Source organism: Triticum urartu, chromosome 5A (genome assembly GCF_056163025.1).
Source record: "Triticum urartu cultivar PI428250 chromosome 5A, HENAU_Tu73, whole genome shotgun sequence".
Classification (NCBI taxonomy): Eukaryota; Viridiplantae; Streptophyta; class Magnoliopsida; order Poales; family Poaceae; genus Triticum; species Triticum urartu.
In genome coordinates, this window is record NC_141877.1 from 63906406 (window position 1) to 63978494 (window position 72089).

The 72089-nt window shown below is 47.5% G+C and overlaps 1 protein-coding gene across 2 annotated transcripts; it reads left to right on the plus strand.

Annotated features, from left to right (window-relative positions):
- The first annotated feature begins 18236 nt into the window (after positions 1–18236).
- On the plus strand, positions 18237–22831 carry LOC147968062 (VAN3-binding protein-like). 2 transcript variants are annotated; one of them, XM_087525518.1, is made up of 7 exons: positions 18237–18642; positions 19067–19180; positions 21143–21530; positions 21620–21931; positions 22025–22074; positions 22168–22225; positions 22362–22831. In XM_087525518.1, exons 1-7 carry the CDS (start codon positions 18364–18366, stop codon positions 22568–22570), a joined length of 1410 nt encoding a protein of 469 aa, XP_087381644.1. In that variant the 5' UTR covers positions 18237–18363; the 3' UTR covers positions 22571–22831. The 2 variants fall into 2 exon arrangements, with proteins under 2 accessions (XP_087381644.1, XP_087381643.1); XM_087525517.1 differs by having other exon boundaries at positions 18238–18642; positions 21137–21530.
- Positions 22832–72089: the final 49258 nt, after the last annotated feature.

Consider the following 72089-nt stretch of genomic DNA (forward strand, 5'->3'; position numbering starts at 1 on the left):
TTCCCAATGCCTTCCTCTAGGCCCAAATAATGGTGAAGTGTCATGTAGTCGACGTTCACATAACACCACTAGGGGAGAGACAACATACATCTCATCAAAATATCGATCGAATACCAAATTCACATGACTACTAATAGCAAGACTTCTCCCATGTCCTCAGGAACAAACGTAACTACTCACAAAGCATATTCATGTTCATAATCAGAGGGGTATTAATATGCATATAGGATCTGAACATATGACCTTCCACCAAATAAACCAACTAGCATCAACTACAAGGAGTAATCAACACTACTAGCAACCTACAGGTACCAATCCCAGACTTAGAGACAAGAATTGGATACAAGAGATGAACTAGGGTTTGAGAGGAGATGGTGTTGGTGAAGATGTTGATGGAGATTGGCCCTCTCCCGATGAGAGGAGCGTTGGTGATGATGATGGCGATGATTTTCCCCTCCCGGAGGGAAGTGTCCCCGGCAGAACAGCTCCGTCGGAGCCCTAGATTGGTTCCGCCAAGGTTCCGCCTCGTGGCGGCGGAGTCTCGTCCCGAAAGCTTGCTTATGATTTTTTCCTCAACGAAAGACTCCATATAGTAGAAGATGGGCATCGGAGGGCCACCAGGGGGCCCATGAGGCAGGGGGCGCGCCCAGGGGGTAGGGCGCGCCCCCACCCTCATGGCTGGTGAGTGGCCCCCCTCTGGTACTTCTTGCGCTCAGTATTTTTTATATATTCTGAAAAAAAATTATATATTCTAAAAATAACTTTCGTGAAGTTTCAGGACTTTTGGAGCTGTGCAGAATAGGTCTCTAATATTTGCTCCTTTTCCAGCCCAGAATCCCAGCTGCCGGCATTCTCCCTCTTTATGTAAACCTTGTAAAATAAGAGAGAATAGGCATAAGTATTGTGACATAATTTGTAATAACAGCCCATAATGCAATATATATCAATATAAAAGCATGATGCAAAATGGACGTATCAGTCCGCACGCTTAACGTTCTGTGACGATTTGTATTATGAGTTATGTGATTTGATGACCGAAGTTTGTTTGGAGTCCTGGATGAGATCGGGGACATGACGAGGAGTCTCGAAATGGTCGAGACATAAAGATCGATATATTGTAAGGATATATTCGGACATTGGAAAGGTTCCAAGTGATTCGGGTATTTTTCGGAGCACCGGAGAGTTACGGGAATTCGTATTGGGCCTTAATGGGCCATACGGGAAAGGAGAGAAAGGCCTCAAGGGTGGCTGCGCCCCTTCCCCATGGACTGGTCCGAATTGGACTAGGGAAAGGGGGTGCCCCCTTCCTTTCTTCTCCTTCTCCCTTCCCTTTTTCCTATTCCATGTAGAAGGTGGAATCCTACTAGGACTAGGGAGTCCTAGTAGGACTCCACACTTTGGGCGCGCCCTATGAGGGCCGGCCTCCTCCTCCCTCCATCCTTTATATACGTGGTGAGGGGGCACCCCATAGACACACAAGTTGATCATTGATCTCTTAGCCGTGTGCGGTGCTCCCCTCCACCATGATGCACCTCGGTCATATCGCAGCGGTGCTTAGGCGAAGCCCTGTTCCGGTAGCATCATCATCACCGTCATCACGCCATTGTGCTGACGAAGCTCTCCCTCGACACTCTGCTGGATCGTGAGTTCGTGGGACGTCACCAAGCCAAACGTGTGCAGATAGCGGAGGTGCCGTACTTTCGGTACTAGGATCGGTCCATCATGAAGACGTACGACTACATCAACCGCGTTGTCATAATGCTTCCGCTTACGGTCTACGAGGGTACGTAGACAATACTCTCCCCTCTCGTTGCTATGCATCACCATGATCTTGCGTGTGCATAGTGCTTAGGCGAAGCCCTGCGCGGATCACTTCACAATCACTGTCACCATGCCGTCGTGCTGACGGAACTCTCCCTCGACACTTTGTTGGATCAAGAGTTCGAGGGACGTCATCGAGCTGAATGTGTATAGAACTCGGAGGTGTCGTACGTTTGGTGCTTGATCAGTCGAAACGAGAAGAAGTTCGACTACATCAACCGCATTGCCAAATGCTTCCGCTTTCAGTCTACGAGGGTACGTGGACACACTCTCTCTTCTCATTTCTATGCATATCCTAGATAGATCTTGCGTGAGCGTAGGATTTTTTTGAAATTGCATGCTGCGTTTCCCAACAATTTGTTGCTTGGTTCTCCTACTGGATTGATAACTCTTGGTTCTTAACTGAGGAAAATACTTAACTCTATTGTACTGCTTCATCCTCTCCTCTTCAGAGAAATCCCAACGCAGTTCACAAGTAGGAGTAACGAGGAGACCGGTATAATGAGCATGTGTATGACTCAAAAGGATACCGATATATCACACCTCGGGTTTCATAAAGTGTCGCGAAGCAAAGAGAATAGCACATGATAACCAAAGGTCCACTCGAATATCATTCGTGTACTCATAAGGATCGTTATAGATGTCCACGGTTCCACTACCAGTCATTGAACGAGAGGGGTTCTATTCATGTCTTTGTTTTACCAAACCTATAGGATCACAAGCTTAAGGTAGTCATGATATGTTGACTGTTAGTAGGATAAGAGTTATGAGAGAATATTTATGAAATAGTTTTATTAATATTCGAAATAGTTCCAAAAGGAATCAGAAGCGTTTCGGGGTCACCGAAAAGGTTTCACGGTTTACGAGGTAATACTGATAAATAATATATGGGTGAAAATAGTTTTCGGAGATGTTAAATTAATATTAAAAGTCTCTAATAGTAGTTAGGAGGCTTTTTATATTTATTTAAATATCAATTGGCCTTAAAAGGCCAAGTGGTGAAAAGTATATTGGGCCACTTGGGCCCAATAGGAGGTGCTTCCCCCTTCCCTATTGGGGAAGGAAGGGGAGGCTGAATTGGAGGGGGTTCCCCCCTCCTCATGGCTGGCATAAGGTGGGAACCATCCGTCCTTGTGGCGCCCCTCCTCCAACCTATATATACTAGAGGTTTTGGCACTTTTGAACACACAAGTATTGAAGCCTTATCTAGTTCTCTAGTTCTAGTTGATCCAATTAGAGGTAGGTCTAGATCTTCTCTAATCCTCATAATTAGATGCCTGGTGTGGTTCTAATATCCTCCATCTAATTCTCTAGCGACGATTAGCTCTGGACGGCAAAGCGCTGCCAGATCGTGAAGACTGTACGCTTGCAAATGGTGGAGAGGTCGTGCTTTCGGTATTTCGTTTGAGTGATCATTCATGAACGGTTCGAGGGACTTCAAGTACGATATACACCAGCTCGTCTTCTTTTGCCGCAACTTAGAGTGTTAGGTGAAGAAGGGAAGTAAACATGTTTTTCCACTTATCAAGTGACACAAATAAGATTGTAAAGTGTGCCCTTTCAAATTTCACCTAAAGTAGACCACATGAGATTCCAACTTCCAAATTTTCATGAATTTAAGAGTGTTTTTGCTATATTTCATTGATTTATTGAATTTCTAGCGATTTACATCAACTAATTCAAATTTGAAATACAAGTGTGCTCTAGTTTGGTCCTATAAATTGTGGAAAATAAATTTTAGCTTGCACATTAGATTCCACTACAAACTACATACGGATGTATATAGACATATTTTAGAGTATAGCTTCACTCATTTTGCTTCGTATGTAATTGATAGTGGAATCTCTAAAAGGACTTATATTTAGGAACAGAGGGAGTAGGCAGTAGCCACAAAGAAAGGTCATAATTCCAAAAAAATGCAGGTTTGGGTAAAAAGTTATTTTTCCCTTTTCCTAGTGCCCACAATGACCTTTTTGTGAAGAAAGTGTGAGAAATTTCAAAGTGTTCTTGCTATTTTTTAGCTTGCAAATTATGAATTTCAGTACATGAGGTAGCTTTCCACGTCTCGGATCCACAACATTAGAACAATCAACGATAAACAAAACAAACTTTAGTACATAAGGTAGCATCCACATATCGGATCCACAGTATTGCAATATTCGTCGGTAAAAAGAAGATATTTCAGTGGATGACAACTGCAATTACACAACTACTAACGACTTATCCTCCGGCTTCGCTTTGTACATGGGAACCCCTAAAACGCCGCATGCTTCCGTTATAGGCTTTACGACGAACGACCACCCATCCTCCTCTGCATACTCATCCTCCTACACCAGTTGCTCGTCTACGGCCGGAGTAGGCTTTGACAACCAATCCTCGTCCTCCTCATTCTCCTCCACCATTTGCTCGTCGTCGGGCGCATGCCTTTCGATGGTCCCCAGAAACTCCTCCACATTATCAGACATAATTATGTCGAGAGACATACCAGGGAGAGGTTGCACGTAGATCGCCCTCGGAATACCAGCGAGCTCTCGTCTGACCTCTGGATCTAGCAGGCCGTGTCGAGACCGGTGTGAATACCACTGATCTCACTGTCGAGGATCCGGTGACTCCATTACTTCACGCATCACCCACGCGAAAACCCCGATACAAGTCACCCCCTCGACTCGATCTGGAATTATCCGCCGGATCTCATCCATCCTTGCATCTATCAACAATTGCAACACATATTGCGCAAGAGATTTGGTGCTAGGAAACCTAGATCAAATCTCCTTGCACTTCTCTAGTAAGATAGCATCACTGGTGCAGAGCATCTCCAATGGTGTCGTCATCGCCGACGACGGTTGCAGGATTGGAGGATGGGAAGGGGGGTGGATGTGGGCTGCTCGGGCCGCGGGGGATGCGAAATGAGACAAAGAGATATATATTTTGTACTCCCCTTGTTTTAGACAAATAACCAGCCCTCCACTAGCCGATCCCACATTTTTCCATGGGTAGCACATATTTTTTGTTTCTTTTCTCTGAATAAAACATGACATGTGGTGTCTGCTTTTTAAATAGAATAGTTTCAACATAGACATAAGTTTTTTATTCAACGAAATGTACATGTAGTGCTATTGAACATACTACAAAAGAATTGAGCTACAAAGTATTATCATCAATCAAATACTAGTCCAACGGTAAACTGGTACGTCTCCAATGTATCTATAATTTTTGATTGCTCCATGCTATATTATCTATTGTTTTGGACATTATTGGGCTTTATTATCCACTTTTGTATTATTTTTGGGACTAACCTATTAACCGGAGGCCCAGCCCAGAATTGTTGGTTTTTTTTCCTATTTTAGGGTTTCGAAGAAAAGGAATATCAAATGGAGTCCAAACGGAATGAAACCTTCGGGAACATGATTTATGGAATGAACAAGACCCAGGAGACTTGGACCCTACGTCAAGCAACCAACAGGGAGGCCACGAGGTAGGGGGCGCGCCTACCCCCCCTCCCAAGCGCGCCCTCCACCATCGTGGGCCCCTGTTGCTCCACGGACGTACTTCTTCCTCCTATATATACCTACGTACCCCCAAACGATCAGATACGGAGCCAAAACCCTAATTCCACCGCCGTAACTTTCTGTATCCATGAGATCCCATCTTGGGGCCTGTTCCGGAGCTCCGCCGGAGGGGGCATCGATCACGGAGGGCTTCTACATCAACACCATAGCCTCTCCGATGAAGTATGAGTAGTTTACCCCAGACCTACGGGTCCATAGTTATTAACTAGATGGCTTCTTATCTCTTTTTGGATCTCAATACAAAGTTCTCCCCCTCTCTTGTGGAGATCTATTCGATGTAATCTTCTTTTGCGGTGTGTTTGTTGAGACCGATGAATTGTGGGTTTATGATAGAGTTTATCTATGAACAATATTTGAATCTTCTCTGAATTCTTTTATGTATGATTGGTTATCTTTGCAAGTCTCTTCGAATTATCAGTTTGGTTTGGCCTACTAGATTGATCTTTCTTGCAATGGGAGAAGTGTTTAGCTTTGGGTTCAATCTTGCGGTGTCCTTTCCCAGTAACAGTAGGGGAAGCAAGGCACGTATTGTATTGTTGCCATCGAGGATAACAAATGTTTTTTATCATATTGCATGAATTTATCCCTCTACATCATGTCATCTTGCTTAAGGTGTTACTCTATTCTTATGAACTTAATACTCTAGATGCATGCTGGATAGCGGTCGATGTGTGGAGTAATAGTACTAGATGCAGGCAGGAGTTAGTCTACTTGTCTCGGACGTGATGCCTATATACATGATCATACCTAGATATTCTCATAACTATGCTCAATTCTGTCAATTTCTCAACAGTAATTTGTTCACCCACCGTAAAATACTTATGCTCTTGAGAGAAGCCACTAGTGAAACCTATGGCCCCCGGGTCTATCTTCATCATATTAATCTTCCAATACTTAGTTATTTTCATTGCTTTTATTTTACTTTGCATCTTTATCATAAAAATACCAAAAATATTATCTTATCGTATCTATCAGATCTCACTCTCGTAAGTGATCGTGTAGGGAGTGACAACCCCTTATCGTGTTGGTTGCGAGGATTTATTTGTTTTGTGTAGGTGCGAGGGACTCGCGCGTAGCCTCCTATTGGATTGATACCTTGGTTCTCAAAAATTGAGGGAAATACTTATGCTACTTTGCTGCATCACCCTTTCCTCTTCAAGGGAAAACCAACGCAGTGCTCAAGAGGTAGCAAGAAGGATTTCTGGTGCCGTTGCCGGGGAGGCTCACGCGAAGTCAAGTTAAAATTTTATCTCCCGTCAACGAGCCATTTCTGGCGCCGTTGCCGGGGAGGCTCACGCGAAGTCAAGTTAAAATTTTATCTCCCGTCAACGAGCCATTTCTGGCGCCGTTGCCGGGGAGGTCTACGCAAAAGTCAACATACCAAGTACCCATCACAAACCCTTATCTCCCGCATTACATTATTTTCCATTTGCCTTTCGTTTTCCTCTCCCCCACTTCACCCTTGCCGTTTTATTCGCCCTCTCTCTCTATCCTCCCTCTCTATCCTCCCTCTCTTTCTCTATTTGCCTATTTTTGCCCGTGCCCTGTTTTCTTGTCGTTATGGCAAGTCCTCTATCTTCTCCGTTGTCTCCCGAGAATGAAGTTCTAAATTTTAAGCAAAGGGAGGGAGAAAATCTAAAAGACGCTTGGTATAGAATTTGCAATGCTCAAAATAGATCTACCAGGAAGCAATCTACTTCCGTTCTTCTTCGCAATTTTTATGTAGGAGTTACTCCGTGGCACAGATATATCCTTGATACCATTACCGGAGGGAACTTCTTGGGTAGCCATACTTTTGATTCTTACAATTCTATGATAGATTTGTTTCGCTCACCACCTCTTTTGGTTAATGGAGCTATGTTAACTTTGGAGCATGTAATGCAAAAACTTGAAATTATTGAAAATAAAGTTGCTACCATTGAGTTAATTGAAAATTTCGATAAAAAGATCCACAACCAAATTACCCAATATGGATATAAAGTAGGAGTAACTTTGAAAAATATTAAAGAGAAGGAACCTATAGTTAATGGAAGAATAAATCATGATTCCATTAGAATCGATAAACTTGAGGGTATCATTACCAACTTGGGAACCGCTTTTTCTTCCGTAAAGAATACTCCAAGTCCTCCAACTAAAATTTCCAAGCTTATGTATGTTCCTAAAAATAGAGGTGAATCCTCTAGCAAAGAAACTGCGGATCTCAAATCTATAAGTGTTCACCCTAATCTTTTTGCTATCATTAAGGAACCATTTGCTGCCAATAATTTTTTCAATCTTGTGCCTAAAAGTTTGATAATCAATAAAAGGAAAGAAATTCCTAAGGACGGTAGATGCCTCATTGAAGAATTACCTACCAAAGATGGCAATACCTAGATCTATCCTTGCTTTTTATGCCTAGCTAGGGGCGTTAAACGATAGCGTTTGTTGGGAGGCAACCCAATTTTATTTTTATTCCTTGCTTTTTGCTCCTGTTTAGTAATAAATAATTTATCTAGCCTCTGTTTTGGTTGTGTTTTTTGTGTTTAATTAGTGTTTGTGCCAAGTAGAACCGTTGGGAAGACTTGGGGAAAGTCTTGTTAATCTTGCTGTAAAAAACAGAAACTTTAGCGCTCACGAGAATTGCTGCCATTTTTATTTGGAAAGTGATATTTAGTTAATTCTTTTTTCAGATGATTAATAGATAAATTCCTCACGTGCATCAATTTATTTTAGAATTTTTGGGGTTCCAGATCTTGTGCTATCTATAGATTACTACAGACTGTTCTGTTTTTGACAGATTCTATTTTTCGTGTGTTGTTTGCTTATTTTGATGAATCTATGGCTAGTAAAATAGTTTATAAACCATAGAGAAGTTGTAATACAATAGGTTTAACACCAATATAAATAAATAATGAGTTCATTACAGTACCTTGAAGTGGTCTTTGGTTTTATTTCGCTAATGGAGCTCACGAGATTTTCTACTTTAAGTTTTGTGTTGTGAAGCTTTCAAGTTTTGGGTAAAGATTTGATGGATTATGGAACAAGGAGTGGCAATATCCTAAGCTTGGGGATGCCCATGGCACCCCCAAGATAATCTAAGGACACCTAAAAGCGAAAGCTTGGGGATGCCCCGGAAGGCATCCCCTATTTCGTCTACTTCTATCGGTAACTTTACTTGGAGCTATATTTTTATTCACCATATGATATGTGTTTTGCTTGGAGCGTCTTGTATGATTTGAGTCTTTACTTTTTAAGTTTACCACAATCATCCTTTCTGTACACACATTTTGAGAGAGACACACATGATTCAGAAATTATTAGAATACTCTATGTGCTTCACTTATATCTCTTGAGTTATATAGTTTTGCTCTAGTGCTTCACTTATATATTTTAGAGCACGGTGGTGGATTTGTTTTATAGAAACTATTGATCTCTCATGCTTCACTTAGAATATTTTGAGAGTCTTAAATAGCATGGTAATTTTCTTAAATAATCCTAATATGCTAGGTATACAAGATTAATAATAAAATTCTCTTATGAGTGTGTTGAATACTATGAGAAGTTGGATACTTGATAATTGTTTTGAGATATGGAGATGGTGATATTAGAGTCATGCTAGTTGAGTAGTTGTGAATTTGAGAAATACTTGTGTTAAAGTTTGTGATTCCCGTAGCATGCACATATGGTGAACCGTTATGTGATGAAGTCGGAGCATGATTTATTTATTGATTGTCTTCCTTATGAGTGGCGGTCGGGGACGAGCGGTGGTCTTTTTGTACCAATCTATCCCCCCTAGGAGCATGCGCGTAATACTTTGCTTTGATAACTTGTAGATTTTTGCAATAAGTATATGAGTTCTTTATTACTAATGTTGAGTCCATGGATCATACGCACTCTCACCCTTCCACCATTGCTACCCTCTCTAATACCGCGCACCTTTCGCCAGTATCATACACCCACCATATACCTTCCTCAAAACAGCCACCATACCTACCTATCACGGCATTCCCATAGCCATTCCGAGATATATTGCCATGCAACTTTCCACCATTCCGTTTAATATGACACACTCCATCATTGTCATATTGCTTCGCATGATCATGTAGTTGACATTGTATTTGTGGCAAAGCCACCGTTCATAATTCTTTCATACATGTCACTCATGAGTCATTGCATATCTCGGTACACCGCCGGAGGCATTCATAGAGAGTCATATCTTGTTCTAAGTATCGAGTTGTAATTCTTGAGTTGTAAGTAAATAAAAGTGTGATGATCATCATTATTAGAGCATTGTCCCAAGTGAGGAAAGGACGATGGAGACTATGATTCCCCACAAGTCAGCATGAGACTCCGGATGAAAAATAAAAATAAAATAAAAAAAGAGGCCATAAAAAGAGAAAAGGCCCAAATAAAAATATGAGAGAAAAAGAGAGAAGGAACAATGCTACTATCTTTTTACCACACTTGTGCTTCAAAGTAGCACCATGATCTTCATGATAGAGAGTCTCCTTTGTTATCACTTTCATATACTAGTGGGAATTTTTCATTATAGAACTTGGCTTGCATATTCCAATGATGGGCTTCCTCAAAATGCCATAGGTCTTCGTGAGCAAGCAAGTTGGATGCACATCCACTTAGTTTCTTTTTGAGCTTTCATATACTTATAGCTCTAGTGCATCCGTTGCATGGCAATCCCTACTCACTCACATTGATATATATTGATGGGCATCTCCATAGCCCGTTGATACGCCTAGTTGATGTGAGACTATCTTCTCCCTTTTTGTCTTCTCCACAACCACCATTCTATTCCACCTAAAGTGCTATGTCCATGGCTCACGCTCATGTATTGCGTGAAAATTGAAAAAGTTTGAGAACACCAAAAGTATGAAACAATTGCTTGGCTTGTCATCGGGGTTGTGCATGATTTAAATACTTTGTGTGGTGAAGATAGAGCATAGCCAGACTATATGATTTTGTAGGGATAACTTTCTTTGGCCATGTTATTTTGAAGAGACATAATTGCTTAGTTAGTATGCTTGAAGTATTATTATTTTTATGTCAATATTGAACTTTTGTCTTGAATCTTTAGGATCTGAATATTCATACCACAATTAAGAAGAATTACATTGAAAATATGTCAAGTAGCATTCCACATCAAAAATTCTGTTTTTATCATTTACCTACTCGAGGACGAGCAGGAATTAAGCTTGGGGATGCTTGATACGTCTCCAACGTATCTATAATTTTTTTATTGCTCCATGCTATATTATCTACTGTTTTGGACATTATTGGGCTTTATTATCCACTTTTATATTATTTTTGGGACTAACCTATTAACCGGAGGCCCAGCCCAGAATTGTTGTTTTTGCCTATTTTAGGGTTTCGAAGAAAGGGAATATCAAACGGAGTCCAAACGGAATGAAACCTTCGGGAACGTGATTTTTGGAACGAACAAGACCTAGGAGACTTGGACCCTACGTCAAGCAACCAATGGGGAGGCCACGAGGTAGGGAGCGCGCCTCCCCCCCCAGGCGCGCCCTCCACCCTCGTGGGCCCCCTGTTGCTCCACCGACGTACTTCTTCCTCCTATATATACCTACGTACCCCCAAACGATCAGATACGGAGCCAAAACCCTAATTCCACCGCCGTAACTTTCTGTATCCACGAGATCCCATCTTGGGGCCTGTTCCGGAGCTCCGCTGGAGGGGCATCGATCACAGAGGGCTTCTACATCAACACCATAGCCTCTCCGATGAAGTGTGAGTAGTTTACCTCAAACCTACGGGTCCATATTAGCTACATGGCTTCTCTCTTTTTGGATCTCAATACAAAGTTCTCCCCCTCTCTTGTGGAGATCTATTCGATGTAATCTTCTTTTGCGGTGTGTTTGTTGAGACCGATGAATTGTGGGTTTATGATCAAGTTTATCTATGAAAAATATTTGAATATTCTCTGAATTCTTTTATGTATGATTGGTTATCTTTGCAAGTCTCTTCGAATTATCAGTTTGGTTTGGCCTACTAGATTGATCTTTCTTGCAATGGGAGAAGTGCTTAGCTTTGGGTTCAATCTTGCGGTGTCCTTTCCCAGTAACAGCAGGGGAAGCAAGGCACGTATTGTATTGTTGCCATCGAGGATAACAAATGTTTTTTATCATATTGCATGAATTTATCCCTCTACATCATGTCATCTTGCTTAAGGCGTTACTCTGTTCTTATGAACTTAATACTCTAGATGCATGCTGGATAGCGGTCGATGTGTGGAGTAATAGTAGTAGGTGCAGGCAGGAGTCAGTCTACTTGTCTCGGACGTGATGCCTATATACATGATCATACCTAGATATTCTCATAACTATGCTCAATTCTGTCAATTGCTCAACAGTGATTTGTTCACCCACCGTAAAATACTTATGCTCTTGAGAGAAGCCACTAGTGAAACCTATGGCCCCCGAGTCTATCTTCATGATATTAATCTTCCAATACTTAGTTATTTTCATTGCTTTTATTTTACTTTGCATCTTTATCATAAAAATACCAAAAATATTATCTTATCATATTTATCAGATCTCACTCTCGTAAGTGACCGTGTAGGGATTGACAACCCCTTATCGCGTTGGTTGCGAGGATTTATTTGTTTTGTGTAGGTGCGAGGGACTCGCGCGTAGCCTCCTACTGGATTGATACCTTGGTTCTCAAAAACTAAGGGAAATACTTATGCTACTTTGCTGCATCACCCTTTCCTCTTTAAGGGAAAACCAACGCAGTACTCAAGGGGTAGCATAAACCTATTTTTTTACATCCCAGCGGTAAACCTCTTAGTATAACATGTACCTAAGGGAAAGCTCGTGGGTTCAAATCTCAGGGACTCACTTTTTTCTATTTGTATTTCATTCACTAAACCGTTCAAGATTATTGGTGACAGTGAAAATTTTTCGTGACACTAAAAACCGTCCCAGAAAATGCACTTGCCTAGTGACGGTCAAAAACATCGCCTAAAATTGGTCCATAATGCCACCAAAGTTGCTGCAAAGAGCCACGCCGGGGCAAAATCAGGTAGTGTCGGTGACTCTCATATAAAATGAGTTTAGGCGAGGTTTCCTGTTTCGTCACCAGAGTTTTTGTCACTGAATAGGGCCAATTTACTAGTGGTGTTAGCGGAGAAGGTGGAGAAAGTTTTTTAAAAAAGAGGATTGCCCCTGGCCTCTTCATCACAACGATGCATGCAACCACATTATCAAACGAAGTCTCCAACAAGTATGCAGTATGATACAAGAACTTAAAATGAGTTGAAAAAGATGAACAACGCCACAACCGGCAAAAAAAAGACTAGATGCCTATACAGCTATCCTATTGTTGGATCGCCATCCAAACCGTCTTCCAACGGTTGCACCCATAAGCCATATGCTCCTTGTCTTGCAAACAGCTGAGTAACGACCACGTACGGATCCAGGAACTTGTTGTGCAGATGACCTGCAAAAAAATTTGTAATATTCAGTTTGTTAAAAATGGCGTCATTCCGACAGTTCCATATGGCTCAAAGTAATGCACACTTGGAGAAAGAGGGTTTCGCCGCCGAAAGGATGCGGGCCTGGGGTGTCGGAGTCCTCAGTTTCGGGTGGGCCTGGGTATTAGAGTCCTATGTGCCGGATGTCCGGACTCCTGCAAAGTCCATTGATTTGCTTCCAGTTTGCGGGAAAACAAACATCCAGGCATGTCTGCACACAAATGTGGTACAACATTGGATGACTTGCAACATCCAGACAACTTGGTTTGGACATTTGCGGATGATTTGAGGTCCGCGTTGAAGAATCCTTGAAGCCCAATCAAAGTTAAAAGGATGCAAATCAACACACCATGACAATTAGAAAAACACACAAATATGAGGCCATTGTATCTCAGGTTCTCAACAACCGCTATGAATTGTCAATCTGACCAAAGCAACGTTGTTGTTGCACAATCATCGAACTTCAGATGTAACCTTTAATTTTTTTAAAATTTGCACCGTATCTGTCTTTTTGCATTGTACATATTTTATGATTAATATAAATTACCGTAGAAGGTTCAAAAAGAAAAACTTCAAACGTATGTCCAAAGTGGGGTGGGGGTTGGGGGTTCACAAATCGTCAATTTTTGCACACACAAAAAGGCAGAATGGACAACCTTTTCATGTACTCTTTCATCCCGAATTACTTGTCGCCGAAATGAATAGAAATAAATGTATGTAGAATTTTTACATTTGGATCATCCATTTCTGCGATAAGTAATTCCGGACGAAAGGAGTATTTGTGGACACACTTGCCCCTTGAAAAGAGGAGGCAAGTATCAGGTGATACCGTTGCTTACATGATACCATGATACCAACTTGAAAAACTCAAATTTAAACATGTCAATTTTTTTTGAAAAAAATCATGGATGTACACAACACATATGTCGACAACCCCTAAAAAATTCAGATCAAAATTCGAAATACACAAAGAGAAACAAAAAAGACAAATTCATATGTGAATAGTGGCATTCTAATTTTTGTCTTCTTTTGACACTATTCATGATAGATTTGTCTTTTTTCTTTCTCCTTCTCTATTTCGAATTTTGATCTGAATTTTTTAGGGGTTGTCAACATATGTATTTTGAACATACATGATTTTTTCAGAATTTTTTGACATGTTTAAATTTGAATTTTACATGTTGGTATCATGGTATCATCTAAGGACTGGTATCACATGATATTTTCCCCAAGGGAAACTAGCAAAAGCAGATGAGGACCGTTGATCCAGAAAAGACAAGAAGAATGTACTTTCAGGTCGTGCACTGTGACATTATTGGTACATCTTCCAGCGATAAAATAGTAGACTTCTCTTTAGGAATAAAATTCCACGCATTGTGGAGCCTAGGCCTTTACTTGTGATAGCAACTTGATAAATACAGTATAATATTTCAACATTGAGGCATGTTGTTTTCTTATCTACCTTCTCGACATCATTTCGGCAAGATTCCATAGTCGAAGATTAGTGAGAACATGCATAGTGTTGTGAATGATTGGACAAATAAGACGTAGGTGTGGACAAACTTCAACAGTAACCAGCTAGATACTGTGTGTTGCTACCGAATAATAAAAGGAAAACTGGAGATTTCGAGTGGATCCACTTCTTTTATGAGCATGGGCGTCAAGCCAAAAAATGTGCAACCTCGCTGCCAGTGTCAAAGTTCTCGTCTCTGCCGACTACGATCCACATCATAAACCATATTAGATTCCGAGGTTAATTAAAGAAAAGGGTGGAATCGAAGAAGTAGAGAGAGATCTACAAAATAAATTAACTCTGTACACCGTATGGCTACTTACTTTAGGTACTTGACTACGTGATCACCAGAAGAAAATGGTTCAACAAAGTATAGTTGCATATTTCACATAACAGGGGCTTGTTTGATTGTTTGTGTCAAAATAAAACTTATTTGTGAATAACATGGAATCCAAATAATAGATTTCAAGTTTGGCATGCCCAATGGCTCGTGTGTGAGATGCATGACATAATACATAAATATGATCTAGTTGGAGGACTAAAATAGAAAGTAGCCAAAAGGATAAATTTAAAGTTTACCATGCGCTCTTGTTCATGCATTTACCAATTTTCTCGAGGGAGAATTATAGCCATGGCCGAGCCCAAGGACACCGCCGCTAGGAACCACGCCGGGAGGTTGTCATCCCTAGAGCAGCTACTCCATCGGCTAACCAATATATTTAGTTGCCCTTATTATCTTCATGGTTATCAACAGTCATTACTTAATCATTATTTATTTCTTTGCATGGATGTGAAGTTTATCAATTCAATATCATTAATAACCTCGTTACTTCTTTACTTATCATCGTGCATCAATTGAGAATTATTTCCTTCCTTAATCAATATCTTTATTTAAACTTGTTAATATCCCACTTGTCATCATGCATTTATTACATAGTATTTTTTTGGTGGCGGAGAACAGATGACCACAAACTCTTTTTTTAAATAATAAAGAAAAAGGCCGAATGTTGAATCATGTAGGGATCAACCACAGAATGTGATCCATCCATGACCTTTCTTATATAAAAGATGTTAAAGCGGGTCGTTAACTTCCATTTATGCAATGGAAATTTCTCGTTTGGCGTTACCAACAACTAGAACAAGAAACATGGTAAGAAAAATTATATTTCGTATGATGTCAAAACATGTTCTGAAATAATTGTGTATAAATCAACGAAGTGAATGCATTCTTAAAACAAATGGTGACCCCACTTACCAAAAAATGTAAACCATGACCATCATTAAGCCATAAAACTACAATTTAAACCTTCAAAACATGGCACTAGATCATCATATGACTAGAGTTGTCAATGATGCAGGAATATCAAGGAGAATGAGCAAAGGGAAGAGAGGTTGGGAGTTAACCTTGACAATGATGGCCATTGCTAATGGGTGTCGTGGCGGTTTAGAGACAAGCTCAGTGAAGCCCTGAAGATAGAAAAGCATCAGATACGAGAAGAGAGGAGTGAAGAAGGAACTTGGCCGATGGAAGAAACAAAATTTGAAGCGAAAACATGTCACCAATAAGAGTTGTTGTGAAAATAACCTGGTCAGTAAGATTATAACACAATCGTCCCTCCCTCGCATCATCTTATATTAAACTATGCTAAAACACCATTGTAAGAAGAACCACATGAAAACATAGATGTGTTTGTGAATTTCCAACCTCGTGATCCAAAGCTGCTTGAAAAGATAATCTTTATGCCCAAAATGTTAGCTCCTCCCTTCTCCCTCTCGGCACTCGAGTGCACACACAAATCTATACACCCCAAGCACTCTCCTCAGTCCGTAGCATTTCGGCTTTGTGAGTAACTCCATGGTTCATTCAATAGCATCATTTTTCTGGTACTTGGTGTGTCAACAAGACTAATGCTACAATGCACATTTGGCAAGTGGTGTCAAATACTGTCCACACGACCCATTTATCCTAACATTTTGTTAAGTCCTCGGTTGGCACAGAGGAGGATAGTGTGAAATTAGACAACCTCGACACCAAGGAGTTTGGCATCAACTAACGAAGACCATAAGTGGTAGTATTGTTGACATTGCGTCGCAAATGCAACCAGTCGCAAAAAGGGCAATGAAGCATTGTGGTACAACATTGAGTTGGCAACATGGAGTTTGCATATTGATTGTCTCGATATCCTTTTGACAAGTTTCTGCTAGGTTTCCGAGAGAATGTTCACATTTACGAATAAGGAGATAAATAAGGTGCGCGCGAGTTGAACATGCTTGATACCCACAACTTCAAAAATAAAACGTCATCTGCCCTCAAATCCTTTTATCAACAAAAAAAGTGAGGCACCTCTTTGATTCACAGGATTCTTAAAACGCATGAATAGGGAAAAACATAGAATTGGAATGTCATGCACATCTTAATCCTACATGATTTTGGGTTGTTCGGTTGCATCACAGAAAAAAATAATGATTTTTTCAAAAAGGTTTGAGTGGAAGGTAGAAATCGTATGTGAAATAGTAAAAAAATCCTTATGAAAATTTTGTATTGGATTCAATCTTATTAATCAAACGACCAACATAGAAATAAATTCTAAGGATTTTGATCCTCCAAAATTTCAATAAAAATCCTTTAAATCATAGAAGCCCTAAAGGGAGTCCTTAACTTTTTGTCCACCTCATTGCCTTGAAGGTTTGTCGCTCCGTTTCCCTAAAAAAGAGGTTTGTCGCTGGGCATCATCGACAACTGAACATGAAACTGGGGTAAGAAAATTCCTACCGCATGCCATGTTGAACCAATTTTTGTAACAATCATCTGGGAGTACAAGACTATAATGAAGTGACTTAGAGCATCTACAACTTTCATGGGCAAATCCAGACCCTCAAACGCCCGCGGACGCGCCCGTGCCCGGGCCCGGGCGCGTCCGCGGGCACTGACCGAGCACTTTTCAAATCCTGTCGTCCACATCCGTGTATCTCATATCCGATATCCTATATCCATACTAAGCATGCAACATGGAACTAAACTATGTAGATCATTGAACAGACATGGAATTGGACATAGAAATGCACATAAAGATCACCAACTGATCTCCAAAAGATCGCCAAAGTTCACATAATTCACATAAACGACGGACAAGTTTAAACTAGATTACAAAGAACTTGAAATTAAAGACGGAGACGGCGGAGCTTCACCACTTCCTTGCCGGGCCTTTGCCCTTTCGGTCGCCGACACAGCTGTAGGTGTCCGCGGCTGGTTGAGGGTCTTAGTCGTCCGAGGAGGAGGTGCAGCTGTCGCGATCGCGATCGTCGAAGCCGTCGTTGGAGTCAGAGTCGGAGAGGAAGATGAGTCCCTTCATCCGACGGACCACCCTGTCCTGCTCCGGCTTCAACTTGGCGACCCAAGCCTTCTCCGCCGCTGCCTCGTCCGCCTCGCGCTCGGACTGCTTAATAGCAAGCCGGAGCGTCTTGGCGTTCTTTTGTCGAAAGCGGCGACCGTCTCTGCCGTCATGTGGGACCGACGGTATACCCGTGCGAGGAGTCGTGCATCCTCGTCGGGGTCCGGTTGGGTCGGTTTATTTTGACCTGTCAGCGTCCGGACGTCCTACCCAGACGTTTCAGACGGGTATGAGAGGTCCGGCTGTAGACGCTCTTAATTTCAATAAAAGGCAATCATATTTACTTTAAAAAATATGAAACATGCATGGAGTATTAATGTATTTCCACTCTGATCATCCAAAAGACCAAAACTACTGGAAAAGATAGGCTTGCAAACAATGAGACACCAACTTTATGCACAGACACGCCTCTCTTCTTCCTCTCGACAGTCGACACACCCACACACACACACATGTATAAAACCGCCCACTCCCCCAAAAAGTCAGGCACTCTCCTCAGGCCGCAGCATTACCTCCTCCTCGCTCCCCCGCACCACCTTTCCGCGCGCCCCACACACGCGCACGCACTCGGCAACCGCCGCCGCGATGAACGGTCCCGGCAGGGCGAGCGCGAGGGGCGGCGGGGATCGGCTGCCGCCGGAGCCGCAGCGCGATCCGCTCGAGTTCCTGTCCCGCTCCTGGAGCGCGTCCGCCGCCGACGTCTCCCGCGCGTTCGCCGCCGCGCCGGCGGCCGGCGCCATCGCGGAGGACATCGCCGGGGAGCTCGACGACGCCGCGAGCGCCGGCACCGGCACCGGCAGCTCCTTCTCCTTCGCCTCCGCGGCCACCTCGCAGCTCATCATGGACCGGATCATGTCCCACTCGGTGCGTTTCTTTCTTTACGGCAAAAAGAAATCGGTCTTTTTTTAATTGGGATGGGATTCAGTTCTCCTCCTTCTCCCCAAAAAATGGATCATCTCTTATCCTTTTTTTCAGCCTGATTTCATCTGTTCATGGCATCCTGTTTTTATTCGACCAATTAGTAGATGCTTTATTGATGAATGCCACCTGATCCATGGCTCCCCTGTACTCCTGGAATAACGTCAGGACAAGAAGAAACATCCAAAATATGAGAGTCTTTTTGTTCCGTTTCTCCAGCAGGAAAACAACGACCTTTTTTTCCAATCGTGCTGATCAGCGATCTCGACCAGAACCTTCTTTCCCTCTCAATTTGTTACTGCAGTTAACTACTAGCAGTCTTTTGCGTAGAGATCGTGTACTGCTGATTAACATTTATTTTCCTCTGCAGCAAGAGGTGTCGCCGCTGACCTCCGGCCGCCTCTCCCACAGCAGCGGCCCCCTCAACGGCGGCGGCTCCTTCTCCGACAGCCCGCCCGTCTCGCCGGATGTCGACGACAGCAGGGTATATAGTGCCATCTCATCCTCCCCCTCTGCATTTTTCTTCTTTCAGATGAAGTGATGAACTGCCAATTTCCTTTTTAATTAATTTTATATATTAAAGGCCAGGCTAGTACTAAATAATCTACTCCTTTTTATTACTTATTATAAGTACTCCTGTGTTGACTGCAACTCATTGAAACGAAAAGGGGCAGAAAATCCTTTTAATCATTCTGTGAATTTTGAATGAGCTGGTTACTTGGCTGCTGCTATGTTCTAGTTCTAGGCTCCCTTGGAAATGCATATGTTTTTTGTCTCTTCTTTCTTGGGTGTGGAACACACTATGAGTTGCATAATTTTAATCTTGGATAGCAACAAGTTTACAAGTTTTTAGGGTAGCTGTAAATTTCTTCTTGTTTTCTAGTAGTACAACCTGTCAGACTAGTTGGGACAAAAACACTGCTTTTGGTTGCAGGCTTGGCAGACATTTCTTGCACAAAACGGATACGGTAGATGAATTTAATACGGTGTGCCTTTATCTCCACCCAATGAAGCAGCGTCATATCATAGCTAAACAAGAATCAAAACTTTAGTCACACACTATATCTACTCTAACAACTGGATCATGCCATCTGCTCTAATTAGGTAGGCATTTAACAGACAATTAGTGAGTAAGGTTAATGAAAGAATCAGGGGCTTTGTTGCACAGGCAAATAAAAAGCCTGGTGATTGGGCCACATCACCTGACCCAGTGCATGGATGCTTTAAATTCTCGGATAAAAGCATCTATTTATTGATAATAAATAATCCTTCCATGCCCTTGTCTTTCTTCAGCAAAGATTCTTTCTTCACTTTACTGATGAGTACACAAAGCAAGTGTGAGTGAAGTGAATGAATTCAGTGTGCACTGTAGTGTAAGTACCATCTAGTCAAGTCAAGCTTTGGTCATGGTCCAGCAGATGAGAATTTTTTTGTTGAGGCAAAGCAGATGAGAATTTTTGTTGTTGAGGAAAAGCAGATGAGAATCGAGAGGCACATGCCACAGAATGATTCGGCAATATCTTTAAGGCAAATCTGGTTGGCAATTTGGCCCTCAGTGTCCATCACCATGGCCACTATTTCAAACTGAAGAAAGGAAGAGATGAGCTTGCTGGTGCTGGTGTGAGTGTGACCTTCTGTCCTGGGTGCGGTGCTCTTGTAGCTCTGACCAGGAAAGAGGGGGGGGTGCTCCACTTCTCTTGATTTGATGGTCTTCGGCGCTTGCTTGCTTGCTGTGCAAAAGAAGCTTTGATTCTGGCTGCCATTTCTGCCCTTTCTCTGCCACTCTGGTCTCCTCCTTCCACAAGCAAACACCGCAGCCTGTCCACTGCCCCACTGAGCTTTGAACTTCACTCTCTCTCTCTCTCTCTGGATAAAAAGCAGCACACACTGTAGTACTGTAGCTTGCAGGCCTATGGATGCAGCCCTTGTCTTTGCCCCATCTTCACTTTGACCTTTAGCAAGCTGCCTTTCTCATCCCTAATCAAGTGCTCTCATGTCCCCAGCTTTCTCTTCTAATCTAATGATGCATTATTTTTTATCTGATGATGTAATTACAGTATTGGCTTCTGTCATACACAGTCTTGTTTGTTCCCCACAGAGTGCCTCCATGATTATGTCCTGTGCAAGTGGTGTGTGCATTAACCTATGGCACGCCTCGGCAATTCATCAGCTAGACCTATGCCCCGGATAGGCACAATGATTTGTATCCTTGGCAGTGCAAGAATCATTGCTACTACAGCGTGTGCTTTTAATTAGGAACAACCAGACACTGTTCCCCAATTAAGCAACCTCCTTTGGGCACTGACAAAAAGTGTTGACGACACTGATTGATACGAGTCATTTTAATCATCTTATGTTTTGTTTGATTTGTTTATAGATTTAGTTATTAGATGGAATTTGATTGGTGATGGTGCTAATGGTATTTTCTGGGGGGAAAAAGATGCAGTTTTGCAGGGCAGTGAGCACGCCCAAGGCGCAGCCACCGCGGGGCGGCAGCAAGACGGTGGGCCGGTGGCTCAAGGACAAGAAGGAGAAGAGGAAGGAGGAGACCAGGGCGCACAACGCGCAGGTCCACGCCGCCGTCACGGTGGCCGCCGTGGCCGCTGCCGTCGCCGCCGCGGCCGCCGCCACCGCGGGGTCCGGCGGTAAAGACGACCGCGCCGCGCGCACCGACATGGCGATGGCGTCCGCGGCCACGCTGGTCGCCGCGCAGTGCGTGGAGGCGGCAGAGTCCATGGGCGCCGAGCGCGAGCACCTCGCCGCCGCCGTCGGCTCGGCTGTCAACGCCAGGACCCCCGGCGACATCGTCACCATCACGGCCGCCGCCGCCACTGGTGAACTCATCATTTCAGCCGAATTCTTGATCACAATGGCCATCGGCGAGGACATGGACATGACTGCTTTTCCGTTTCTTGATCGGCAGCGCTACGAGGCGCGGCGACGCTGAGGGCGAGGGTGCAGAAGGAGGCGTGGAACGTCGCCGCGGTGATCCCGGTGGAGAAGGGCTCCATGGGAATGGGAGGTCACGGCCACGGCCAGAAGCACGGCGCCACCCAGAGGCAGCTGCAGCAGCAGCAGCCGCATCATCACAAGGTGCAGGAGATGGGCAGCAGCAACAGCAGCAGCTTCAGCGACGACCTGCCGGCGATCGACCAGGACGAGAACAACTTCCTCGGCATCTGCTGCCAAGAGCTGCTCGCCCGCGGCACCGAGCTCCTCAAGCGCACCCGCAAAGGTACTGCATTCCCCCGGCCGTCGAATGATCGCCGGTCCATTCCGGCGACAGATGCTGTTCTGAATCTTCACTGACGTTGCTGATCATGTGCAGGATCGTTGCATTGGAAGGTTGTATCAGTGTACATCAACCGGACGGGCGTGGTACATCTTCTTGCACTGTTCTCGATCTTGTATATTATTAAAGTATAATAATTCTGTTAACTGATGTGTGCATTCGGCCATTAAATTTTGCAGGTGATGCTGAAGATGAAGAGCAGGCATGTCGCCGGGACCATAACCAAGAAGAAGAAGAGTAAGTGCACAAGCAATCTCCCACAGTACATATACAGCCATGGCGTGCTATAGCTTTGTAGTAGCCGTGTGGTTTTGTCTCCCTGTCATGGTCACCGGTGACATCCACTGACGCCGGAGTTGCGCTGCGCCCACAGGCGTGGTGGTGGACGTGTGCAGGGACCTGGCGGCGTGGCCGGGGCGGCACCTGCTGGAGGGCGGCGAGCACCGGCGCTACTTCGGCCTGCGCACGGCGGAGCACCGGGTGATCGAGTTCGAGTGCGCGAGCCAGAGGGAGCACGACATGTGGACCAAGGGCGTGGCGCGCCTCCTCGCCATCGTCGACGGCCGCAAGCGCTTCGCATGATCGCCGCCACCGTCACGGAGGGCGATCTGATTGACCTTGTTAGAAATGTGTTCTTGTAGTTCTTGCTATTGTTTTCTTTGTTCCGACCTCCTGTAAGTTTTTAGTTTCTTCCCCTCTCTCGTCTAGACTTGAGTGAGTGTGGCAAATGGGCAATGGCAGGCAGTACAAAAACCAAGCACCGGTAGTTTCTAATTGAACCGTGGTAGCCTCATGTGTGTTACTTTGATCTAGTAATAAGTAACCTTGGGAACAGGAAGAACATCTCAACATGTCACTGTGTCACTGTACTACAAAGGTTTACTCAGTCTCTGTCTTTGTAGGCTGGGCAGAATCTATTATCTGCAAGGTGAAGGCAAAAGCAAAAGCAAAAGCAAAAAAAGATCTCTGCCCCTACCAATGTGATCTAGCTCCTGGACACTCAGGATCAAGATGCTAAGAGGGTGTTTGTTTTCAGGGACTTATTGGTTTAGGGACTTAAAAAAGTCCCTATAAGTTCCATCTAAATCAAACAGGAGGGACTTATAGGGACTTAAAGTGGACATTTGGGATTTATGAAATAAAGACTCTCAAGAAGGGACTTATAGGAACTTATAGTTGTAATATGGTCTTATAGAGACTTATAAGTCCCACTAGCCAAACAGGTAGGGACTTTTTAGGGACTTAAGACTTATAAGTTGGAACTAAAAAAAGTCCTAGGACTTATGAACCAAACAGGGCCTAAGTAGAGGTGTCAGCCAGCCAGGACATAGACCAACTTGTCTGTTGCCTCCTTGAATTGAATTGCTGGGGCCATTCTCTTTTCTGGATGCAGATGATTGGAGCCCTGTTGGTTCTGTATCCATCTAAACCTATGAAGGAATCTATCCATCTACGGGATGGTATGGAGCTGGAGGATCGTTCCGTTGTCACCCACAGCTGTTTGTGGATCATGCAGGGATTGCAGGACCAGGTATAGCTCTGAATGAGGCTGTTGTTGGGTAGTTTTGGGCAGGACCACTCCATTTTGTTTGAATCATAAGCATTACTAGCACTCCAGGACCTGGGCTTTGATGCAGGTTGCTGTCCTGGTTGGTGAATTACAATTACATTTGTGGTTACAGAGACCGTAATGCTGGAATGACAATGTACTATGGAACAAAGGGACCTTTAAAGACGCCGGAATAGTAGGCGAGCTAAGATTGGCAATCGTTCGCCGTTTGTCTAACTTATGGCAACTCTATTAGAGCCGCCATATTGATCTAATCCCCATAATAATCGCTAGCTTCATGATTGGGGCTCAAAAAATCAGTCTAAACGCTTGCTCCAAACACAACCGCCTGTGCCCCGGACAAAAGTTTCTGTTTGGTTTCTTCCTCCCGTGTCTAGTCATGTCAATGCACAGCCGCCCGTACGCTTGCGGCCTCCATTTCTTTCAATGGCAATGCTGTTTTTCACCCGCGCCCGCCAATACTATCCCCGTTTCCCGCTGAAGCGCACCCATTCGTGGGTATATAAACTGGGCCACCTCGCTTACCAGCAGCACGCCTCATCCATTTTTCATGTTTGCCGGCGAGCACTCATCTTCCCCTTGCCACCAGACTCACCCCCATCGGCCATGTTGCGGCGGCCAACCCCTCCACGTGGACCTTTCCCTGGCGAGATCGAAGAGGGCCGCACCGAGAGGAAGTTCTGGAAGACGGCCTGGGACTTCTGGGAGTGGGTCAAGAAGCACGCGCATCGTTAGATTGAATCAGTTGTCGGGCATGGCCTTTGCAGAAATGAAAGTTGCGATGACACAGGCTTCAAAGCCGTCTCCTCGAGCCACATCGAGGACGCCTAGAAGTTAAAAAAAAACTGTCAACGGGGGAGGGAGGGGGGGGGGGGGGAGACTCCCCACCTGAATATATTTCAACAATATAAGTAGTCAACAACATGGTTTGTTTAGAAGAGACAAGAGGAGAAAAAATCCCGCCACACTCCGGCGTGGATTTTTTGATCTGTCTTGACCAGACGGTGAGACCAAAGAGTGAGATCTGAGATTACAGCCTAGAAGTTTGTAGACCCCATGACGGTGGAAGTGGAAGCCACCCAAGCAGCCTCCACCTGCGAGGCCACCTCTAAACGGAGGAAGAGTGTGAACTAGATATGATGAAGAAATATATGTTTCCGATGTTTCAAATCGTTCTAGAGATTACTGCTATGTTGTGTTGAAATCATACTAGATATTCCATTTGAGCTCATACTAAAAATCCATATTGAAATCAAGCTTGAAGCCTCTGTTATGGTTATTCTAAGTACTATTATGATGATTCAAAGTTTGTGCTTTGCTTCGGCAGCCTTCTACACATCATGGAGTATGCATTATGGAGGTTGTGACTCTTCTAGCGTTGTTCTTTATACGGGTGTGTTGGTCAGCTCGTGTGAACTGCAAAAGTTTTAGCACTAGTTACTCTCATGTTTGGGTGATGAAGATGTTGCTTCTTGCGTGGTGCGTGGCCAACCAAAAATCCCAATAAACGTCGAATCCGATGCAATCCTCAGGTCCTGACAATTATCTCTGATATTAGACTAGAAAGAAGAAACACGGAAATCCAGCTTAGCTCCTGGATGCACGTGCACCTACGCGCAAAAATTGATTTTGAAGTGTAAAAAAAGTCCCAACAATAATTCCATGTGTTCACAGTCAGATCCAAATGCTAACTATAAATTTTTAGGCAAAAAGATTAATCATTTTGGCCTGTGCAAAAAGAACAAATTAAACACCAAATGTTACTTCCAAATGTCATCCTAAATTGTCTTTTTTACCGCCGAAACATTGCTACTCCATTTTCCATGAAAATTGCCAAAGGTACTTGCGACACTAACAAGAACATCTATAGAGAAGTCAGATTTTTTTAAAAAAAATATTTACTATTATTTTGTTACTGTTTACGTGGGAGCAAATGGATCAAAACGCCTCCCCCAAACACCAAAAGAAAGAAACATAGACGCCTTCACACATGAAACAGACAGAATTGTAATTTAGGACAAAAACTGAATTTAGAACACATGCAATCTTTTCGTAAAAAAAAAGTTATGTTAGAATTGCTCATCAATGAAATGCTGCATCATGCAGTCTCTTCGTAAAAAAAAACCTTTCGGCAAACTCGACTTGGTCGTGGATGCCGAATCCTGTAAAGCAAAAAATGCATTGGCATCCACAACTGCCGCAGTAGCATCTTTACGAGCTAGGCCATCAAACCGTAGTACGGTAAAAGTGAACTGATGTTAGAGCATCTTCACCCGCATCCCCAATAGATCTTTTGAGTTTTTTTTTGACGCCGGTGTCAAAAAAGGCCCAATCGTGTATCCAAAAGCTTATTTTTCACCGTTTAGGCCTGAAATTGACGTTGGCGGATTCAGGCCGAACCCGACGCGTTGGGGCCGTTCGGGGGCGCCGAGGCAATCGTTTTTGCGTGAAAGAACGGCGGGCCCGCCGAGTTAGCGACCCTTGCAACTCGTCGTCCTCATCGCCTCGGTTTCCCGCGGGGAATCAATGCCAAGGCTATCGCCGGTCAGCCTTCCATTGATTTCTCACGGGCGGCGCGGTGTGGCAACGCGCTCCCTCCCGCCACGTGTACACACGCGTTGCCACCCCCCGGCCGCTATAAAACCGCCCCTCCCTTGCCGGTGGAATCACCCGCCCGCAGGCCCCCCTTCTCTCGCTGTCGACGCCCTCTCTCCCTGTCTAGCCACCGCGTGCACGAACACCCCGATGGCTGAACGGTTCCCCGGAGACGCGCGGCGGCCAACGGCTTCGACCGCCGCTCTCTCCACGAGTGGGAAGCTCACCTCCTCCACGAGGCGAACTACCGGGCGCTCCCAGACATGCGCGCGCGGGGGCGGTGGAGGCTTAGCGCCGGGGGCGTCCCAGTCCTCCCTCTGCCCGACGTCGAACACCTCGGATACTTCCACACCGAGATCGAGCGTGTGCGGGCCTCCTTGTCAGAGGAGGAACGCGCCCTCTTGGAGTACGACGCCGGCAACCACAAGGCGTGGGCGACATACTTCAAACGCCGGCAGGCGGAGTGGCTCGCCTTCGTCAACAATGCACCGCTGGTCAGAGGGGCGCAACAATAGCGACGGCCGCCGTCTGTGGTGGGGCGCCCCCGGCCGCACGCTGCATGTCGTGGTTCTAAGTCTGACAGTAGTGTAGGGGGTAAGTATGGAGAGGCAAGATCTTAGCTGTGGAGAAGTTGTAAGAACGCAAGGTTTACGAGTTCAGGCCCTTCTCGGAGGAAGTAATAGCCCTACGTCTCGGAGCCCGGAGGCGGTCGACTGGATTATGAGAGTATGAATTACAGAGGTGCGAACCCTTGTCTCGGAGGAGGGGGTGGCTTATATAGAGTGCACCGGGACCCCGGCCAGCCCACGTTACAAAGGGTTCAATGTACATTAAGGCAGGGCGTTACTGGTAATGCTAGTAATAAAGTGCTATGATGACCATAAAAGCTACTTAATGACCGACCGCTAGCGTGCGGAGTGACTTTAGGTCTCTTGGCCGTCGAGTGGTTGGATCTTGGTCGAGTGATTGCTTCTTGGTCGAGTGTCTTCGAGTCTGTCGAGTGGAACACCTCCAAGTCGATTGAAAGGTGATTTCTTCTAGAGATGTCCTTGGGTAGGGCAGTTAGGACAGGTCCATGACCCTACCCTAAGTACATAACTTCATCATTAGCCCCCGAATGGATCGAGGTTTGAGTGGGGAAGGAGTTGAGAACTTCTCCGACTCGTTTTTCATGCCGTGAGCATATCTTGTTTCGGATCAACGGACCTGAGTGATGACAGCAACTTCCTTTTCAGTCACCTTGATCCATTCTTAATTCTTCGTCGAGTGAGTTTCTTTACTTGTAAGGCTCCGAGTGACGGTGCGGAGGAGATCTTTGGTCTGACAAGTTATTTGCTGCCCGCAGATTTCGTGGGATCTGAATTTTGGGAAGCGCGCGGGACGGGGGAGGCCGCAGTAATCGGAAGGGGTAGAGCGGAGCCGCCTCGATCCCCGCACCGCCTTTTTCGCCACGTATCACGCGCGCGATCGTTACGGGATTTGACAGAGCCACCTGGGCCTACCCGTCAGCCACTCGGAAGCGGCCTCATATAAGGCGTTGGACCAGAGTCTCCCGAACAGTGCGTTCCCATTTCCTCTTCTCCTCTTCACGCCCCTCCGCTGCGCTCGTTCTCGCCCCAGCATCACCGCTCCGTACGCGTCTCGCCGGCGACAATGGGGAAGGAGAAGACGGCGGCTCTGGAGCGGGCAAAGAAGGCGACGGTGAGGTCGAAGGGGAAGGCGACCAGCCGGGGCAGATCTTCCTCGCCGACCGGCCTGCCGAAGGGCTGGATTCAGGGCGACTGGATCCACTCGAGGATCACCCAAGAAGACCTCGATGGCCTGGCCGAAGGGGGGCTGATCCCCTATGACTCGGCGTGGCTTCCGGGGAAGGAATCTGAGCCGCAACCTCGGGAGGGTGAGCGTGTTCTTCTTGCCACCCACGTCGACCGTGGATTTGCCTTGCCTCCTCACCCTTTCTTTCGAGGGTTTCTGAACTTCTTTGGGGCACAACTCCACCATTTTACCCCCAACTCAATCATTTATCTCGCCGCTTTCATTTCTTTGTGTGAGAATTTCCTGGGTTGCCGGCCTCACTAGGGTCTTTTCAAGCATATTTTCACTTGTCGCTCCCAGACAGTGAAAAAGGCTAATCCGAGTGACGAGAGGACCCAAGTGATCCAGATGTGTGGGGGTCTTGGCATCCAGACGAGAGGGAAAAGCTCCTTTCCGGCCATGATTCTTCCTGACTCAGTTCGCAGATGGCAGTCGACCTGGTTTTACTGTAAAGACCAGTCGACGCTAGGGCAATCAACTGGCCTCCCTCCCTTTACCATGGACCGAGTGGAGAAACCCTCCCCTTTGAAGGTGCTCCCGGAGGAGAAGGCGCACATGAAGGTGTTGGTCGATCGAGTGGTCTAGCTTATTCGTGACAGGGTCACTGGTATGGATCTCTTGGAGGTCTTCCTTCAGCGGCGCATCCAGCCTCTTCAAGCTCGAGACCATCCAATGTGGATGTATTCGGGTCTTGAAGACTCCACTCGGATCCATCCGGAGGAGGTCGACGACGACACACTGGAGAAGTGGCTGTCGGGCATTACCGGGAACAAGGACAATCCCAGGGGAGCCAGGAGAGTTCCCCCATTCGACCAGTCTCATGCACCAGAGCAGGTCTGATTCTGAGTTTTTGCTTGTAATCTGAATTCACTCGCACAGCTGCCTATATTGCGTCGACTGACTTTGTTCTCCCTGCTTTCTTTCAGGCCATTATTGAAATGTATTCAATGCCCAACGGGGAGCAAGAGCAAGCTCTGGAAGGCGAGGCGAGTGGCGGCGACAGTGGCGAGTGGACTTCCGATGGTGAAGGGGATGGAGGAAGCGACGACTCAAGTGACGGAGAAGAAGTCGAGTCGCCCCCTCGCAGGGAGAGGCGATCCAATCTTGACCAAGAACGGCCGAGTGCCCGCGACAAGGCAACTACTCAGGCTGGTCAGTCTTTGAAGCGTCCTCGGATCTCTTCACCAACCCCGACTGAGAAGGCGCCAAAGCACCCCAAAGTTGCAGAGCCAAGGACTCGGAAGGCGTTGCCGAAGATCAAGATTGATATCCCCGTCGCCTTCGCGTGAGTGTCTCTCTTTGTATTCACTCAACGCTCCGCGTTGTTTGTTTTTCTTATTTTAACTGGACGAACTTTGGAATTGTCAGTGCTGCTACTTCCAGGACCTCAGCTTACAGGGATGATGATGAGGTGATGGAGGATGCGGTCACTTCTAACCCGGGTATGATTTCTGCCATACTATCTTTATTCGGTCGATTCAACTGCAATGTGCATCATTGGGTGACGTGATTTTGGCAATTGAACTTTGCACAGCTCCCAACATTATTGACCTCCCTGATGATGCTGAAGAGCCCGAGAGGCCTTTGACGAGGAAGAATAGGCGAGCTCCTGTAAGTGAGGCGCTACAGTCGACGCCGAGGGCGGAACCAGTCGTTCAGGACACTGGAGACGTCAATCGGGGTTCTGTTACCTTCGCCGAGCCACTGTCGAGTGCCTTGCCTTCTTCGTCGATTGCTCGGGCCCCTGTCGACCCGCCTTCAGTTTTTGTGACCCATCATGTCCCAGAGGACGAGGTGAATGCTGCTAGGGAAGCCATACGCCAGGCGGGCATTATGATGGAGAAGATGAAGACGGTGCGGGACGCCAGCCAAGCCGCCTATGATGCCAGCTCGGCTCTTCAGAGCAACGTTCAGGTTAGTTGGTCGCCGCTTGTTCTGTTAGGATATGCTACCTGAAGATTCTTTCCGAAAATCTTTGCATCTGTACACCCACTGGGTGCGCCGATTGAATTTTTGGACTAGTGGGGGCGCACTGAGTGCACCCACTGGGTGTAGTCCCCGAGACTACGGTGGACTGCTGGCAGTCGACTATAGTCTTTGTATTTTGCCGAATGTATAAACTAAACTGGTAGTTTGTCTCTTCCACTCGGTCTGGTTGAGTGGGATCAGAACCGGTGGGGGCACGCAAAGTGCACCCACTGGGTGTAGTCCCCGAGACTACGGTGGACTGCTGGCAGTCGACTGTAGTCTGAGTTCTACTTTCTCTCTTTCTGCCTTTTTTGGACTCGACTTCGGCGGGCCGGTCAAGTGTTATCAGAACCGGTGGGGGCACGCAAAGTGCACCCACTGGGTGTAGTCCCCGAGACTATGGTGGACTGCGGGCAGTCGACCATAGTCTTAGTATTTATTTCCTTTGTTGTATTTTGCTGTAAAAATAACTTCTCCCCTTTGATTTCAGAAATCTTGTGATCTTGGAGCTCGCTTTGCTGACTTGGAGAAGCAGCAGATTCAACTGAACCTTGACTTGGAGCTGGCCAGGACAGAGCTGCAAAAGGTCAGAGACGGCGCCGCTGGTAAGACGAGTTTGTCCATTGGTCAATTTTAGGCTTGAGTACCCTTCTGCTATTTCTGAATCAATCGTCATTTCTTTGCAGAAAAACTGAGAGAAGCTCTGGTGAAGAAGGATCAGGATTTGGCTGCTGCTCGTAAGGAGGCTGACGACAGGACCGCTCTGGCCGAACAGAAGCTGGCTTCGGTCGGCCAGTTAGAAGAAGAGAATACCAGGCTGAAGACCGCTCTGAATGACTCCAACAAGGAGTGCTCGCGCTGGAAGAAGGCGAATCTCGTCCAGGGCGAGAAAATGGAAGGCATTGCTCGCAGGAGGGATGATCTGGAGAGCTATCTGAGGAGTCTTGCCAAGAAGTTGTTCCTCAAGCTTGAAGGTGCACATTCTATTCCGACTGATTTTTTTTTGTGTCGACTCTGTGTACGAAAATTGACTTATACTTGGATCGTGAATGCAGAGTTTTGCCAGAACTTTGAAGAGGAGACTGGGCGGATCAAACCAGGTTTGGATCCAATCAACTCTCCCGTTAAAGATGAAACTACCATGAATCTGCTCTGTCTGGAATCTCGCATCGACAGTGCCGTGGACTACTTGGCTCGACTGAAGGTCGCCATGTCGTGGATTGACCCGGCACTTTGGCCAGAGGCTGTGCTCCAAAATGATCTTGAGTCCCTGATGACTCGACTAAATGAAATCCCAGACCGAGTGCAGGAGTGGAAGAAGTCTGCTGCTCGGTGTGGCGCTGACGTGGCTCTGTCTTTGGTTCGTGTCCACTGCAAGGAGGTGCGACAAGACAAACTGGCAGCAATCAAGGTCACCAACACCCAGAAACATGACTTCCGAACCTTTATGGAGACTTTCATCGCTGCAGCCACTCGGATAGCCGACGACGTCGACCTGGATGAGTTCGTCGAGCCTGCCAGCCCTCCTCCCGCGGAGTGAACAAACTCTTATGTCCCACCTTAAATTTGCCTCGGAATGCCGAGTGGTTTTTGTAACCGTTAAACTTTTTCGGGCTGCATGCCCGAGTACTTCGATCTGTGATCCGAAACCTTTAGAATTTACCTAAACTTGGTTTACCGTTGAATATCTTTATGAATCTCCTGCTGAGTGAACCCATTCTTCATTCGAGACAACTTTTGTATTCGCAGCGCAGCTCCGAAGGAGAGGGAAGCAGTCGACCCATGTCTTGTCGCCCTTGCGGGTCGGCGACGGAGTGCGCATCGTATTTGTGGCGAAGCTCTCCAGGGGAAGGCGGCGGTCGATCCACACCTTGTTACTGCAGAGCGGGACAGAGCGCACATTGTATTTGTGGCGAAGCTCTCCAGGAGAAGGTAGCAGTCGACCCGCACTTCGTTACTGTAGAGCGGGATGAATCACGCATTGTATTTGTGGCGAAGCTCCCCAGGAGAAGGTGGCAGTCGACCTGCCCCTCGTCGTCCTTAAGGATTGAGATGTGTTTCATACTTAGGCGAGTTCTGGACTGCAGCTAAGCCCCCGAGTGGGAGGATTGCTCTCCACTCGGTAGGATTTTTTCAAACTTAGGCGAGTGCCGGACTGCAGCTAAGTCTCTAAGTGGGAGAACTTAGGCGAGTACTGGACTGCAGCTAAGCCCCCGAGTGGGAGGATTGCTCTCCACTCGGTAGGATTTTTTCAAACTTAGGCGAGTGCCGAACTGCAGCTAAGTCTCTAGTGAGAGAACTTAGGCGAGTACTGGACTGCAGCTAAGCCCCCGAGTGAGAGGATTGCTCTCCACTTGGTAGGATTTTTTCAAACTTAGGCGAGTGCCGGACTGCAGCTAAGTCTCCAGTGAGAGAACTTAGGCGAGTACTGGACTGCAGCTAAGCCCCCGAGTGGGAGGATTGCTCTCCACTCGGTAGGATTTTTTCAAACTTAGGCGAGTGCCGGACTGCAGCTAAGTCTCTAGTGAGAGAACTTAGGCGAGTACTGGACTGCAGCTAAGCCCCCGAGTGAGAGGATTGCTCTCCACTTGGTAGGATTTTTTCAAACTTAGGCGAGTGCCGGACTGCAGCTAAGTCTCCAGTGAGAGAACTTAGGCGAGTACTGGACTGCAGCTAAGCCCCCGAGTGGGAGGATTTCTCTCCACTCGGTAGGATTTTTTCAAACTTAGGCGAAACGGATTCGCAGCTAAGCCCCCGAGTGGGAGGCTGGCTCGCCACTCGGTAGGAAACTGTTTTTACAAACTTAGGCGAAGCGGATTCGCAGCTAAGTCACCCACTGGGGGATTTCTTACGCAAACAAAAACAATAATAATCACTGGGAAAATTAAAACGCTCTTGTCTTTGATAAACAAACCACATGAGTTTTTCTTATTACATCTCATCCGAGTGAGAATTCAAGTATAAAAGGGGCGGAGTAGCTCCGCATTCCAGGCTCGTGGCTCATCAATCTGGCGATCGACATTGTAGAGGTGGTATGCTCCATTGTGGAGGACTCTGGTGACTATGAAGGGGCCTTCCCAAGTAGGAGCGAGCTTGTGTGGTTTCTGCTGATCCACTCGGAGGACTAAGTCTCCTTCTTGGAAGGCTCGGCTCTTCACGTTTTTGGCATGGAATCGACGCAAGTCTTGCTGATAGATGGTTGATCGAATCAAGGCCATTTCTCTTTCTTCTTCTAGGAGGTCGACTGCGTCCTGCCGGGCTTATTCTGCTTCATCTTTAGAGTAGAGCTTGACTCGGGGAGCGTTGTGAAGTAGGTCACTCGGTAAGACTGCCTCGGCTCCGTAGACCAGAAAGAATGGGGTTCTTCCGGTCGATCGATTCGGGGTTGTTCTTAATTCCCAAAGGACTGATGGAAGCTCGTCGACCCATGCACCTGCTGCATGCTTGAGATCGCGCATCAATCGGGGTTTCAGTCCTTTGAGAATCAGGCCGTTCGCCCTTTCTGCTTGCCCATTCGACTGGGGGTGAGCGACCGAAGCATAGTCGACTCGAGTGCCCTGAGAGGCGCAAAAGGCCCTGAATTTTTCGGAATCGAAGTTTGACCCGTTGTCGGTGATGATGCTGTGTGGAACTCCATATCTGAATATCAACTCTCTGATGAAACTGATAGCGGTGCAAGCATCGAGATTCTTGATAGGCTTGGCTTCAATCCATTTGGTGAACTTGTCGACTGCTACCAGCACATGAGTGAAGCCGCTCCTGCCTGTTCTCAGTGGTCCAACCATGTCCAGCCCCCAAACAGTGAAGGGCCAGACGAGTGGAATGGTTTTCAGGGTTGACGCGGGCTTGTGCGGCATATTGGAGTAATACTGACATCCTTCACATTTGTCGACTATCTCTTTTGCCATCTCATTGGCTCTTGGCCAGTAGAACCCCGCTCGGTATGCTTTAGCCACAATGGTCCGAGAGGATGCATGATGACCACATGTCCCCGAGTGGATATCGTTAAGGATCATCTGACCTTCTTCTGGTGTAATACACTTCTGGCCGACCCCAGTCGCGCTTTCTCTATATAACTGTCCCTTTATGACTGTAAAGGCCTTGGATCGACGGACGATCTGTCGAGCCTCTTCTTCGTCTTCTGGGAGTTCTTTCCTTAAGATGTACGCGATGTACGGTTCTGTCCAGACGGGAGTGATAACCAAGACTTCCATGATCAGGTCGACCACAGCTGGAACTTCAACTTCAGTCGGATCCGTGGCGCTTTTTGGCTGCGGGGCCTCTTTAGTGAAGGGATCCTCCTAGACCGATGGTGTGTGGATGTGTTCCAAAAACACATTGCTGGGAATGGCTTCTCTTTTGGAACCTATTTTTGCCAGATCATCAGCTGCTTGATTTTTCAGTCGGGGTATGTGATGAAGCTCTAACCCCTCGAATTTCTTCTCCAGCTTTCTCACTGCATTGCAATAACCAGTCATGGCTGGACTTCTGACGTCCCATTCGTTCATCACTTGATTAACCACCAAATCTGAGTCGCCATAAACCATGAGGCGACGGACACCGAGTGAAATGGCCATGCGCAACCCATATAAAAGTGCTTCATATTCTGCCTCGTTGTTAGAGGAATCAAAATGGATTTGAAGAACATATCTGAGTTTATCTCCTCTGGGGGAGACCATCACAACTCCGGCGCCGGAACCATTTAGCATCTTGGAACCGTCGAAGAACATGGTCCAATGCTCCGAGTGAACCTGAGTCGGCAGTTGCTGTTCAATCCACTCGGCGACGAAATCCGCGATTGCCTGGGACTTGATAGCTTTCTTTACCTCAAACTTGATATCTAGAGGAAGGAGTTCAATTGCCCATTTTGCCACTCGACCAGTTGCGTCTCTGTTATGCAAGATCTCTGACAACGGAGCGTCGCTGACGACTGTAATGGAATGATGAGAGAATTAGTGGGCAACTTTCTTTGTGGTCATATAAATCCCATATACGAGCTTCTGATAATGAGGATATCTTTGCTTCGATGGGGTCAAGACTTCAGAAATATAATACATTGGGCGCTGAACTTTGAAGGTTTTCCCTTCTTCTTCCCGCTCGACCGTAAGTACCGTACTGACGACTTGTCCTGTGGCTGCAATGTAAAGCAGCAAAGGCTCCTTGCTAATTGGGGCAGCAAGCACCGGCTGGGTGGAGAGCAGAGCTTTGAGCTCTGCGAACGCTGCATCAGCTTCAGGAGTCCACTCGAACTTGTCAGACTTCTTCATCAATTGGTAAAGAGGCAATGCCTTTTCACCGAGACGAGATATGAATCGATTTAGGGCGACCAAGCAACCAGTAAGCTTCTGAACATCGTGCACTCACACAGGACTTTTCATTCGGAGTATAGTACCGACTTTTTCTGGATTGGCGTCGATTCCCCGTTCGGAAACGAGAAAACCGAGTAACTTTCCGCCAGGAACCCCGAATGTGCATTTTGATGGGTTAAGCTTGATATCAAACCTTCTGAGGTTGGCAAAGGTTTCAGCAAGGTCAGTCAGCAGGTCGGAACCCTTCCGTGACTTGACCACAATATCATCCATGTACACCTCCACATTCCGACTGATTTGGGTGAGCAAACACTTCTGAATCATCCTCATGAATGTGGCTCCGGCATTCTTAAGGCCGAATGGCATGGTAACATAACAGAAGCACCTCAATGGAGTGATGAAAGCTGTTTTGATCTCGTCAGGCCTATACAGACGGATCTGATGATACCCGGAATAGGTGTCTAAAAAAGACAGTCGCTCACATCCCGCAGTCGAGTCGACTATCTGGTCGACGCGGGGGAGAGGAAAATGATCTTTCGGGCAGGCCCGATTGATATGTTTAAAGTCAATGCACATGCGAAGTGACTTGTCCTTCTTGGGGACCATGACAACATTGGCGAGCCACTCGGAGTGGTAGATTTCTCGGATGAACTCCGCCGCTAAGAGTCGAGCCACCTCTTCGCCAATGGCCTTTCTCTTCTGGACGGCGGATCGTCGGAGATGTTCCTTGACAGGTTTTACTTTTGAGTCGACTCTTAGGCGGTGCTCAGCCAGCTCCCTGGGAACACCCGGCATGTCAGAGGGCTTCCATGCGAAAATGTCCTAGTTCTCACGGAGGAACTGGATGAGCGCTTCTTCCTATTTGGACTCGAGTGTTGTCGAGATATGAGTTGGAGCAGCGCTGGGGTCGGTCGGGTGGATGTGAGCTGTCTTCGTATCGCCAGTCGACTGAAAAGCTGACTCTGTAGCGGGCTTCTTGGCTTGCAACAAATCACTCGGGTCTGCAGTCTTCTGGTATTCCTGCAACTCCACCACTGCCATCTGAGCATCGGCGATCTTCGAACCTTTCTGAAAACATTCTTCCGCTTTCTTCCGTTTGCCCGTAATAGTGATCACACCTTTGGGGCCAGGCATCTTCAATTTGAGATACACATAACACGGTCGGGCCATGAAGCGTGCATAAGCCGGCCTGCCCAAAATAGCGTGGTAGGCACTCTGGAAGTCTACAACTTCAAATGTCAACTTCTCTTTGCGGTAATTCTTGGAATCACCGAAAACCACATCAAGAGCAATCTGGCCGAGTGATTCAGCCTTCTTCCCAGGAATGACCCCATGGAAACTCATGTTGCTAGCACTGAGTCTGGACATCGGAATGCCCATCCCTTTCAATGTCTCAGCATACAATATGTTCAAACCACTGCCACCATCCATCAGTACTTTGGTTAGTCGAGTGCCTTCAACAACTGGGTCGACCACCAAAGCTTGCCTCCCAGGGGTGGCGATGTGCGTTGGGTGGTCGGACTGGTCGAATGTTATGGCAGTCTGAGACCATTTCAGGTAACTAGGTGTCACCGGAGCGACCATATTCACCTCTCGGTTAATAACTTTCAGTCGACTTTTGCTTTCAACATCGGCAAAAATCATCAGAGTGGAATTGACCTGAGGGTATCCGTCGTCACTGTCTTCTTTGTCCTCGACCTTGTCCGACTCCTTTTCCTTACCTTTGGGACGCTTGCCCTGGAACTGCTGGATCAAGAGTCGACACTGTCGAGTGGTATGTTTCGGGTAAATGAAATTACCCTCTTCATCTTTCTTTATGTGGACGAGACATGGTAAGTCCAACACATCATTTCCTTCCTGGTCTTTAACCTTTTTGGGGTTCCAAGGTCCTTTAGGTTTCCCTTTAAACTTTCCTTGGGTTAAAGCCAAGGCTTCCCCGGGAGCCGCTGACTCGGCTTTCCGCTTCTGTTTCCGATTGGAATTTCCTCCGGTTTCTTGGGCGACTGACTTGAGCTTGCCACTCCTGAGTCGATCCTCATCTTCACCATTAGCGTACTTGGTGGCAATCTCCATCATCCGATTCAGGGACATATCTCCGGTTCGACCGAATTTCAAATTCAGTTCTCTGTACTTGACGCCTTCCTTGAAGGCACAAACTGCTTGGTGGTCAGGCACATTCTCCACCGAGTGATGTAACGTGATCCACCTCTGGATGTAATCCCTCAAAGTTTCATTCGGCTTCTGCACACAAGACCGCAGTTCCGTCGGCCCTGCCGGTCGCTTGCATGTGCCTTCAAATGTGGTGACGAACACTCGGGAGAGATCTTCCCAAGTGTAAATGCTGCTAGGTGCTAACTGGTTCAGCCACGCTCTGGCCGAGCCCTCCAACATGAGAGGCAGGTGCTTCATGGCCACTTCATCATTGCCGCCGCCAATCTGGACGGCCACTCGGTAGTCCTCAAGCCAAGTATCGGGCTTGGACTCACCAGTGAACTTACTGACTCCAGTCGCCAACCTGAAGTTGGGAGGAATCATAGCAGCCCTGATGGCTCTACTAAAGCACTCTGGCCCCGAAACATGTACTCTGCTGCTGGTAGGTGCATCTCTGTCGTGACGTTCTCGGTGAGCCCTGTTCCTGTCGACCAAACCTTGGACGAGAATGGATCTCGCGTCAAAGCTTGGCCCTCTGGGGTCGACTGGAATCCTTCGCCCACCACTATGAGGGTGCCTGTCATCCTGCTGGCGAGGCACATACGACCCGCTCCTCGGGGGAGGCGTGGGCACTCGAGGTCGACCGTCACGATCGACTCGGTGATCATACTGCTCATGGTTCCCATACTGGTCACGCCGGTCTCCATGTCCCTCACGCCTCGGGGGCGATCTCGGGCTGTGAGCCGACTGGACTGTGTCCGCGGCAACGGACCTGCTGTGAATCCTGTTCCGCGACTGAGAAACAGCGGAATTCTGATCTCCTGCTGCCCGGAGTAACGCTCTGATCTGCAGCAAGCCTCTGCCAGCTTCCGACTGGGAAGGCTGAATCGACTCTGCTATACGGGCCGGAGCTGCTAAATTATGAGTCGGAGTTCGATATACCTGCGGGGGCGGGAAGAGCTGACGCCGACTGGATTCGGGAACCCATTGTCGCGCACGCTCGTCGAGTGCTCGCTGGAGATTCTCCAGTCGAGTGCGCTCGGCCAAGTTTGCCAGGCGCGCGTCCTCCAAGGCGCGAGCCTCGGGGGTTTCTCCAATGATAGGAGTGTGCAGTGCATCCACTTTCCGGCGGCGAAGTTCTTCTCTCTGCAGCGACGTGAGAGGCTCGGGAAGATACTCCTCATGGAGACGCGACGGGTCGCCTCCACCCGCGCCTCCGTCGGTGCGGGGAAAACCGGGAGGACTGGGCGGTCCATCGACCATTAGAACCTCCGCCGCCGGATCGCTGCTGTCGCACTCGGATGCGGTCTCTGCGGAGCCAGTCGAACAGGCCGTAGAGGGATTCGTCGGGCTCGATTGCCGCGACTTGAGGGGTGGCCGACTAACGTGCCACCGCGTGTCTCACCCACCGCTGAAGTCTCGACCGACCGGAGCGCTTGCGCCGGCGGGAAACGGGGAGGGAGGACAACACAGGAGCCGACCAGTAGGGGGTCGATGGTTGCCGCAGAAGAACGCCGCGGACGTACGCGCTAAAGTGCGTTGCCCCACGAACAGGGAGTGCTTCCATGTCGAGCGGAGCCTCCTGGAGCCAAGCAGAGTCATCGACGATGAACGTGAGCGCGCCGAGACGGATCTCGCGGCCCTCCACCGAAACTCTACCGAAAACCATGATGATTTGGGTTGGAAAAGGTCGCAACTCCTCCAACAAACGCTAAAACACCTGCCCCACAGTGGGTGCCAACTGTCGTGGTTCTAAGTCTGACAGTAGTGTAGGGGGGTAAGTATGGAGAGGCAAGATCTTAGCTGTGGAGAAGTTGTAAGAACGCAAGGTTTACGAGTTCAGGCCCTTCTCGGAGGAAGTAATAGCCCTACGTCTCGGAGCCCGGAGGCGGTCGACTGGATTATGAGAGTATGAATTACAGAGGTGCGAACCCTTGTCTCGAAGGAGGGGGTGGCTTATATAGAGTGCGCCAGGACCCCGGCCAGCCCACGTTACAAAGGGTTCAATGTACATTAAGGCAGGGCGTTACAGGTAATGCTAGTAATAAAGTGCTATGATGACCATAAAAGCTACTTAATGACCGACCGTTAGCATGCGGAGTGACTTTAGGTCTCCTGGCCGTCGAGTGGTTGGATCTTGGTCGAGTGATTGCTTCTTGGTCGAGTGTCTTCGAGTCTGTCGAGTGGAACACCTCCAAGTCGATTGAAAGGTGATTTCTTCTAGAGATGTCCTTGGGTAGGGTAGTTAGGACAGGTCCATGACCCTACCCTAGGTACATAGCTTCATCACTGCACGCCGTCCTCGAGTACCTCGAGGGCGACAACTATCCGCCGCTACAGTACCGGACGGCCCCGGCCCCTCGGAGTGTCGGGCCGTGGCTGCCGCGGCGAATGCTGGGCGGGTCCTCCTCCTCCCGATCCTCCTCCCACTTGTCTGGGTCGCCAGCACTCGTCAGCGTCAAGCCCGAGCCTGTGGAAACGCCGCTCGGCCGGCGCACCCGCAGCGCCGCCCTCGTCATCGACGAGGGCGGCCGTGCCTCCTCCTCGGCTCCTCCCCGCCTCGTCAAGCCGAAGACGGAGCCGGGGCTCGCCGCCGTGAAGAGCGAGAACGATGAGCGCTCGACGACGAGGCGGCCATGAAGTGGGCGCGGGGAGATTGGGCCCACCTGAAGATGAAGCGCCAGCGCTGCGCCCTGGAGGAGATTGACGCGCGCCGCCGTGCGCGCGACGAGGGCGGCGTCATCGTGCTTGAGGACAGCGACAACGACGCACCGCCGCCGGCCAAACCAGTCCGCTAGGGCGACCCCGGGCAGGGGTCCAGCAGAGACGGCCGCGTGAAGAAGAAGGACGACCAGGACGACGGCGGCGACTACGCCGCGTTCAGCGAGTTCTTCGGCTTGTAGGCACGGCCCTTTTGTTTTTTTAGTAATTTTTATGTTTTCCATGTAAAAACCGTGGGACGTCTAATTTATATCGTGTTTGCCGAATCTATGCCGATTCTATGTCCTGTTTGCCGAATTTTGACCGAATATTTTTTACAATTTTTTTTAAAAAAAGAACATCTAGGGGCAACCCTGAGGACGGCGGCTGGGAACCTGATTGCCTCTACGGTGAAAATATCGCCAGTCTGCCCTCAGGCGACGCATTTTCTAGCTCCTGAGGAAGCGAATGGCTCGAGATACTCTTACTGCTCATTTTTCAGTTATTAGTACAGTATTCAGCTTCTTCCTCCCATCCTGTCACGCAAAAACAAATACATACAGCACGTTGGGACTTGAGCTCCGTTGCGCTCGAGAGACGGCGCCGGCGGCGACTGCTGTGCAAAGACGAGATGGGAGTAGGCTCGTGTGTACACTACCAAGCCTAAACAAACAAAGAAAAAAACAAAAAGCCGAACACACTGTGTCGGTGTGCTAATGCACGCAGTACGGAAAGTAAAGTACTCCCTCCATTCAAAATATAATGCGCCCGCGTTTCCCGATGTCCAATTTTGACCATAAATTTAACCAATGAGACCAACTGCGGCGGAAGAAAAAATTATATAATTGAAAACTTCTTTTGAATACAAATTCACTGATATAATTTTTGGAGGAAGTACTAACTAGACTAGTTAAATCATCAATCATATATAAGAGGATTTGTAGATTGCTTATCCCGCCTGCCGCGGGATGCCCTTGTATCTCCGAGCGCACCTTATAAATGGCGTCCCCATCATACACGCAAGCCGTGTGGTACTAAACGCGACTCGGCCTGGGAACCACATAGGCGTTTTCCTTTTTGCAGGAAGGGAACCACGTAGGCGTTGATTGGGCCGTATCTCAACGGAGCCCATAGGGAAAACCGGTTCGGTTGGAAGGAGCCGTTGTTGAGGGAGCTCCTAACCGGCGCCGTCAGCGTTGGTTTTGTGGTCTGGCGCTCGAAGCGCACGTTACTGGGCCGGCCCAGGTGAACTTCGACCGAAAACCACGACACGAAAAAATGAACGTGAAAAATTATATAATTGAAAACTTCTTTTGAATACGAATTCACTGATATAATTTTTGGAGGAAGTACCAACTAGACTAGTTAAATCATCAATCATATATAAGAGGATTTGTAGATTGCTTATCCCGCCTGCCGCGGGATGCCCTTGTGTCTCCGAGCGCACCTTATAAACGGCGTCCCCGTTATACACGCAAGCCGTGTGGTACTAAACGCGACTCGGCCTGGGAACCACGTAGGCGTTTTCCTTTTTGCGGGAAGGGAACCACGTAGGTGTTGATTGGGCCGTATTCTAACGGAGCCCATAGGGAAAACCGGTTCGGTTGGAAGGAGCCGTCGTTGAGGGAGCTCCTAACCGGCGCTGTCAGCGCCGGTTTTGTGGTCTGGCGCTCGAAGCGCACGTTACTGGGCCGGCCCAGGTGAACTTCGACCGAAAACCACGACGCAAAAAAATGAACGTGAAAAATTGCGAAAGCTAAGTTTAGAACTCACGATCACACTTCTTTCTGTCCGACACGAGAACCACTAGACCAAATACGTTCTTAAGTTCTGTAGCTAGGAAAAAGTTCTACTTAACCATTATTCAGTGAAAACATTAACGTAAAATCCGAAAATTAGTTGAAAAGTTCATTGGCTCTGAAAAATAAGTTCATCGATTTTGAAAACTAGTTCACCATTTTTCTAAAAAATTCACAAAATTTTAAAAAGCTTAATCGATATTGAAAAAATGTTCATCGGTTTTGAAAAAAGTTCATCGATTTTGAAAAAAAGTTCATCAACTTGGAAAAAAGATTCATGGAATTTGGGAAAAAATGTTCATCTAATTTGAAAAATGTTCATCGAATTTGGAAAAAGTTCATCGAATATGAAAAAATCATCGGATTTGAAAATTGTTCATTGATTTAAAAAAATTATTCATTGAATTTGAAAAAAAGATCACCGAATTTGAAAATAAGTTCAGCGATTTTGATAAAGTTCATTGAATTTGAAAAAAGTTCATCGAAATTGAAAAAAAGTTCACAAATTTGATAAAAAGTTCATTGAATTTGAAAAAAGTTCATCATATTTGAAAAATAAGTTCATCGATTTTGATAACAGTTCATTGAATTTGAAAATAAGTTCATCGATTTTGAAAAAAGTTCATCAAATTTGAAAAATAAGTTCATTGATTTTGATAACAGATCATTGAATTTGAAAAAAGTTCGTTGAATTTGAAAATAAGTTCATCAATTTTGATAAAAGTTCATTGAATCTGAAAAAAGTTCATTGAATTTGAAAAAAGTTCATCGAAATTGAAAAAAGTTCACGAATTTGATAAAAAGTTTTCGCATTTAAGGAAAGATGAAAAGAAACATGAAAAAGGAACAAAAGAAAAAAGGAAAAAAACGCCCAGAAATTGACCAGCGAACGACCTAGATAAAGATTAAAAAAGAAAAGAAAGAAGTTTGTGTACATAGACGCGTTCTTATCCTGGTGGTGAGTGTGCTCCACGTTCAATCGAGCGATCCAGTGTTCGATCCCTCGCTAGCTCACGTTAATTTTTGCTCTTTTTCAATAGGAAAAAAAGAGAAATGGGCCGGCCCAAGACGGCGCGGGGGTGCTGCGGGGGTGTGCGCCCGTTTGCGTGGATGCCTGTATCGGGCGCAACGGGCGCCGTTTAGGAAATGCCCGTCGTTGAGCGGTCCAACGGGCGGCAAAAATGACCATCAGTTGGGTGAGGCACACCCTCGCTAGCTCACGTTAATTTTTGCTCTTTTTCAATAGGAAAAAAAGAGAAATGGGCCGGCCCAAGACGGCGCGGGGGTGCTGCGGGGGTGTGCGCCCGTTTGCGTGGATGCCTGTATCGGGCGCAACGGGCGCCGTTTAGGAAATGCCCGTCGTTGAGCGGTCCAACGGGCGGCAAAAATGACCATCAGTTGGGTGAGGCACACCCTCGCTAGCTCACGTTAATTTTTGCTCTTTTTCAATAGGAAAAAAAGAGAAACGGGCCGGCCCAAGACGGCGCGGGGGTGTGCGCCCGTTTGCGTGGATGCCTGTATCGGGCGCAACGGGCGCCGTTTAGGAAATGCCCGTCGTTGAGCGGTCCAACGGGCGGCAAAAATGACCATCAGTTGGGTGAGGCACACCCTCGCTAGCTCACGTTAATTTTTGCTCTTTTTCAATAGGAAAAAAAGAGAAACGGGCCGGCCCAAGACGGCGCGGGGGTGTGCGCCCGTTTGCGTGGATGCCTGTATCGGGCGCAACGGGCGCCGTTTAGGAAATGCCCGTCGTTGAGCGGTCCAACGGGCGGCAAAAATGACCATCAGTTGGGTGAGGCACACCCTCGCTAGCTCACGTTAATTTTTGCTCTTTTTCAATAGGAAAAAAAGAGAAACGGGCCGGCCCAAGACGGCGCGGGGGTGTGCGCCCGTTTGCGTGGATGCCTGTATCGGGCGCAACGGGCGCCGTTTAGGAAATGCCCGTCGTTGAGCGGTCCAACGGGCGGCAAAAATGACCATCAGTTGGGTGAGGCACACCCCCTGTACGCTTGGTTTGTCTAGCGGGCCGGCCATCTCATTCTCTCCTGCTCTTTTTCTTCTGTTTCTAAAGAAGCAAAAAGGTGCGACAGCCAGTAATCGAACCAACGTTGAGCGAGTTGAGAGTAGAACACGATAACGACCAGAACACCCAAGCCGCTGTGTTTACTTACATGTTTTTATCCTCTTTTATCTTTCTTCTGTTTTTTCTTTTTTTCTTTCCTTTTTGAAATTCGAGAAAGTTTGTTTCTTCAAGTTTTTTTCTGCAAAATTGATGAAATCTTTTTCAAACTCGATGAACTTTTCTCAAATTTGATGACCTTTTTTTAAAATTTGATGAACTTTTTCCAAATTCGATGAACTTTTTTTTCAAATCCGATGAACTTTTTTCAAATCTGGTGAACTTTTTTCAAATCCGATGTGCTTTTTTAAAATTTGATGACCTTTTTCAAACCCGGTGAACTTTTTTTAAAAATTGATGAACTTTTCTTCAAATTCGACGACTTTTCTTCAAAAGCGTTGAACTTTTTTCAACATCGATGAACCTTTTACGTCTGTGATGAACTTTTTTTTCAAATTTGATGAGCTTTTTAAAAAAAATTGATGAACTTTCTTTGTATTCGATGAACGTTTTTCAAATTCGACAAACTTTTTTCGTATTCAATGAACTTTTTTCTTAATTCATAATTTTTCTGTGTTAATTTTTCATATTTATGAAAAAATTACGAGCATATTCCCTCCATTTTTTGCCCTGAAACAGCAGCTCAGCAGGAAAAAAAAGGAAAAGCAGGCGACGTGACTTGATCGATCGATCGAGCGAGTGATTTTTTTTGAAGCGAGCGAGCGAGCAAGTGATGCGCCGGAGCGAGGGAGCGAAGGCAGAGTGGGCCGGCCCATAAAGGGAGCTCTCGTGGGCGTCCGAACTCCTTACGGGCGCTGAAGGCGCTGGTGAAGAGCTCTCCAAGCAACTGTCGAGCGGTGAAGCAATTGTGTCTTGCAGGACTGGAGGCAGCTTTGGTGACAGCAATGTAGAGATCCTACCTTGACAGTGTTGATATGCTAGCTATACGAGGACCACCTGCTGATCCGCCAAGATTGTTGTTGAATTCTTTTCAGGAGAAAGTACTCCTATCTTAACTGAAAGTTAGCAAAGATCACCTAGCTAGCGGTGCTGCTTCTTTCAGCAAGCCCGACGTGATCCGATGCCGTCCCTTGCAAAGCAAAAGCATTGGCATCTAGAGGCACTGCGGTATCTCAAGGCCGGCTAGAATAAAACAGAATAGTGCAGCCGAACTGAGGTTATTCTGCTTATCTTCTTATTTTTTCAATAAAGGGCATTTCATTGAATTAAAATATCAAGGTGATACAATCACATTGGAAGAAAGCTCGGCCTCTGCATAACAAGATGCACACAGCCAATAAGTCCACAAGTCTGAAGAAGGAAAAATTCGAAAAATAACTAAGACAAAATCATAAGCCATCCTAAGACGCGGCAGATCCTATCCGAAGATCACACCGCCATCCATGGGGGTAGAATACCTTCCTGACCGTACGCTCCAGCCGTGTAGACGCTATCATAAAAAAGTCCCTGTCCTCCGGCCTCTGCAGAATAGACCAAGTACGGAGCCATCGCGAACATACATGAATAACCTGCACAGGAGATGAAACACATTTATTGTTAAAAACTACATCATTCCTGGTAAGCCACAATGCCGAACATAAGGCAGCCCCCACTAGAATGTGTGCAGAAAATTGTTTTTCAATTCCCCTCAACCAATTGCCGAATATGTTCCGTGCACTACGTGGTGGGTAAAGATTTGAAGCTATTTGAACAACGGCCCACACACACCAAGCAAACTTACACTCAAAAAAATAAGTGTGTAATAGACTCGTCATGTTGGCACAAGACACATTTTTTACTCCCTTGCGAGTTGCGCCGTGCCAAATTATCCCTAGTTAATATGACCCCTCTATTAAGAAACCAGAGGAATATCTTCACTCTTAGAGGAATTTTGAGCTTCTATAATTTTTTGTTATCAACTGGAACCTCATTATGAACCAGAGCATCATACATGGACTTGACTGAAAACTTGGCATTCTGATGCAATTTCCAACGAAAATTATCTGGTTCATCCGACAACTGAATCACCTCCAAACGGTTGAGTAATTCATTCCATGCTGCCAAACGAGGTCCTAGGAGATCCCTACGAAAAGAAATATCAGGGTTTACTTGCCCCAGATGTTTGATTGTAACAAATTCATGTCTGACAATCCTGTACAAGCTGGGGTATTGCACACTGAGCGGGGTGGTCCCAAGCCAGGTGTCTTCCCAGAATCTGACCCGAGACCCGTCCCTGACCGAGAAAGTTCCGAATTGAAAAAAAGAATTCCTTAGCCTTCATCACCCCACTCCAAAAATGTGAATCACCAGGTTTTCAATAAACTTGAGAAATAGCTTTGGAACCCACATACTTGTTACGAATGATTTCCTGCCACACACCATTCCCAGTGAGTAATTTGTATACCCATTTGCTGAGAAGGGCAATGTTTTTAATCTCAAGGTCTTGGATCCCTAGACCCCCTTGGCTTTTAGGTCGACATAATACATTCCACCGAGCCAATCGATATTTCTTGGTTTCATTATCACTCTGCCAAAAAAATCTGGATCTAAAGTAATCGAGACGCTGAAGAACTCCTTTTGAGAGATGGAAGAATGATAACATGTATAAAACCATGTTGCTGAGGACCGAATTGATCAGAATTAATCGACCCCCATAGGACAAGAGTTTGGCCTTCCAACTGGCAAGGCGTTTCTCTAGTCTCTCTTCCACATGCTTCCACTCAGCTATAGTTAAGCGCCGATAATGTATGGGTATCCCCAGATAGCGAATTGGGAAATGTCCGAGTTGGCAGCCTCTGGTGCAAACTCCGCGGCCTTGCCAAAACAGAAAAGTTCGCTCTTAGGAAAATTAATTTTTAGGCCAGAAAGTTCCTCAAAAGCACATAACATCAATTTGAGGTTTCTTGCTTTTTCTACATCATGATCCATGAACAGAATCATATCATCCGCGTATTGTAGAATAGATAGACCTTCTTCTACCAAATGTGGAATTACACCGCTGACTTGTCCGACCAACTTAGCCCTTTCAACAAGGGTAACTAACATATCAGACCCCCTTGGCGAAGCCCCTTCCTAGTCTGAAAGTAGTTGCCCACATCATCATTAACCTTGATGGCTACACTACCTCCAGACACAAAACTCTCTACCCATCGACACCATTTATGCGAAAAACCCTTCATGTGTAATGTTTGCAACAGAAAGGGCCATTTAACTTTATCATAGGCTTTTTCGAAGTCTATTTTAAAGATGACTCCATTCAACTTTTTATGGTGAAGCTCATGAACAGTTTCATGCAGTACAACAACACCATCTAGTATGTTGCGTCCTTGCATGAATGATGTTTGAGTGGGTTTGACAACATGGTCAGCCACCCCGTTCAACCGAGTAGTCGCGACCTTCATAAACATTTTAAAACTTACATTTAGCAGGCAAATCGGTCTATATTGTTGAATCCGACTAGCGTCCTTAGTCTTAGGTAGTAAGATAATTTCCCCAAAGTTTAAACGGGAAATGTCAAGTTCCTCGGCATACAGTTCATTAAACAACTGAACCAGGTCGGACTTAATCATATCCCAAAAGCATTGATAAAACTCTGCCGGAAAACCATCCGGTCTCGGAGCCTTGTTATGTTCGATCTGAAACACCGCGGTTCGAATTTCCTCCTCGGAGAACGGGGATGTTAGGAATTCATTTTCCGCTTCTGAAACTTGAGGGATGTCATGCGTGATAGACTCATCCATCTTAAGAGTTGTATCAGTTGATGGTCCAAAAAGTTCTTTGTAATATTTAGTAATGAAATTTCTGAGTGGTGCCTCCCCCTCAATACGACCCTCCTCCTGATCTAGAGTGAAGATATGTTTCTTTCTATGTTTGCCATTGGCCAACATTTGAAAGTATTTCGTATTATCATCTCCCAGGATGAGCGAGTCTGCCTTACTATGTTGGTACCATTTAATTTCCTCCTCACGTAATAGGCGGGCTAGCTGCTCATTGAGATAGCTTTTTTGCTCAATCTCCACGGTAGAAAGAGACCTCACCTCGACAATTTTATCAAGGGTATCAATTAAGGTAGAGAGTCGTAGATTCTCTTTCTTGTAAATGCCAGCGGTATGTTTAGCCCATCCACGAAGTAATCGACGCAGAGCGCGTATGCAATTATCCATCGTTGAATTGGCGTGTTGCCACGAGGTGGACGCGCCCACACTTTCTTAACCAGTTCATGAAAACCCTCCCGAGTGAGCTATCCCAGTTCAAATTTAAACTGGTGGTGGTTAGAACTTGGAGTTGTCTGACCGAACTCGGTTAGCCATGGAGCGTGATCCGATAAGGCCTCAAGTCTTTCTAGCGCCCGTACCGAGGCTAGGGGATATTTATATTCCTAGTCGGTTGTAACTAGAACCCGGTCAAGTTTTTCATAGGTTGGATTTTCTCGGTTATTGGCCCAGGTGTACTGACGACCAGACATAGTGAGTTCCCTCAAGTCAAGGCTGTCAATAACCGCGTTGAAAAGGAACGACCATCTAGTGTCAAACCGGTCATTGTTTTTTTCCTGCTGATATCTAAGGATATTGAAATCCCCCTAATTAACATGGGATGAGGATTTTCTCGGCAGGTATCTACCAGTTCTTTAAGAAAGGCTGACTTGAACTCCTCCTGAGCGGCGCCATATACAACCACCAGGCTCCACAGGAAGTTGTCAGACTTATTACGAAGGTGGAATTTGATATGATATTCCCCCTTTGACGTGGACAAAAGTTCCAAATATGTGGAGTGAATGCCTAGCAACATACCCCCTGACCTCCCAGACGGCGGTAGAATGTTCCATTTATAATCATAACCACATGAAAAAGTGGTCAAGATCACGTGTTGGAAAGTCCTGTTTGCCACACTCAGTAATGGCCACAAAATCTAAAGCATGATCTTTTACACAATCGACAATGTGTTTGTGTTTAGCCAAGTCACCAAGACCTCTACTATTCCAAACCATTCCTCTCATGATGAACCAATTTTTTGTTTAGAGACCTTTGCTTTTTTAGTCATGCACCCCTTTTTATTTGTTGAGTTAGACTTGTTCTTTTGAACCGACGCGACAAGCTCACATAGCATAGTGTCACACACAGTATCGTCCAAGTCTACTTCAGTTGTGTCTTTAACCAGATGGGACAGGAGCTTTCCTTCATGATTGGCATCAGCATCCTCATCCTCCTCATCTGACACATAGGGGTCCACAAATATGGGCGACCTAGGAGCAATCGTAAGCCAGTCGAAGTCCACTTATTTAAGAGCCCTAACAGATAAATCTACCACCCTTTCATTTCATCCTAATGAAATACCAAGGCTAGTAATATTAGAAGAAACTTTGGCTTTATCAAAAGACAAAATATTTACGCGCGGAGGTACCTTCGAAGTCAAGGTTGCGAGTAGCCGTTCTGCGCATGGCCTTCACCATCGAATCCTCGTCGGTCGCTGATGTGCCATCAACACTGACGGGGTGCGATCCGCTGTGCCTCAGCGGTGTGGTGATGGGTTCAGCAACAGCAACAGCCCCGGAGACCCTTAGTGGCGGTGTAGACGGGTCCGATGATGAAGATGGTGACCGCGAGGGCTGCACCTCGTCCTTCGCCTCTGCGAGCGCCCAGGTGGCCGACGCCCCTCTAGGTGATGAAGGCGCGGAGGACAGAGCCCGCAGTTGTGCCAAGGCCACCTCGTGGTCCGCCCTAACCGCCAGGTAAAAAATCACTCCCAGACGGGAAGGTGTCTGCGTGCCGGACGTCGGTGATGACAACAAGTCGCCCACAGAGTCCTCTGATGGTGTGAACCCATCTAACAGGAAGTCACCACGAGGCAGTGTCACGGGAGAAGTCGGTTGAGACGACGTTGGGGGTGCAGGCTCAGCATCATGAACCGGAGTAGTGGTGCTCCGCGACGCCAAAACCGAAGGGGCCGGAGGTACTGTTCCCAACAAAGACAACCCATATATAGTTGGAGAAGCGGCCATGGTTGGTGCACGACGATGCGGGTTCGGTGATGTAACAACAATCAGTTTCGCTGGCGACGAAGTCCAATTCGACGCAGGTGTGGGTGTGGCGAGCTACATGGGTACCACTCCTCCCAATGTAGGAAGAACCGTTGGGGGCATTGGACGACGACGATGCTTTGGATCTCTTACTTAAATCATTAGTCCTCATAGTGTCGTCCCTGTCATGTCCCTTGTCACTCTCAGGATCATCTCCGTGTTCCCATACTCGAGGCATGAAATCGTCATCAACACGGAAATCTGGTTTTTCCAAACTATACCGAAACTCATACCCCTTCCTTTGAACAACCACATCTGACAAGAGGGAGTCAATTGTGCTACTCTTGAAAGCATCGAGGTTTAGCACGGCCACATAAATGCGCATGATACCTCTACGATGAAAACAGAGAAGATCCACGTCAAGAGTGGCGCCAATCACCGAGCCGACCGCCCGGAGACCCAGGAAGTGACGAAGCGCGTGTGGAACCCCATGCACATGCACCCAAATAGGTATTAACTCGAAGCGGTGTGGTATCTCCTCGGGCTTCCAGGCCTTGAACTCCAAGGTGACATTGTGTGATTTGATGAAAACCGTAAACCCGGTGACTCTCAGAAGCACCTCCTCGCTCGGGAATGACATGAGAAAAGCATTCTGGCCATGTGGAATAGCCTCCCAAGACCACTTTTGCTGACATTGAGCAATCTTGGCAACCTCTGCCTCCACAATACTGGAAGAGATAGAGCCGCAAGAGATCGTGACTAACATTGTTGGCGATGCTTGTGGTGAAAGATCCTCCCTACAAACATTGTCAGACATCTGAAAGAAGGCCATGTTCTCAGTACCATATCCACAGAGCATCGCCACCGGCTTCGGCATCTTGAGGGAAGGGCACCAACGCATGGTCATTGGATGGTTCGTCTTATTACATATGAAACAATATTGTTGTGTCTCATAGTCATCAGCTATACATCCTGCAGACTGACATTTAGTACACCACACCTTTTTAGGCGCTATTGCAACTCTAGCTGATCCTGAAGATTGAGCTGGGGGTTGGGGCTGATTCTGCATAAGTACCATCTACCCGGTTCCCACTAGCAAGGTTGGCGTGGAGGCGAAGACTGGTGCCGCTCCCTGTTGCCCTTGCGTAGTCATGAAAGAGACATTAGGAGTGTCAGTAGACGGCGCCGCTCCTTGTCGGGATTGAAGGAAATATGCCCAAGAGGCAATAATAAAGTTATTATTTATTTCCTTATATCATGATAAATTTTTATTATTCATGCTAGAATTGTATTAACCGGAAACTTAGTACATGTGTGAATACATAGACAAACAAAATGTCACTAGTATGCCTCTACTTGACTAGCTCGTTGGTCAAAGATGGTTATGTTTCCTAACCATAGACATGAGTTGTGATTTGATAAACGGGATCACATCATTAGGAGAATGATGTGATTGACTTGACCCATTCCGTTAGCTTAGTACTTGATCGTTTTAGTTTACTGCTATTGCTTTCTTCATGACTTATACATGTTCCTATGACTATGAGATTATGCAACTCCCAATTACCGGAGGAACACTTTGTGTGCTACCAAACGTCACAACGTAACTGGATGATTATAAAGGTGCTCTATAGGTGTCTCCAATGGTACTTGTTGAGTTGGCATAGATCGAGATTATTTGTCACTCTGATTGTCGGAGAGGTATCTCTGGGCCCTCTCGGTAATGCACATCACTATAAGCCTTGCAAGCAATGCAACTAATGAGTTAGTTGGGGGACGATGCATTACGAAATGAGTAAAGAGACTTGCCGGTAACGAGATTGAACTAGGTATTGGGATACTGATGATCGAATCTCGGGCAAGTAACATCCCGATGACAAAGAGAACAACGTATAGTGTTATGCGGTTTAACCGATAAAGATCTTCGTAGAATATGTAGGACCAATATGAGAATCTAGGTTCCTCTATTGGTTATTGACCGGAGACATGTCTCGGTCATGTCTACATAGTTCTCAAACCCGTAGGGTCCGCACGCTTAAAGTTATGTGACGGTCAGTTTTATGAGTTTATATGTTTTGATGTACCGAAGGTAGTTCGGAGTCCCGGATATGATCACGGACATGACGAGGAGTCTCAAAATGGTCGAGACATAAAGATTGATATGTTGGAAGCCTACATTTGGACATCGGAAGAGTTCCGGGTAAAATCGGGATTTTACAGGAGTACCGGAGGAGTTACCGGAACCCCCCGGGGGCTAATGGGCCTTGTTGGGCCATAAGGGAAAGAGAGAGGGGACGGCCTAGGGTAGGCAGCGTGCCCCCTCCCTCTGGTCCGAATTGGACTAGGAGAGGGGGGGCCTTTTCCTTCTCTTTCTTCCCCTTCCTTTCCCCCTCCTAGTAGGAGTAGGAAAGGGAGGAATCCTACTCCTACTAGGAGGATGATTCCTCCTCCTGGCGCACCAACAAGGGCCGTCCGGCCTCCCCCTTGCTCCTTTATATACATGGGCAGGGGGGCACCTCTAGACACACAAGTTGATCACAAAGATCTCTCCCAGCCATGTGCGGTGCCCCCCTCCACCATAATCCACCTCGGTCATACTGTAGCGGTGTTTAGGCGAAGCCCTCCTGCGGTAGCTTCATCAACATCGTCACCACGCCTTCGTGCTGACGAAACTCTTCCCCGAGCTCTACTAGATCGTGTGTTCGCGGGACGTCACCGAGCTGAACGTGTGCTGAACGCAGAGGTACCGTACGTTCGGTACTGAGGATCGGTCGATCGTGAAGACGTATGACTACATCAACCACGTTGTCATAACGCTTCCGCTTAACGGTCTATGACGGTACGTGGACGACACTCTCCCCTCTCATTGCTATGCATCACCATGATCCTGCGTGTGCGTAGGAATTTTTTTGAAATTACTACGTTCCCCAACAGTGGCATCCGAGCCAGGTTTTATGCGTAGATGTTATATGCACGAGTAGAACACAAGTGAGTTGTGGGCGATACAAAGTCATACTGCTTACCAGCATGTCATACTTTGGTTCGGCTGTATTGTTGGATGAAGCGGCCCAGACCGAAATTACGCGTACGCTTACGCGAGATTGGTTCTACCGACGTGCTTTGCACATAGGTGGCTGGCGGGTGTCAGTTTCTCCAACTTTAGTTGAACCGAGTGTGGCTACGCCTGGTCCTTGAGAAGGTTAAAACAACACTAACTTGACGAACTATCGTTGTGGTTTTGATGCGTAGGTAAGAACGGTTCTTGCTCAGCCCGTAGCAGCCACGTAAAACTTGCAACAACAAAGTAGAGGACGTCTAACTTGTTTTTGCAGGGCATGTTGTGATGTGATATGGTCAAGACATGATGCTATATTTATTGTATGAGATGATCATGTTTTGTAACGGAGTTATCGGCAACTGGCAGGAGCCATATGGTTGTCGCTTTATTGTATGCAATGCAATCACCCTGTAATTGCTTTACTTTATCACTAAGCGGTAGCGATGGTCGTAGAAGCAATAGTTGGCGAGACTACAACGATGCTACGATGGAGATCAAGGTGTCGCGCCGGTGACAATGGTGATCATGACGGTGCTTCGGAGATGGAGATCACAAGCACAAGATGATGATGGCCATATCATATCACTTATATTGATTGCATGTGATGTTTATCCTTTATGCATCTTATTCTGCTTTGTTTGATGATAGCATTATAAGATGATCTCTCACTAAATTTCAAGATAAAAGTGTTCTCCCTGAGTATGCACCGTTGCCAAAGTTCGTCATGCCGAGACACCACGTGATGATCGGGTGTGATAAGTGTCAGTGTCAAAACCGGTGGATCTCGGGTAGGGGGTCCCGAACTATGCGTCTAAGGCGGATGGTAACAGGAAGTGGGGGACACAATGTTTACCCAGGTTCGGTCCCTCTCGATGGAGGTAATACCCTACTTCCTGCTTGATTGATCTTGATGATATGAGTATTACAAGAGTTGATCTACCACGAGATCGTAGAGGCTAAACCCTAGAAGCTAGCCTATGATTATGATTGTTGTTGTCCTATGGACTAAACCCTCCAGTTTATATACACACATGAGGGGGCTAGGGTTACACAGAGTCGGTTACAAGGGAGGAGATCTACATATCCGAATTGCCAAGCTTGCCTTCCACGCAAAGGAGAGTCCCACCCAGACACGGGACGAAGTCATCAATCTTGTATCTTCATAGTCCATCCGTCCGGCCAAAGTATATAGTCCGGTTGTCCGAGGACCCCCTAATCCAGGACTCCCTTAGTAGCCCCTGAACCAGGCTTCAATGATGATGAGTCTGGCACGCAGATTGTCTTCGGCATTGCAAGGCGGGTTCCTTCTCTGAATGCTCCATAGAAGATTTTGAACACAAGGATCGTGTTCGGCTCTGCAAAACAAATTCCACATACCACCGTAGAGAGTATATTATTCCACAAATCCAATCTGCTGACAACTTTTTATAATGTGACGTCCTGTCGTGGCCCGGTCATTACGAACCGTTTTCCTTGCCTGCCACTGCACGTGTTGTGAGGAGGTTTTATTGGCACGTCTTGTCGAAGCAGAGATCATGTTCCCTTATCACGGGATTATCATCAATACGGACATGGGTAACCCAACCGTGCCATCAATCACGGGCACTTGGGGAATAAGCGATTTTATGGGGCAAGTGGGGAGGCGCACGGTTTCTACCGCCTTTATAAAGGGACAAGGATTCCTCTTTTTCACCCACGCCTTCTTCTTCCCCTGCCCATCCATTCTCGCACACTCAAGCTTCCAGCGCCCAAGTTCTCATCTTCTCCGCAAAGCCATTCCGAACATGTCCGGAGCGGGGTTAAAGTGGATGGTCTCCTCCGTTACGAAGGAGAACATTACGGAGCTCCGGGAAGCCGGATACCTGGCCGCAGACATCGTGCACCGGCTCCCCGCCGCGGGGCAGATCGTCCCTACTCCAGAACCCCATGAGAGGGTTGTATTCCTCACCCACTTCATCCGCAGACTGGGGTTTCCACTCCACCCATTTGTCCGCGGGCTCATGTTCTACTACGGGCTGGATTTCCATGATCTGGCCCCCAATTTCATCCTCAACATCTCGGCGTTTATCGTCGTGTGCGAGGCCTTCCTCCGCATCAATCCCCACTTCGGCTTGTGGCTGAAGACCTTCAACATGAAACCGAAGGTAGTGGTCAGTCGGCAAGCGGAGTGCGGAGGCGCCATGGTGGGAAAAATGCCCAACGTCACCTGGCTCGAGGGCTTCTATGTGGAGACCGTGAAGGGGTGGCAATCGGGGTGGTTCTACATCACTGAGCCGCGTGACACCAACTGGATGGCGGCCCCCGAATTTTGATCCGGCATCCCCATGCGGCTCACCTCCTGGAAAGAGAAGGGCCTATCCTAGGGTTCATCGGTGGAGCTGATCGGACTTCAGAACTGTGTTAAAAACATGATAAGCAAGAAAATCAAGCTTGTCAACGTGGTCCAGGTCATGCTCTTCCGCCGGATCCTTCCGTGTCAAAGACGGGCATTCAATATGTGGGAGTTCGACCCGGCCAAGCACCAGACGCTGCGAGAGCTTTTCGACACGACACACCAAGATGTCTGGAGGGTGCTGTTCAAGGCAGCCGAGGTACCTCCTCCCCTTACCGAGGATCACGGACTTAGCGCAAAGTGCCCTGCCAATCCGGTAAGCTCTTTATATCTCATAAGATGTTCCTTTCCCCAGTATAATCATGTGAGGGATCTGAGCCTCCACGCCATTTTAACAGGAATGGGTAGCGACAGCGGAGCGAATCGATTGTCCGGCCCCACTGCCCGAAGATCCAGCAGGGGCTCTCTTAACGGAGATGCTGGTTCCGGCGCCCTATAAGGCGTTAGAGAAGAAGGCCAAGAAGAAGGCCGCGGGGACCAGGAAAGGTCTCCGGCGCAAGGTTGTATCGGACTCATCGTCCGATAACTCCGAGGCGCACTCCTCCCACGAAAACGAGGAGCAGGAAGAGGAAAGTTCTCCCCCCCCAGCCGGGGGAGACAAGAAAAGGAAGGCCGCCCCATCTGGGGAGGCCGAAGGGTTCAAGAAGGGAAGCCTTCCGGACTACTCCACAACAGCCGCTTACAGCGACGAGGAGTGGTTGCCCAGGGACAAGCCCCTGGCGAAGTGGTAAGTATCCGAATACCATAATAGTTCTGGTATGTTTTGTTTTATTGCTTCTTATCATGCCAAACATGATCATGCAGTCCCTCCAAAGCCCATATCGACGTATCCTCGTCGGATGAGTCTTTGGGCTAGTTGGCGATGAACAACGATTCACTCCCGATCGCCACCTCCCCCTGGCCTACAGACGACATCGAGGTGTTGTCTCAAAGGGCACTGAACCAAGGGGAGGTAGTTCTGGAGGCTCCCCAAGGCGACATCCTAGATGCTGGGCGCATGGGGGCAAGACTCCTGTGGGCTCTAACTACGGGGGCCGCGGCAAGTTCGGTCCCCAGCCCGATATTGCGCCGGAACCTCTAGTGGTTCTGGATTCTTTCAAACGACCCCTCGCGAAGGGGGTGAAACGTCTGTGCCGATGGCCTTTGTCCATCTAGAGGCATCGGACAACTTGCTGGAAGCGCTTCGCGGCGCTTCCATTGACGAAGAGCACCGCACTATCATGAGTGCGGTGGTCGAGAAGGTTTGGTTCGCCAAAAGCGGACTGACTGAAGCATGTGCTAGCCTCCTAACAGGCTTTGAGGTAAGTAATCAAATTATAAGAAAATGTTACAGCATAGACAGTAGCCCCTGATGCTCTATTTGGTGTTCGCAAAGAAAGGCCGAACAGAGGATCAAATAATAATCACAGGAGTCTAATCAGAATATGTCTATGTGAATAAACAGGCTTCGCTACTGGCCGCTACCGCTCGTACTGCGGAGGTCTCCGGACTGAAGCGGGACCTTGAGCGTTCCGAGGAAGAGCTCGGCCTTACCAAGAGGCAGCTCGAAGAGAACAAAGGTAAGTGATACCCCGTCTGTATATTGATAAAAAGGTGGTTGTTAGATCATAGGATCGTCATGGATTTTGCTAGGGGCCATGACCGAAGTGGCGGCCTTGAAGAAGGCGATGTCCGAGGCTGAAGACAAAGCGGCCAAGGAGTGCATCGAGCATGAGAAGCAAGAGGCCCGAGTCGGCGAGGTTTAGCAAGAGCTCTAGGATTTTATCAAGAAATATGAGTCCTTGGAGCGTGACTATAAGACGCAGGGGTCCGAGCTTGCGAAGGCCCTCGAGGACGCACAAAATGCCAAGGCCGAAGCCCAAAAGGCCCTCCAGGAGATTAAGGCGGTCAAGAAGATAGCGGCGGGTAAGGCATTCATTATGCAAAGCAAGCATGTGATGGAAACTTTCCTTTTGCTTACCCGAATTCGGAGCTCTCCATGAGCGTTCGCAGATCTACCTAGCAGCATATCGGATGCCGCGGAGTTCTACTGGGCCGAGGAGGGGAGCTCGATGGAGAAGTTGTTCTGGTCTCAATATAGTGGGACCGAACATCCGATGCCCTTGAGCGACCAGCTGAGGCAACTGGTCGAGCTTCATAAGGCGGCCGAACTGGCCATGAAGGGTCTCATAGTCCGAATGTGGCCTGGCGAGCCCCTGCCTGGCAGCTACTTCGGCCTGTTAAAGCGGCTTGTGAATGCCTGCCCACGGCTTGAAGTCATAAAGCGGTCCGTCTGCATTGAAGGTGCGCGTAGGGCCTTTGCCCATGCGAAAGTGCATTGGGCGAAGATGGACGCCGAAAGGCTGGTGAAGAAGGGGCCACCGGAGGGCAAGGAGCATCGCCACCCCGAAAAGTACTATGACAGTGTCCTGAAGGGTGCCCGCCTTGTGGCGGAGGAATGTGCTAAGGATATAATATTTGAATGAATGTACTCATGTGATCCTGTAATATGAAAACGAGTTCATGTGCGCTATATAATGCTTGTTGATTTAAAATATTACCTTCTGTGCGGCCGTTTATAAAATCTGAGAGTTGGCCAGTCGTCGGCTTCTGCCCCCATGTAACTAGTACTGAGGTGTCTGGGATAGATCTTAAACACTCTTTATCCAAAATATTTTGGTCCTTTGAGGAGGTGTTTAGCGCAACGAACAAGGCAATTGGACTATACAACTTTATCACTCTCACTTAGCCATAGAAGTCTACAATTTTAAATTTTGGCGAAGCCCCTAGTATTCGGAAGGCCAAACTTGGGGCGCTATATACGCCTAAATCGGACAAGGCCGACTCCTCGCCCGAAGTGGAAAAATCTTTAAGGATTTGAGACCTCTCGAACAGCGACCAGCTCTCGCCGCATCATGACAGTCAATTTTCGGCTTTCTCTACTGAGGTGCTCATCCGGAAGAACCGGTACACAATCACAGTAGTTCTCCCAGTGTTACCTTAGCTGATATAGCGGAACGTAAGGTACCAAAACGTGGGAGCCGGGCAAACCCAACTATTGACCCAAGACATGATTCGGAGTTGATGCATATAGTGCTATAAGTTCGGGGTGCCGCACTGTCAAAAGTGTTCGGACTTTTCTTGCCGTGTTATTGGGTACACTGAAGCCCTTAGCGCACTGGACGTATCAGAATGTATGGGTGCAATTTGTCATAAATAAGCAGACAGGGAAAAAGGATGAAGTAATGCAATAATGAGCTAATGCTTTACATTGTTATTTAAATGATACGTCAAAGCGTATGTAAGTAGTGCAAATAAGAGAAAATAGGACTATTTGACATGTCCTATCCAAGGGCAAGCTGCGTGTGGGTATGTAAAACAGATATAGCGATCGTTATGAGAGACCACCTGGGGATTCCCTTGTACGTCAGAGCTTCTTGCTTCCTTGGTGTTTCCTTCCCGTGATGGGTCTGATAATCAGGCGATCGAAGAGGGCCTTCAGAGAATAGGGTCCTGAAAGGAAGAAAATGTTAGAGATATACGGGTCCTGAGGCGGTTGAGTCGCATTGTGGGCCGTACCATAGCCGTGCCTCCGCCTATGCCCATGGTATCTTGAGTGCGTAATTATGTATGCGCGGCGCAAATTTCGCCGCTTGACTGGGACTAGGACGGAGGCCGAATTGCTAGGCGTGCTCTCAGCATGCCGGGCGATCCTGTTGCAGGGTACTCCGGACTCGCTTGAAGGTGTCCGGGGGCTTTATCGCCGAATTGGCGGTTTGTCTCAGAAGGCTGCTTTGCACTTCTGCTGCGAGGGCCGTAGTGTGCTCCCCGTACGGAGCAAGCGTTCTGTGTTTCCATTAACTGTTATAACCCCGCGAGGTCCTGGCATTTTGAGCTTGAGGTATGCATAATGCAGTACCGCATTGAATCTGGCGAATGCGGTTCGTCCGAGCAGTGCGTGATAGCCACTGCGGAAGGGGACGATATCGAAGATTAACTCCTCGCTTCGGAAGTTCTCCGGAGATCCGAAGACCACTTCCAGTGTGATTGAGCCCGTGCAACAGGCCTCTACACCTGCTATGACACCTTTAAAGGTGGTTTTTGTGGATTTGATCCTCGAGGGGTCGATGCCCATTTTGTACATTGCATCCTGATAGAGCAGGTTCAGGCTGCTGCCACCGTCCATAGGGACTCGAGTGAGGTAAAATCCGTCAACGATGAGGTCAAGGGCCAATGCGACAGAACCGCCATGACAAATACTGGTAGGGTGGTCCCTGCGATCGAAAGTGATCGGACAAGAAGACCATGGGTTGAACTTTTGGGCGACTGGCTCTATCGCATAGACGTCCCTTAGTGCACGCTTCCGTTCCCGCTTGGGAATATGAGTTTCGTATATCATGTTCACCATTTTCACTTGAGGAGGAAATTTCTTCTGTCCTCCTATGTTTCGAGGCCGGGGCTCCTCCTCGTCGTCGCCATGCAACCCCTTTTCCTTGTTTTCGGCATTTAACTTGCTGACCTGTTTGAACACCCAGCATTTTCTGTTGGTGTGGTTGGCTGGTTTATCGGGGGTGCCGTGAATTTGACATGAGCGATCAAGTATGCGGTCCAAACTGGATGGGCCTGGATTGCTTCTTTTGAACGGCTTTTTCCACTGACCGGATTTAGAGCCACTGAATCCAGCATTGACTGCCATGTCTTCGGCGTTGTCGCCGTTGTTGCGGCGCTTGTGTCTGTTGCGATGTGGCCTGCCATTGCTATCTTCGGCGTCTGAATTGCCAGGATTTCTTGATGTGTTATTGCTGCGAGCCAGCTAGCTGTCCTCGCCCGCACAAAAGCAGGTCATGAGTGTTGTGAGGGCTGCCATGGACTTCGGCTTCTCTTGGCCGAGGTGTCGGGCAAGCCACTCGTCGCGGATGTTATGCTTAAATGCCGCTAAGGCCTCGGCATCCAGACAATCGACAATTTGGTTCTTTTTGGTTAGGAACCGAGTCCAGAATTTCCTGGCTGATTCCCCTGGCTGTTGGGTTATGCGACTCAAGTCATCAGCATCCGGTGGTCGCACATAGGTGCCCTGGAAGTTTTCAAGGAATGTGTCTTCCAAATTTTCCCAACTGCCAATGGAGTTTGCCGGCAGGCTATTCAGCCAATGCCGAGCCGGCCCTTTGAGTTTTAGTGGGAGGTACTTGATGGCATGTAGATCGTCACCGTGGGCCATGTGGATGTGGAGGAGGAGATCTTCAATCCATACCGCGGGGTCTGTTGTACCGTCATATGATTCAATGTTCACGGGTTTAAATCCTTCTAGGAATTCGTGATCCATTAATTCGTCAGTGAAGCATAGGGGGTGTGCGGCGCCTCTGTGCCGGGCTATGTCGCAACGCAGTTCATACGAGTCTTGTCTGCTGTATTCGGCCCGGACGGATTTGCTTTTAGTATATCCGGCGTGACGATCGTCGTCAGGCATTGGGGCGCGCCCCCGTGATCCGTAGATCGATCTTGTATGTCCTGCTTTGTTTTCCAATACGTCTCACAGGTCCTGCGTGTTGCTCCGGGCCTTGGTGTTTTTGTTTGACTGGCGACGGGGTGCGGGCTGGACTTCAGGCTGATATGCCGCTTTGTCTCGGCCACGAGGTGGTCGGTCAGCCGCGCCATACGCTGGTAGTGTAGGCTTTAACGCTTCCTCCTCGAGTTGGGGTAGAAACCTGCGCTTTGGGTAATTTTTGGTTGGGTGCTCGAGTTCGTATTCCTCGGCTGCCAGGACCTCGGTCCATCTATCCGCTAGCAGATCTTGATCAGCTTGAAGCTGCTATTGCTTTTTCTGCAGGCTTTTTGCTGTGGCTATAAGCCGGCGCTTGAAGTGCTCCTGCTCGACGGGATCCTCAGGCATGATGAATTCTTCGTTGCCGAGGCTCACCTCGTCTTCAGAGAGAGGCATGTAATTGTCATCCTCTGATTCTCTGTCTGTCGCCTGTTCCTTAGGGCTAGCTTGCCCATCCTCCCACTCGGAGCCTGGCTGGAGGAGATTGTCTTCTTCTTCGGCACTATTCGCAGCGTTATTGTCTCTTGTGCCGGTATTGCTGCTTTTGCTATGGCGGGGCTTAGAGCGGCGCCGATGACACCGATGCTTAGATTGCTTCTCGAGGGGATTATCCTCCGTTGCCTTATTGCCATCGCTTTCTTTTGGGGTGTCCACCATATATCATATGATGAGGTGGCTGTCCAGCGCCCTATGGGTAGTGGTTCCTGTTCTTCTCCTGCATCATCATCCATACCGTCGATGTCTTCGGAGCCGAAATCAAGCATGTCGATTAAGTCGTCGACAGTGGCTATTAAGTGGGTGGTGGGTGGGGAATGAATTTCTTCGTCGTCCGCTTCCCACTCAAGCCGGACATAGTTCGACCAAGGGTCTCCTGACAAGGAGAGAGACCTCAATGAATTTAGCACGTCGCCCAAGGGCGAGTGCTGAAAGATGTTCGCGGAGGTAAACTCGATGATCGGTGCCCAATCAGATTCGATAGGCACGGATGCAGGCGGTTCGGAGCCTGTGGCCGGGGACGAATCCAAGGGTCCAGCAACACGGGTCTTGTAGGAGGTGAAGTCAATATTCAGCTCTATCGCCGCTGAGTGTGTGGCCTCTATGGCGGGGTCCATCCACCCGTCCTCGGACGGCACGATCTGCTCCAGATTGAGGGCCAGAGTAGCCACAGGTGTGATCTCCCGAACACCGTCCGGCGGCAGAGCTAAGTCATGCTCGTCGTGACTGTGCGGCGCACCTGACATGGGCTCGAATCCATCGAAGATCAAGTCTCCGCGGATGTCGGCAATATAGTTCAAGATTCCAAACCTGACATGATGGCCAGGGGCATAGCTCTTGATCTGCTCCAGATGGCCAAGCGAGTTGGCCCACAGTACGAAGCCGCCGAATACGAAGATCTGTCCGGGGAGAAACACCTCACCCTGGATCGCATCGTTGCTGATGATCGAAGGAGCCATCAAGCCTTTACATGACGGCATAGTTAACTCTCAATGAAAGCACCAGTGTCGGTGTCAAAACCGGCGGATCTCGGGTAGGGGGTCCCGAACTGTGCGTTTAAGGCAGATGGTAACAGGAAGCGGGGGACACAATGTTTACCCAGGTTCGGGCCCTCTCGATGGAGGTAATACCCTACTTCCTGCTTGATTGATCTTGATGATATGAGTATTACAAGAGTTGATCTACCACGAGATCGTAGAGGCTAAACCCTAGAAGCTAGCCTATGATTATGATTGTTGTTGTCCTACGGATTAAACCGTCCGGTTTATATAGACACCGGAGGGGGCTAGGGTTACACAGAGTCGGTTCCAAGGGAGGAGATCTACATATCCGAATTGCCAAGCTTGCCTTCCACGCAAAGGAGAGTCCCACCCGGACACGGGACGAAGTCTTCAATCTTGTATCTTCATAGTCCAACAGTCCGGCCAAAGTATATAGTCTGGCTGTCCGAGGACCCCCTAATCCAGGACTCCCTCAATAAGCTCTACGTCCATCTATAACAGGTGCAAGCCAGTTTTGCACACGCAGAATAATCGGATTAAACTTGACTAGCCTAGCATATGCAGATATGGTCTCGGAACACCGAGACCCAAAGGTCGAGCGTGAATCATATAGTAGACATGATCAACATAGTGATGTTCACCATTGAAAAGTACTCCATTTAACGTGATGATCGGTTATGGTTTAGTTGATATGGATCACGTGATCACTTAGATGATTAGAGGGATGTCTATCTAAGTGGGAGTTCTTAAGTAATATGATTAATTGAACTTAAACTTATCATGAACTTAGTCCTGATAGTATTTGCATATCTATGTTGTAGATCAATAGCTCGCGATGTAGCTCCCCGTTTATTTTTGATATGTTCCTAGAGAAAAACTAAGTTGAAAGATGTTAGTAGCAATGATGTGGATTGGATCCGTGATCCGAGGATTATCCTCATTGCTGCGCAGAAAAATTATGTCCTTGATGCACCACTAGGTGACAGACCTATTGCAGGAGCATATGCACACGTTATGAACGTTTGACAAAGCTTGGTATGATGACTACTTGATAGTTTAGTGCACCATGCTTTATGGCTTAGAACCGGGACTTCAAAAATGTTTTGAATGCCACGGAGCATATAAGACGTTCCAAGAGCTGAAATTGGTATTTCAGACTCATGCCCGACTCGAGAGGTATGAGACCTCTGACAAGTACTTTGCCTACAAGATGGAGGAGAATGGCTCAGCTAGTGAGCATGTGCTTAGAATGTCTGAGTACACTAGAAAAAAATACACATCCGTGACATTTTGGGCCGAACAAAATTATTTTCTGTCATACATATGACAGTTCTATGACGATAATTGTGACAAAACCCAGTATCATCATAGATGTGGTGGGCTCCTACTTCTATGACAAAAAATCATGACAAAAAATGGGCTTTTCGTCCTGGGCGGGCCGGAGACGCAGCTGCATGACATTCTTTGGGCCGTCCATGACAGAAAAAACCATGGTAGAAGCAAGGGGGAGGAAAATTTCAGGGAGTTCCCGGTTACGGTGGGAGGTCGGGGGCAGAGCGATGTGCGTTTCTCTCGTACACGTACGCGCGTGTGTGCGAGGCGTTGGCTCTAACTGAACCCGAGCGATTGCACTCCAGGCTACGCGTTACTGAACCCGAGCGATCGATCGATGGCTGTTAACTGAACCCGATCGAGCGATTCCTTCGCTACTGCTGCTAACTAAAGCCGATCGATTGGATGAACAGTGAGCGTTGCGGGGGGGGGGGGGGGGTTGGATGAACAGTGAGCGGTGGCGTTGCCTCTTGATGAACAGGACCCCATGGTGTGGAGGGCTGCATGAACAGTAGACGGTGGAGGGGTGCCCGTGGAGGGGTGGTTGAACAGGACCCCGTGGTGTGAAGGGCTGGATGAATAGTAGACGGTGGAAGGGTGGTTGAACAGTAGCCGGTGGAGTAGCGCAGGGTGGAGGCTGGATGAACTGGAGCCCATGGAGGCTGGAGGAGGTCGACGGTAGCCCGCGGAGGCTGGAGGAGGTCGACAATGGAGATGAACAGTATCCCGTGGTGCCCCGTTTTGCGGTACGCCACACCCCTCCCGATGAACAGGACCCCCGTTTCGACCGTAGGAGGTCCGTTTCGTCCGTTTTGCGGTACGCCACACCCCTCCCGATGAATAGGACCCCCGTTTCGACCGTAGGAGGTCCCTTTCGTCCGTTTTGCGGTACTCCACACCCCTCCCAATCAACAGGACCCCTGTTTCGACCGTAGGAGGTCCGTTTCCTCCGTTTTGCGGTACGCCACACCCCTCCCGATCAACAGGACCCCGTTTTGACCGTAGGAGGTCCGTTTCCTCCGTTTTGCGGTACGCCAGGCCTCGTTTCCATCGCGTATTCCGTCCAAGCCCTCCCGATGAACACGACCACGCATTCTGTTCCGACCCAGCCAGTTGGCTCCCACGCGTTCCGTTGCCTCCCGATGAACACGACGCATACCGTTGCCTCCCCATGAACACGACGCATTCCGTTGCCTCCCCATGAACACGACGCATTCCGTTGCCTCCCCATGAACATGACGACGACACTGTTTCTTCGTTCCGACCCAGCCATGTACACGAGCCCTGGCCATACGTATGCGCGAGTAGGCGTTCGAGACCCCGCCCGTATGTACACATGCGTGGCCGCATTTTCTTTCTTGCACCCTGGCCGCTGTACATACGTGTACATGCTACGTGCGCGCCTCTACTACGACACGTACGCACCTCTACTACGACACATGCGCGCCTTGATACGTCTCCAACGTATCTATTAGTTTCGATTGCTCCATGCTATGTTATCTACTGTTTTGGGCAATATTGGGCTTTATTATCCACTTTTATATTATTTTTGGGACTAACCTATTAACCGGAGGCCCAGCCCAGATTTGCTGTTATTTTGCCTATTTCAGTGTTTCGAAGAAAAGGAATATCAAACGGAGTCGAAACGGAACGAAATCAACTAGAGAAGTTATTTTTGGAAGGAAAGCTACCAGAAAAGCTTGGAGTGCACGTCAGGAAAGAAGGGAGGTGCCCACGGGGGTGGGGGCACCCCCCCTAGGGCGCGCCCCCTGCCTCGTGGCCCCCCTTCGGTCCACCGACGTACTTCTTTCACCCATATATACCTACGTACCCTAAAACTTCCGGAACACACAATAGATCGGGAGTTCCGCCGCCAGAAGCCTCCGTAGCCACCGAAAACCAATCTAGACCCGTTCCGGCACCCTGCCGGAGGGGGCAATCCTTCTCCGGTGGCCATCTTCATCATCCCGGCGCTCTCCATGACGAGGAGGGAGTAGTCCACCCTCGGGGCTGTGGGTATGTACTAGTAGCTATGTGTTTGATCTCTCTCTCTCATGTTCTTGATTTGGCACGATCTTGATGTATCACGAGCTTTGCTATTATAGTTGGATCTTATGTTTCTCCTCCCCCTCTTCTCTCTTGTAATGGATTGAGTTTCCCCTTTGAAGTTATCTTATCGGATTGAGTATTTAAAGATTTGAGAACACTTGATGTATGTCTTGCCGTGCGTATCTGTGGTGACAATGGGATATCATGTGATTCGCTTGATGTATGTTTTGGTGATCAACTTGCGGGTTCCGCCCATGAACCTATGCATAGGGGTTGGCACACGTTTTCGTCGTGATTCTCCGGTAGGAACTTTGGGGCACTCTTTGAGGTTCAATGTGTTGGTTGAATAGATGAATCTGAGATTGTGTGACGCATATCGTATAATCATACCCACGGATACTTGAGGTGACATTGGAGTATCTAGGTGACATTAGGGTTTTGGTGTATTTGTGACTTAAGGTGTTATTCTAGTACAAACGCTAGGGCTGTTTGTGACACTGATAGGACTAGCCCAATGGATTGATTGGAAAGAATAACTTTGAGGTGGTTTCGTACCCTACCATAATCTCTTCGTTCGTTCTCCGCTATTAGTGACTTTGGAGTGACTCTTTGTTGCATGTTGAGGGATAGTTATGTGATCCAATTATGTTAGTATTGTTGAGGGAACTTGCACTAGAAAAAGTATGAACCCTAGGCCTTGTTTCAACGCATTGCAATACCGTTTACGCTCACTTTTATCATTAGTTACCTTGCTGTTTTTATAATTTCAGGTTACAAATACCTTTATCTACTATCCACATACCACTTGTATCACCATCTCTTCGCCGAACTAGTGCACCTATACAATTTACCATTGTATTGGGTGTGTTGGGGACACAAGAGACTCTTTGTTATTTGGTTGCAGGGTTGCTTGAGACAGACCATCTTCATCCTACGCCTCCTATGGATTGATAAACCTTAGGTCATCCACTTGAGGGAAATTTGCTACTGTCCTACAAACCTCTGCACTTGGAGGCCCAACAACGTCTACAAGAAGAAGGTTGTGTAGTAGACATCACGCCTCTACATCCACCAATATATATGTATGTACACATTCGCGACCAGAATGACAACGCTACGTACGCTTCGACTAGGTGGGTCCCGACTGTCAGGCACTTCCTTGCGTGCGAAGATGTAGCTGGTGGGTCCCAGCAGTCAGGGGGGCGAATCATTTTTTTTGCCCGGACGCACTTCCTTGCGTGTGAAGATGTAGCTGGTGGGTCCCAGCAGTCAGGGGGGCGAATCATTTTTTTGCCCGGACGCACTTCCTTGCGTGCGAAGATGTAGCTGGTGGGTCCCAGCAGTCAGGGGGAAACGTTTTTTTCACGAAATACGGTGGCCCGTCCGGTGGGTCCCCGTTGTTAGGGGGAGGAATCATTATTTTGCGCGTACTAAGGAGGCACTTCCTTGCTGCGACCGTGGACCCAGCTGTCAGCCTCTCCACGTACAGTTCACGTCCGATGGAAGTCGTTCCTTGACCATGTTGACCACACCGCATCGAGAGCACCATGGCGGTGGACGACGGCGAGTACTAGGAAGGGGACGACTCGGAGCCAGGAAAGACGCATCAGTGGATGCCCACACGAAGAGGAGTACGAGGGTTCACTGGTTTGGCTGCGGTGTGAGGCTGCTGTCGCCGCAGAATAACAGGGGGTGTGGGTGAGTAGAGGGATGGCCTGGCCAGCGGTGGGAGTAGTAGGGGGCGGTGAGGCCTCCGCGACATCACAACCAGCCACGGGAGGCAGGAGCACACGGCACGACCGGCGCTGGTTTGGGCGGCTGGAGCAAGAAGACCAGAGGTTGAAGAAGCACTACGGCCGTTGGATGAACATCGTACGGTAATAGGAGCTAGAATCGTTCATATTGACTAAGTTGACAAAGCTCTTCGTCCCCGTCAACTTGGTAGGCCCACAAGTCAGCCTCCCACTATGCTGGGTTCCAGCTGGCAGGGGGAATATTCATTTTTTTGTGCGTAATAAGGAGGCACTTCCTTGCGTGCGAAGATAGCTGGTGGGTCCGACATGTCAGCGGGGGGCACATTATTTTCGCGAAATACTGAGGCCCTTCCGGTGGGTACCAGATGTCAGGTGGAGGAATCATTGTTTTGCGTGTAATAAGGAGGCATTTCCTTGTGTGCGACCGTGGACCCAGCTGTCAGCCTCTCCACGCACAGTCTACTTCCGATGGTGTCGTTCATTGACCACGTTGACCACACCGCACCGAGCGCATCCAAGGTGGTGGACGACGGCGAGGTCCCGGACAGCAACGAGCCGGAGATGGGAAGACGCGGGAGTAGAGTCGCAGACGTAGAGGTGTATGAGGGTTAACTTGTTCTAGTGCGGTGTGGTTCGGCAGTCGGTGGAGAAGAATAGGAGGTGTGGATGGGTGGAGGGATGGCCTGGCCAACGGTGGAGTAGCGCTTCATAGCGAAGCGTGATAAGCAGAGCTGCTAGCAGCAGGAGGCGGGAGGTGGTCCCGGCGGTGCTGGAGGAAGAAGACGAGAGATTGAAGATGGATGCCGGTCTTTGGATGTAAATCCAACGGCTAACATGTCAGAATCATTTGTTGACTAAATTGACAACGACTTGCGTTGGCTTCGACCTATTGGCCCGCATTTCAGCCTCCAAAAATGTGACACGTATTCAACCCATTTTTCAGAATTTACAGTCTTTTTTTTGCACGGTAGAATTTACAGTCAATTTGATCTTTTTTTGAATTACAACCATTAGCTGGGCTGGGTGAACAAATAATGTAGCATCCATGTGGCCCATTTATTTTATTTCCTAAAAAATTACAGGCCATTTGCACTTTCTCTAAATACGCGATTTTGCTGGGCTGATTCTAATTATAATGTTGGGTTGGGCCAGCAATGTTGTCAAAAAATAAAAAGGGGCTGAGCATTTTGTTATAGATATATTTAAATAATAAGTGATATTATTACATTCGTCTTTAAATCTTACCAAGCTTTTGTACACAATCACTAGGATTTTCGTGCCAAAACAATCCAGGATTTTATTTCTTAAGAAATTATTTTTATAAGTTAATAATATGTGGAATATTGTTTTCTTACATATGTAAGTATCTGTTAAATATATGATGACAATAAAAATAATATATAATAACATATAAAATAATTTAAATATATATAATATAGTTAGAAGGGAAACATAAGTTGGACCTGGCGTTCCTATTCTTATATAGAAAAATAGAACAGACCTCTGCGTTTTCTTCAAAAAAATGCATATATTAGGCTGCCAAAAATAAAACCTCGGATGGGAGGTCCATAGGCCGGTCGATACATGACGGCCCGAAGAAAATACAAACAGGCCTATGGACCTCCCATCCGAGGTCGTGGGCTGCGCATGTTAAAAATAAAAGCCTAGACGGGGCAGCCCAAAACCACGTCCAACACTTGCCAAAACTTCGTCCCTCGTTTTCTCTGTGTTTCGCACACTCGACATTGTGTGAGCATTTTGACTGTGCATCATATGAAGATGTGTTATGCATGAATGTTGATCAACATGATGTTAACTGGCTGGTAGTTCCATTTTCAACCATGAATAAAACTTCCAACATGATGTTAACCCTGTTTGAAAAGGCCGTGTTAATATAAATGCTCTACCTATGAAAGTTGCAGTTTCTTATCTGAATTTGAACTTGCAATTTCTTATCTGAGAATCACATTGTCTGCACTTTTGTACTCCTATGAAACTACATTTTTTAAGTGCTAAAAATAGATCTCTAGAATTCATAAAATACTTCATATGCTCAATACTGCAAATTTGAAATTCAAAAGACATTCATATCTGAAAGTACTCTCAAAATACACAACACAAAACACAATTCACAACCTGCAAATACTGACAACCCTAAGCTCCTCCTGACAATTCACAACCTGCCCGACTATTGGGCTGGTGGGGGGCGGGGGCAGCCCCCTCCTATTCCTCGGCGGCAGACAGCCGCCCCGTGAGACGATGTGAACGGCGAGGGAGATGATGGCGGGGAAGCGTCGTCGGGCCAACTGCTTTTCTCCTCTTGCAGTTGGGTTCGGTCGACGAAGACTCCACCGGCTCGCTCTGGCAGGACACCCTCACAAACGGCACCCTGTAGATGCTCGATCCTTCAATCTCTGGTGGATGCTCCATCTGGGATCGATACTCCCACTACCGCTCCCTCACGATCGGATTCGGTGAATCTGTTTACTCCATGGCCCAGAGGAGCAGCTCTATGCACTCCGGCGTGACTCCCTCCGGGAGTATCACCGCCTTTTCGCTCTGTTGCAGATATTTGGCCATGGATGTCGCCGTCGCCGCTAGTTGGTCCTTGTTGTCAAACCAAGACTGTATCTCCAACATCCTAGCTAGCTTCACAGGGTCGCCGTCTGCGATCCTCACGTATCAGTTGTACTCCTCCGTCGATCTACTTCTCCACAACACCTTCACTTGTCGGCGGTGGTTTTTGAATGGAAGAGGAGAGGAGCAGCGCTGGTTTTGGATTAGAACGGGAGAGGAGCGACGCTGGTTTTGGACTGGAACAGGAGAGGAGGGGCGGTGGTTTTGAAATGGAAGAGGAGAGGAGCGGCGTTGCATTTAGATTGGAATAGGAGAGGAGCGGCGGTGTTTTAAGAGGAGAAGAGCGGAAGAGCGACGTTGGTCTTGGAAGTATTTTTTTTGTTGTTTTGCATATTTTGGGTCAAAGTTTGACCACGTACTGTATTTGACAAGCAAAATGTGAATGCATGTCACCAAAAATTGTATCGTTTGGTTCGTATCTGAATGTACTTTCAAATTATATTATTTTTGCAATGTATAACATATATTTTATGTGCAAAAATCATGGTCAATTATGACCCAGAATAAAATGGAGACTAGTTAATGTGGGGTCGCTTTCTTAATTGAAGGGTAAATTGATTTTGATTTTGATCCAGTCACAGCGCGCCGGCCCTCTCGTCCAATCCTAAATCGCTGCCACACGCTCCTCTCCCTCTTCTCCATTGCAAAACCACTTCCTCTCCTCTCCATCATATCCATTCCAAAACCACCGTCTCGCCTCTCCCTGTTCTGATCTTCTCCATTGCAAAACCACCTCCTCTCCTCTCCATCATCTCCATTCCAAAACCACCGTCTCGCCTCTCCCTCTTCCGATCTTCTCCATTGCAAAACCACCTCCTCTCCTCTCCATCATCTCCATTCCAAAACCACCATCTCGCCTCTCCCTCTTCTCTATTGCAAGACCACCGTCTCTCCTCCCATCTTCCAAAGCTAGCACCGGACCACTCAAAAGGACATCTATGGAGAGGATGCGACAGCGAATCAGGCAAAACGCCGACGGCGACCAGGCAAAGTTAGCCAGAGAGTGCCAGTGTACAAATAAAGAAAAATAGATTGGTGCTTCTTTCAGAAAAGAGTACTCCCTAGAAAACTGCCAATATAAGCTACTAGTATTTGGTTAGATGATTGGTTGCGGAGAAAGATCCGTCCACAGAGAGCACCACACATCCCACTGGTGGTGGTGGATGCCAATGCGTGCATGCAGCATGGTTGGTGTCGGTAATTTTTTACTTGGCACACCTCACACTCTGCATATATGCCGGTTCCATACATACATTTGTGCAGTTCCACCAAAATGCAGCTGAATAACCCTGTTTGCACAGATAATGAAAAAGCGTGATTACATTATAGTGGCACTAGTTGATGAAACACACAAAATAAATAGAAGAAAATATTGCGATAGTATCATAGTATGCCATGCTGCGAGGGCGAGATGGGCCCTGCAACGCCTCATACGGTACGCCTCATACTGGACATCATCCCAAGTCTCCCAGATACACCTTCTGCCAGTGATGAACATCAGTGTACAGCGGTAGTACAAGGAGGCGCCTTGAGACATTCAAATCTCTATTTTTGTACATATCAACTAAAATTAAGCACCCCAGTTTGTAGAAACTCTTAAACATTAACAATGGGACTAGTTGATGAAACATACATTAACAAAGAGAAGCACTTTCTTTATCTACATTGGAAATGAAATGATAGAGATGACACTCGCTCTATTTTAACTGTATTATTACTTCATTTTATCAGTGACACTAGGGTCGAGCAGGTGGCAAACAAGGTGTACCGTGCGTCGCAACAATGGATGCCGGGGGTGCTTAGACTGGGATGCTGAAGCT

Bases quoted from the DNA above. Each gene is read 5' to 3' on its own strand.
- LOC147968062 (XM_087525517.1), top strand. From the start codon at position 18,364: ATGAACGGTCCCGGCAGGGCGAGCGCGAGGGGCGGCGGGGATCGGCTG. The intron at 18,643-19,066 runs GTGCGTTTCTTT...TTTCCTCTGCAG, and splicing joins ACCGGATCATGTCCCACTCG to CAAGAGGTGTCGCCGCTGAC. The intron at 22,075-22,167 runs GTACATCTTCTT...TAAATTTTGCAG, and splicing joins ACATCAACCGGACGGGCGTG to GTGATGCTGAAGATGAAGAG.